This window comes from Gossypium arboreum, chromosome 2 (assembly GCF_025698485.1).
Source record: "Gossypium arboreum isolate Shixiya-1 chromosome 2, ASM2569848v2, whole genome shotgun sequence".
NCBI lineage: Eukaryota > Viridiplantae > Streptophyta > Magnoliopsida > Malvales > Malvaceae > Gossypium > Gossypium arboreum.
This window is the reverse complement of record NC_069071.1, coordinates 110,239,317-110,311,405: the sequence shown is the minus strand read 5'-3', so window position 1 is coordinate 110,311,405 and position 72,089 is coordinate 110,239,317. Positions and strand designations below refer to the sequence as shown.

Genomic DNA, 72,089 nt, shown 5'->3' with positions numbered 1-72,089 from the left:
CAAGGATACCATGTAAGACCATGTCGAGACATGGCAATGGTATGTAAGACCATGTCGAGACATGGCAATGGTAAGTTTTAAAAGGATACCGTGTAAGATCATGACAAGTCATGGCAATGGTAAGGTATCCGTGTATGCTTAGTATTCCAAGTGGTTCAACAGGAAAATTTAAAGAGAATATCAAGTTAAGGTAAGGTAAGATGAGTTATACTAAAAAGGGTAAGTCAAGTTCATGCTAGAAGAGGAAAGGTAAGTATATAATGTTCATGTATGCTTGATAAGGAAAAAGGTCAGTAAAATGTATTAATAAATTTGATTAAGTATCTAAGTATTTAAGTAAGTGAGTAAGTGAAGAAGTTTAAAATATGTCTATGACAATTAATGAAGTTACATTAAGTAGTATCATGCCAAGTAGTAAGATAATTCTTATGAATGTTGTTATTTATTTGCATGCAAACTTACTAAGCTTAATGCTTACCTCCTTTATTTTCCTTCTTTTTATAGTTTTGTCAAGCTAACTCGAGGATCGTAAAGTACGTCAGAGGTCCGGGCACACTATAACAAGGATTATTTTGGTATAGCTAGACGTTTCGTTTTGAGTAGGCATGTATAGCATCGTAGCCATTTTGTGTGTATGATCTTATGATATGGCTAATGAATGGTATGTAAATGCTTGATAATGATTAGCTATTGGAATGGCTAATCAAGGACATGTTTGGTGTTATGTACGCCTAAATGCTAGTTATTCCATGGAAATCATGGAAAAGGTGAAATTAGCTTTAAAACAATATCAGACAGCAATAATAACATAAATTTGAAAAATCACTAAAAATAGTAGAAATGGATTTAGATAGTGAATAAGATATAGATTTAAATATTATTGAGTCTATCTTCATATGAAAGAAACACAGTAAATAAAGGAGTTGTATTTTATGAGATATTTAAATTTTGGTGAGACAGGGTCAGAGTGATTTCTGAATCCCCTATTCTGAATTTAGAAATTCACTAAAAATTGTAAAAAAATAATTAGGAGTTACACTTTATATGTATATATTCATTATTGAGTCTACTTTTAAGAGAAATAAACGACATGGTTATTTGAATTCTGTATAGGTAGAAGATTAATTCGTAGTGAACAGAGGTCAGAGCAACCGAACACTAAAATAGACGAAACTTTAACTAATAAACTGTACTAATTGGCTAGACCAAAAATTCTGAAAACAAATTAGTAAGAAGATATACGAGTCTAGTTTCAGATAAAATTTACGGATTAATTTGGAGTTTCTTAACTCGATTTATGATTTATTTAGTGACTATGACACAGATGAACAAGTTATTTATAAAAGATGAAATAAATTGTTTTGATTTGTTTAAGTGATCAGAAAATTCTTATTGATTCCAGTTTGTTCCCGAACCATTTCAATTTCATAATTTAGGGTCTTGAAGACCCTTTTTAGGGACATAATGAATGAATGAAGCTATATTAATTTTAAAAGAAAATTTTTATGCCCCAAATTAGTAAGCTAAGTTTGGTAACGCCTCGTGCTCGACTCCGACGACGGTCTCGGGTAAGGGGTGTTACATTTATTGGTATCAGAGTAAAGGTTTAGTCGGTTCTCAAAATATTTAGTATGAGTAAGAGTCTAGCTATACATGTCATACTTATATGTTGACAGTGTGACAACTCCTGACGATTTTAAAATGTTTTCTTTTATAGTTATAGATCTCGGACAAGCTGGTGTAGATGATGTAGAGAGTAACGCGCCGACTCCCGCAGAACGGACGGTGCCACCAGATAGTAGTTAAAGACCCGTTACAGTTAGTCAGGAAGGAAGGGCTCGAGAAACCTTCTTCCAAGCTATGAATGAATAGTTTGCCGAGTTCGTTCGTATGAATCCGGCTATTAGACCTCCACCCCCTCATGATCATCAGACCACCCATGTATCTCCCCCAGTCACAGGTATGGTTATAAGAGAAAAGCCACCAGTTGATAAAATCAGAAAACAAGAAGCCGAAGAGTTTCGAGCAACAAAAGATGATGACGCAGAAAAGGCAAAATTTTGGCTCGAGAATACTATCAAAATCTTTGATGAGTTATCCTGCACACCTGAGGAATGTATGAAATGTGTTGTATCATTTCTTAGAGATTCAGCCTACCATTGGTAGAAGACACTTGTATCAGTGGTACCGAAAGAGAGAGTCACTTGGGATTTCTTTCGGGAGGAATTAGTAAAAAGTACATCATCGAGGTTTGTTGACGAGAAAAGAAAAGAGTTTCTAGAGTTGAAACAGGCAATATGATGATGTTGAATATGAGCTGAGTTTGTTAGACTCAAAGCAATTATGCTTGAGAGTGTGTGTCTCAGAGGCTATTATGTGCAAAAGATTTAAGGATGGGCTTAATAATGATATCCGATTGTCGGTTGGTGTCCTAGAAATAAAAGAGTTTGTTGTCCTAGTTGAGAGAGCCTGTAAGGCAGAGGAGCTGTTAAAAAAAGGGCAAAGTTTAAATTGAGAAGTAAGACACGAAGAAAAGACTAATGAGCAAGTCATTTCAGTCTACATCCAAGAGACCTAGAGAGTTCTCCACTAGATCTAATTTTTCAGCTGGATATTCTAGCCGAAACAGAGGCAGAAGATTTATGAGTCCGAAAGCTCAGACCACTTCGATTGCAAGTGTTGGCAGTGTTCAGCCTGATAGACCAAAGTGTCCCTAATATGGTCGACGTCACCCAGGTCAGTGTCAAGCAATTGAGACAAGTTGTTTCAGGTGTAGTGCACCAGACCATTTTATTCGGGAGTGTCCCGAGATGATTAAAAGAGAAGCAATACTGAGTGTAAGATCAGGCAATGCTCCTGTCAGAGGTAGACCACTGAAAAATCCGGGAGCTGGGGTAAGTAATAGAGGTGCATCTAGAGATTCAATAGTGAGGCCAGATGTTAGAGCACCTGTGAAGACCTATGCTATCCGTGCTCGCGAAGAGGCATCCTCCCCCGATGTGATTACGGGTACATTTTCTCTCCATGACACTAGAGTTATTACTTTAATTGGTCCGGGTTTGACCCATTCATATGTTTGCATGAAATTGATGCCTAGTATGAGTATGCCTATAGAATCTAAATAATTTGTGATTAAAGTATCGAATCCATTAGGCAAGCATGTATTAGTAGATAAAGTATGTAGAAATTGTCCTTTGATGATTAGAGGTCACTGTTTCCTGGCCAATCTCATGCTATTGCCGTTTGATGAATTTGATGTGATTCTTGGTATGAATTGGTTGACTACACATGATGTGATAGTGAATTGTGAAAAGAAATTCATTGAGTTGAAATGTGAAAATTCTTCGGGTTAATTCAGAAGAGTCAGATAGTTCATTTGTCATGATTTCTATTATGTCTGCTCAAAAATGTTTGAGAAAAGGGTATGAAGCTTATCTTGCTTTTTTATTGAACACTAAAGATCTAGAATTGAAGATTGAATCAGTACCTGTGGTATGTGAGTTTCCCGATGTGGCTTTAGCTGTCTAGAGGCATAAGCACTTACCTTTCCTTCCTGCATAAGTACACAACCAAGTTTATTCAAGGACGCATCACTGTAAATCACAAACTCCTTACCTGGTTCTGGTTGTACTAAAATAAGAGCTTCAGTCAACAATTCCTTTAACTTGTCAAAACTCTGTTGACACTTCTCAGTCTATTCAAACTTGACATCCTTTTGTAGCAATCTTGTCAGCGAGGTAGCTATTATGGAAAATCTCTCTACAAATCGTTTATAATATCTGGCAATACCAAGAAAACTTCTGACTTCTGATACATTTCTAGGAGGCTTCCAATCAATAATAGTTGAAATCTTACTCGGATCAACCCTGATACCTTTACCTGAGACAATATGTCCAAGAAAACCAACTTCTCGTAACCAAAACTTACTTTTTCTGAACTTGGCATACAACTGATTATCTCTCAGAATCTGAAAAACTGTCTTCAAATGCTCTGCATGCTTAGTCTTATCATGAGAATAAATCAAGATATCATCAATGAACACAACTACAAACTTATCCAAGTACGGTCTGAAAATTCGATTAATTAAGTCCATGAAAATGGCAAGAGCATTAGTTAAGCCAAATGGCATCACAAGGAACTCATAATGACCATACTTAGTCCAGAAAGTAGTCTTCGGGACATCTGACTCTTTAACTCACAACTGATAATATCCGGATCTCAAATCTATCTTGGAGAACACAGTGGCTCCCTTCAATTGATCAAACAAATCATCAATTCTAGGCAGCGGATACTTATTCTTTGTTTTTACCTTGTTAAGCTGCCGATAATCTATGCACAATCTCATCGATCCATCTTTCTTTTTCACAAATAGCACTGGTGCACCCCATAGTGAACTACTAGGTCTTGCAAAGCCTTTATCTGTTAATTCCTGCAACTGAGCTTTCAATTCTTTCAATTCCAACAGGGCCATTCTATAAGGAGCAATAGAAATGGGTCTGGTACTTGTAATCAACTTAATACCAAACTCAACTTCTCTAATAAGAGGTAAACCTGGTAGTTCTTCCGGAAACACATTGGGAAACTCACATACAACAGACATTGATTCAATTTTCAATTTTAGATCTTTAGTGTTCAACAAAAAAACAAGATAAGCTTTATACCCTTTTCTCAAACATTTCTGAGCAGACATAACAGAAATCATGGCAAATGAAGTATCTGACTCTTCTGAATTAACCCGAAAAGTTTCACCATTTTCACATTTCAACTCAATGAATTTCTTTCCACAATTCACTATCACATCATGTGTAGTCAACCAATCCATAATAGAATCACATCAAATTCATCAAATGGAAATAGCATGAGATCGTCCGGGAAACAGTAACCTCTAATCATCAAAGGGAAATTTCTACATACTTTATCTACTAATACATGCTTGCCTAATGGATTCGATACTTTAATCACAAATTCTGTAGATTCTATAGGCATACTCATACTAGGCATCAATTTCATACAAACATATAAATGGGCCGAACCTGGATCAATCAAAGCAATAACTCTAGTATCATGGAGAGAAAATGTACCCGTAGTCACATCGGGGGAGGATGCCACTTTGCGAGCACAAATAGCATAGGTCCTCGTAGGTGCTCTAACATCTAGCCTCACTGCTGAATCTCTAGATGCACCTCTATTACTTGCCCCAGCTCCTGGATTTCTCAGTGGTCTGCCTCTGATAGGAGCGTTACCTGATATTACACTCGGTATTACTTCTCTTTTAATCATCTCGGAACACTCCTGAATAAATTGGTCTGGTGCACCACATCGAAAACAACCTATCTCAGTTCCTCGACACTGACCTGGGTGACGTCGACCACATCGAGGACACTCTGGTCTATCAGGCTGAACACTGCCAACACTTGCAATCGAAGTGGTCTGAACTTTTGGACTCATAAATCTTCTGCCTCTGTTTTGGCTAGAATATCCAGCTGAAAAATTAGATCTAGTGGAAAACTCTTTAGGCCTCTTGGATGTAGACTGAAATGACTTGCTCATTAGTCTTTTCTTCGTGTCTTGCGTCTCAATTTCAACTTTGCCCTTTCTTTTTAACAACTCATCTGCCTTACAGGCTCTCTCAACTAGGACAACAAACTCTTTTACTTCTAGGACACCAACCGAAAATCGAATATCATCATTAAGCCCATCCTCAAATCTTTTTGCACATAATAGCCTCTGTAGATACACACTCTCGAGAATAATTGCTGAGTCTAACAAACTCGCACTCATATCCAGTCACTGCCATATTGCCCTGTTTCAACTCTAGAAACTCTTTTCTTTTCTGGTCAACAAACCTCTGACTGATGTACTTTTTACAGAATTCCTCCTGAAAGAAATCCCAAGTGACTCTCTCTTTCGGTACAACTGATACAAGTGTCTTCCACCAATTGTAGGTCGAATCTCTAAGAAGTGATACAACACATTTCATACATTCCTCAGGTGTGCAGGGTAACTCATCAAAGACTCTGATAGTATTCTCGAGCCAAAATTCTGCCTTTTCTGCATCATCATCTTTTGTAGCTAGAAACTCTTCGGCTCATTATTTTCTGATTTTATCAACTGGTGATTTTTCTCTTATAACCATACCTGTGACTGGGGGAGCTACATGGGTGGTCTGATGATCATGAGGGGGTGGAGGTCTAATAGCTGGATTCATACGAACGAACTCGGCAAACCATTCATTCATAGCTTGGAAGAAGGCTTCTCGAGCCCCTCCTCACTGACTAACTGTAACGGGCCTTTCACTACTATCTGGTGGCACTGTCTTTTCTGCGGGAGCTGGCGCGTTACTCTCTACATCATCTGCACCAGCTTGTTCTCGATCCATAACTATAAAAGAAAACATTTTAAAATTGTCAGGAGTCGTCACACTGTCAACATATAAGTATGACATGTATAGCTAGACTCTTACTCATACTAAATATTTTGAGAACCGACTGAAACTTTGCTCTGATACCAACAAATATAACACCCATTACCCGAAACCGTCGCCGGAGTCGAGCACGAGGGGTTACCAGACTTAGCTTACTAATTCGGGGCATAAAAATTTATTTTTAAAATTAATATAGTTTCATTCATTCATTATGTCCCTAAAAAGGGTCCTCAAGACCCTAAAACATGAAATTAAAACGGTTCGGGAACAAACCGGAATTAATAAAAATTTTCCGATCACTTAAACAAATCAAAACAATTTATTTCATCTTTCATAAATAAACTGTCCATCTGCGTCATAGTCACTAAATAAATCATAACTCGAGTTACGAAACTTAAAATTCAAATCCGTAAATTTTATCTAAAACAAGACTCGTATATATTCTTACTAATTTTTTTTCAAAATTTTTGGTCTAGCCAATTAGTACAGTTTATCAGTTAAAGTTTCCCCTATTTCAGTGTTTGGCTGCTCTGACCTCTGTTCACTACGAATTAATCTTCTCCCTATACAAAATTCAAATAACCATGCCATTTATATCTATTAAAAGTAGACTCAATAATGAATATATACATATAAAGTGTAACTCCTAATTATTATTTTTTACAATTTTTAATGAATTTCTAAAGTCAAAACAGGGGATTCAAAAATCACTCTAACCCTGTCTCACCAAAATTTAAATAGCTCATAAAATACAACTCCTTTATTTACTATGTTTCTTTCATATGAAAATAGACTCAATAATCTTTAATTCTATATCTCATTCACTATCTAAATATATTTCTACTATGTTTAGTGATTTTTCAAATTCACATCATTACTGCTGTCCGATACTATTTTAAAGCTAATTTCACCTTTTTCATGATTTCCATGGAATAACTAGCATTTAGGCAAACATAACACCAAACGTGTCTTTGATTAGCCATTCCAATAGCTAATCATTATCAAGGATTTACATACCATTCATTAGCCATATCATAAGATCATACACACAAAATGGCTACGATGCTATACATGCCATACTCAAAATGAAACGTCTAGCTATACCAAAATAATCCTTGTGATAATGTGCCCGAACCTCCGACGTACTTTACGATCCCCGAGTTAGCTTGTCAAAACTATAAAAAGAAGAAAAGTAAAGGGGGTAAGTATTAAGCTTAGTAAGTTTACATGCAAATAAATAACAACATTCATAAGAATTATCTTACTACTTGGCATGATACTACTTAATGTAACTTCATTAATTGTCATAGACATATTTTAAACTTCTTCACTTACCCACTTACTTAAATACTTAGATACTCAATCAAATTTATTAATACATTTTACTTACCTTGTTCCTTATCAAGCATACATGAACAGTATATACTTACCTTTGCTCTTCTAACATGAACTTGTCTTACCCTTTTTAGTATAACTCGTCTTACCTTACCTTACCTTGATATTCTCTTTAAATTTTCCCGTTGAACCACTTGGAATACTAAGGATACATGGATACCTTACCATTTCCATGACTTGGCATGGTCTTACGTGGTATCCTTTTGAAACTTACCATTGCCATGTCTCGACATGGTCTTACATGGTATCCTTGCCTTATGAACTCAACAATGCCATGCCTTGGCATGGTCTTACATGGGACTTTTGCCTTATAGAAACTTATCAATGCCATGTCTTGACATGGTCTTACATGATGTCCTTGCCTTAGAAACCTTACCAATTTCCATGCCTTGGCATGGTCTTACATGGTATCCTTAAACCCTAATGTCATGACATTTGTATCCTATACATTCCTAAGGTTCAACCGAGACTTTCTAAAATTACTTCTCCGTCAACTCATGCTTGAGTCTTCTTTGAATAATTTCACAAAATAAATTTGTACATGCTGGAAATTAACATCATTAACATAAAATAATAGAATATTGCATTTATTTACCGCAAACTTACCTCGAAACAAAATACGATCAACTATATCGATTTAGTCCACTATCTTTTTATTTCCCCGGTCTAACTTCGGATTTTGTTCTTCTTGATCTATAATAAAAAATTTAGCTTATTTAATACTCACATTTATTAAAACAGTCCTTGACTCAATCTTTTGCAAAATTATATTTTTACCCCTAAACTTTTACATATTTACACTTTTACCCCAATGATCGGAAATTAAACTTCATCCTATTTTCTTATGTTTTATGACATGCTGATCATTTTTCCCTTTTATGGAAACATCAAATTCTCACTCTAACATGTACTTATGAACATTAGGTATTTTTATCGATTTTGTCATTTTACTCGTTTTCACGTAAAATCGCTTAGCAAAAGTTGTTTAACACAATTTCAAGCTTGATATTTTACCATAAAACATTAAAATAAACACATTTCACCTATGGGCATTTTTCCAAATATAAACCCTAGGTTAAATTATTGCTAGAATAAGCTTAATTAAGTTAGTAAAGAACATTAAAAACGGGGATAAAACGGACTTACAATCGAGCTTGGAAGCTTGAAAAACCCAAGCTATGTCTTCCTCATGTGAAATTCGTCCAAGGGGTTGAAGATGGACAAAAATTGGCTTTTAGTTTTGTTTTTAATTCATTTTAATAACTAAATGACCAAAATGCCCTTAATTAAAAACTATGGTGTTTTATCTTCCTTTAGGTATTTTTGTCCAAAATAGTATAATGGTATAATTACAATCCAAGGACCTCCACTTAAAAAACTCATTACTCACAAGTACTTAGTAGCTTTGTGAACTAGAACACACATTTTACAACTTTTGCAATTTAGTCCTAAATATCAAATTGGACCCTCTATCGATAAAATTTCTAAACGAAACTTTCACACAATCATGCAATCATGCCATAGACCTTAAAATGATAATAAAATAAATTTTTATACCTCATATTTGTGGTTTCGCAACCACTATTCTGTTTAGAGGCCCTATTTCGGGATGTTACAAGATATTGCACCAAATTGATGACAGAAAAAGAAAAAATCATAGGAAAAATCATATGCATCAGAAGTGATTATGAGTGTAAGTTTGAAAAATGAAGAATTTGTTTATTTTTGTGGCAAGCATAGGATGGCAAATGAGTTTTCAACTTGAAAACCACCCCAATAGAATGATGCGGTAAAAAGGAATAATAGAGTTGTATAAGACATAATCAAGGATATATGAATGTCAAAGAAGTTACCAAATAATTTATGAATAGAGGCAATAAACATAACATGCTACATTGGAAATAGTGTGTATCTCAGACAAAATACTACACTCATTCCTTATGAAATTTGGAGAGATAAAAAACCTTGTATTAACTATTTTCATATTTTTGGTAATACATGGTATATATTACGTGATAAGGAACATAAAAGGAAGTTGGATCCTATCAGTGATGAATGGAGTTTCCTCAAGTATGCAAGTAACAACTGTACTTATATAGTGCTAACAAGAGAACCAATACAATGATGAAGTCCATTGATGGGATTGTACATAATGAAACAAAATGAATCAACAAGACAAATAAAGATGAGCATGGAATTGAATCAGAAAGTGGTCAAATAAAGGTTGAGAAAGCATTTGTTGATGATGTTCCCACAAATCTTGCCACAAGCCAAGCAACTACCTCAATATTACAACCATCAATCATAATACAAAAAACTATCTTTTGGAAGATGGCATTAGTGAGGTGAATTAAGGAATAAAAATTAAAAGCAAGTCACATTCAAACTATAGAAACATGATAAGATTTGCTTATTACATTTCAAATATTGAACCTAAGAAAGTGGGAAAAGCTCTACAAGATGAATTTTGGTTACATACAATGCAAGAAGATTTGTTACGGTTTGAGAGAGATCAAGTAAAAGAGATGGTGTCTAAACTTGAAAACTACAACATCATAAGCACTAAGTGGATTTTCAGGAATAAAACTAATGACTTTGGTGACATTGCTAGAAATAAAACCAAACTAGTTGCATAGTGGTGCACTCAAGTTGAAGGAATAGATTTTGGTGAAACCTTTGCTCTAATTATAAGACTTGAATCCATCATATTATTATTGGTTGTGGCATGTCATTTGGATATCAAATTGTACTGGATGAATGCTCAACTTAAGGAATTTGTTGATTCTAATCAGCCTGACCATGTCTATAGATTAACAAAAAGTCTATATGAATTAAAGTAAACTTTAGAGCTTGACATGAGAGGCTCACTGAGTATTTATGTAAGAAAAGTTTTGTTAGGAGGAGTGTTGATACAATTCTCTTTATTAAAAGAGCTAAATGAGATGTAACAATAACAAAATTTATATGGATGACATATTTTTTGCTCAACTCCTCATAGGAATGTGAAGATTTCTTAATCTTATGAAGGTTGAATTCGAAATGAATATCATATTTCATTGGATTTCAAATTAAGCAACTCAAATAAGGACTTTTATTAGCCAATAAAAGTATGCTCGAAGCCTAGTGAATAAATTTGGGCTGGATACTTCAAATGTTCTAAGAACTCCATTAGGTTTGAATGATAAACTCACAAAACATAAATTGGGTGTGGCAACAAATGTTGCCACTTATCGAACTATAATTGATAGTCCTATATACCTTACAACTAGTTCATCATATCATTTTCATGCATTGGTATATGTGCAAGATATCAAGCATCTCTAAAGGAATCACACTTGAAAGCAATCAATCGTATAATTAGATATATGAATGGTCCTCTGAATTTGGGTACTTTGTTTACTAAATATGCTAATTTAATAATGATTGGGCAGGAAACTTAGGTGATAAAAAAATTGCCTCTAAAATATGCTTTTACCTTAGGAACAATTTAGTCTCATGGTATAATAAGAAGAAAATTCCTATCTCTTCTCTACTTCTGAAGCATAATACATAGCAACTAAAGCATTATGTGCTCAATTAATTTGAATGAAGCAAATGATTGTGGATTACGATATGGCTACAACTTGTACCATAGTTTACTGTGATAACACAAGTATTATAAACTTTTTAAAGAATCTAATCTTAAATTCAAAGATGAAACATGTTGACATTCGTCATCATTTTATTGTTAGTTATTAATTTGTTTTAACATTATGATACGAGTAACTCAGCCCAATTCAAAGGCCATAATAGAGATGGGTTTAGTTTTCCTCAAGGCCCAATTACGAGATCCAAATCCAAACAGATAAAGTCAAAACTCAACTTAGTGGTTCAAGACTTTATCACGAAAAAAATTCGAGAAGAAGAGTTCAAGTTTTAAGACAATAAATTCTGGAGTAATGATGAATTAGAAGAGACTAATTATGTTTGTAGGCCTAACTCTCAATCTATGACGACAAGCCCATGTGGAAAATGCTAACAAGCTTAAGCATTTCACTTCAAGAACCCCAATTGATCTTACAAGTTTAGATGTTTCATATTGGGTTTAAGTTTTAGGCTTAATTTTTATTATATATGAGCACAATATTTTATTTATTAGCTCTTATTATTTTATTATTATTTTATTCCGAATTTTTGATGATTATTAAGTATTTTAAGTTATTTAGGAATTTTATGTTAACAAGAAAGTTTAGTTTAAAACTACTTCTTGCTTAGATTAAATTAGAGTTCTAGTATACTTAGAAGTTTTATTTAGATTTATTTATCTAGCCTATATATAGGCCTGTGCATTGTACACAAGAGGACAATTGATTATTATTCTATTTCTCTTTTGAGTTAATAAATTCTCTTTGAGTTTTTTTTTTTCAAGAATTTCTCTTGAGTTTTTTTTAGAAGAGTTTTAACAATCTTTTTAGATTGTGGGGATCATCTTCAAACTTTTTCTTGCCAAGTTTTTTATCTTGGAGGGGAAATTAGAGCCACTTGAAGGGTTTGTGGATTCTTCGTGTTTCCAAGGCTTCTTAGGACTTCTACACGCCACGTTCTATCTTTCCATTATCTTTCCATTTATCTTCTTTATTCACTTCCTGAATCCTTGATTTATTATTTGTTTTAATTATTTTATCTAACTTGGATTTAATTTCGTTTCAGGTTGTGTCAAAAAAAAATCCAAGTTTCTTTCCGAAAGTCTAGAGCCCTAAGTCAAATCCGCGACTTTGACAAACTTTACGATCCGCTTTGGCATTCATCCTTCTCACCATTTATCATTTGGTATCAGATTTGGGCGTTTTAGGTGTTCTTTTTTTAAACTGATTTCTAGAAAACAGCCTCAAGACAAATTTTACCCCTACAGTTTTCAAAAAAAATATTTTTCAGTGGGTAAACGATTTTCAAATGATCTAAAATTTTGCATATTATTTCTTGGCACTATTTTAAAGTATAAAAAAAATATTTCCCACAAAAAAAAGTGATCAAAAAAGTACAAAAAAACAAAATACGAAAAAAAAAATTCTGTGGGTTGAATTTTGTGCCGAAACTTTCCAGATCAAATCTACATTATTTAAGGAGGCTCCAGTTTAAATTTTGTGATTTTTTGAAATCGGGAACACCTTGAACGAAGTTTGTCAAGTTGCTTCGCAGTTTTTCGGGTTTTCGGGTTTCAGCAATTTTCATTGACTCTTAGCTTTAAGTTTTCATTTGTTTTCCTTTTTATTTGTTCCTTACGCATTCTAACACTTTCTTGTTTCTTGTGTTAGTAGGTTAAAGCACGTTGCATATTCCTTCCTCCGTGCAACAAAATTTTTTGATGTGTAAGCCAATTTTGGACTCATAGTGCTATTAGGTTTGCTTTGATAGTTTGATTCTAAAACATATTGATTGATTGATATAGACACTTTTAAAAGACTCACAAGATTAATTCTTACCTCATTGAGATTTTTTTTTTGAGTGCATATAGGTGAGGTTTGCTTAATTTTTTCTTTTGAAGTGTTGTGCTTTTCCAGGCTTTCACTATGACTCGTGACACTCGTGCCCGTAAAAACCATGATGAGATACCATCTGATGACAAAGAACAAGATGTTACATTGGAGAATATTGTGGGGATGGTAAAATTGCAACATCAACAATTGAACGAGGTACGTGATACATTTGAGGCCAATTTGACTACGTGTCGAACGGAACTACAAGAGAACATTAATCAACATTCCAATCATATTCAATTGCTCACTCAAGCTGTTGCTCGTTTGGAGACTTCTTCGAATCGACGATCTCGTGCTCGTGATAGTGATCATGATAGGGAAAATGAACAACTTCATATTCGTTTTAATCCAGGTAGACACGAATATCGTCACATTGATGAAACTTTGGGTATTTCTAATCAAGGCCATCTTTCTGTCGCTAAACCAAAGTTCAACATTCCACCATTCCAAGGAAAGTATGATCCAGATGCATATTGTGATTGGGAGGATAAAATGGAGATCATGTTTTGTTGTTATAAGTGTCCGGAAGAGGAGAAAGTTCCATTAGCTATATTGGCATTATCTGATTATGCATTGAGTTGGTGGACTCAACTTGTGTTGAACCGCCAAAGGAATTGTAACACCCCTATCCCGTAACCGTTGTCGGAATAGGAAAGGGGTATTACCGGACTTGTAACTCATGTCAGAACAGTAAAATTTTAAACTTTTTCTTGAAATAAAGATCATTCATTTAGATAAATGCTAAATACAGCCAGAAAAAAAAATTAAACTTCTATAAGTACACATTCAAAGGATACCATTTTTGCATGGCTCATATACATTAACCAGAGTATTATTCCTCTACTAGTCTATTCTATACATGCCATGAAATAATCCAAAACATAGCAGTACCAAACAGTGGATAGTGATAGTGTGAAGAGTTGTTGACGATCCCCGAGCAAAGGCCAAATTTGATAATCTATAAAACAGAGAAACGTAACAACAGAGTAAGCTTTCGAGGCTTAGTAAGTCTTAAGTAAAACAATTAACTTTGCTAGATTAAATACATTTATAACTTACACAAAATCCAAGTGACGACTCGATGGGCTTAATAAGCCTACACAAGTACATAATACATACCTGGCCAACTTAATGTGCTGAACATCCGAAATTGTTGATTTATTACTAAGTCGCTTAAGATTAGACCTTACACAAATCACGTTTTGAAATGTCAAGATATATCACCATTCGGTCAAATAGATTAAACCCTATGTATGCACAAGTAATTCATCTATTTCATCCAAATTTAAGAGCATATACCCTTCGCATAAAAAAAAAACATCAATGCTATTTTTAGTTTAATCAGTCGAACTAAAACATAACACTATAATCACATTCGGTTTTCATATTTGGAAACACATATTCATGTTTCACATTACATAAACAATTTGATAGAGTCAATACTCGTTGAATATAACTTATAACCATCTCATAAGTGATTCCCAAAGTACATTTGTAATACAAACAAAATCGAGTTCACATAGCAAGTAAGTATCACTTACCATATACTTAACCTTTGTACACTTACCGTTTCCATAGTTACCAATTACCAATTAAATCCTTCAATACCTCTAACCACTTAATCATATGCACTCATTTCGTGCACATACACAAATGTGTATATATATGTATTTAGAAGCTTAGTTCTTTAGTTCATATTCACATTAATATTTCAAATAATCAAATCATGACAAGTATTAAAGTTTCGTATACGTATATAAAGGACTAAACATATTCCTTATCACATATACATAAATGACCAAACGCAATCCATACCTTGTATTTGCACATCCTGCCAAATACAACTCAAATTAATAAATTTTTTATGAAACTAATTAAATCCTTATCTTAAAGATATACAAATGGTCTTTGGTTTGAAATAATTCAAGACACTTAGCCATAGCCTGTTAGGTATCACTTCATTCGAACTTATTCGTATCTCAATATAACTAGTCTCATTTCACGGGAGCCATTAGGCCACATCACGTAGTCAGCGAGTCTTAACCCGGATACTTTCCAAATTCCATGTATATTTAATCACATGTTACTACATTTCACACAAACTATCACCTTTGTAATTCATTAACCTCATTCGAATATAAGCATATAGTATGTACCTTATCTTCATGTCATAATATCATTCGACTTTAATACATATATATATATATATATATCTCTATCAATAAACTTCCAACTAAATAAGAAAATACACACATGACTTACATTCTTCTCATGACAACCATTCGGCTAAACAACATATAAGTCACTACACCTTCAATTTATAAAACTATCAACACATATTACATATACATTGCTTACGTTTATAAAATAGCCATTCGGATAACTTACACACATTTAAATTTTAGCCATTATGGCCTCACCACCTATATATTTATCTTGTACATCAATTCAGCAATAGCTTATAAGCAACTCAATTAGTTTCATCAATGTTTACAACAAAATCACAGATTCACTACAAGCTGTTTTCTTGAGCAACAATCATTAAATTATTTGTAACTGTAGCTACGGAACTCCAAATGAAGTGACGTAAATTTTTCCCAAAAATAGACTCATATATCTTCTATCCATAAAATTTTAAGGATTTTTTGTTTGGCCAATCAAAACCAGAATTTTCTTAAAGTTTTCCCTATTTCACTGATCGACTATACTGACCACTCTTCACTACGAATCAAATTTCTCATTGTACAAATTTCAAAATATGTTCTTGTTTATTTCATTTGAAACTAGACTCATTAAGGAGTCTAAGAGTATAAATTTTATCTTATAACCATTTTTTTTACTATTTATAATGATTTTCTAAAAACAGAACAGGGGATTTCAGATTCATTCTGACACTATCACACACAACTTTAAATATCTCTCTATAGAAAATTCCTTTTCTCGCATTGTTTATTTTATAAGAAACTAGACTCATTAATCTTTAATTATATATTTTATTCAGTCTCTAATTCCACTCCAAAAATTTATGGTGATTTTTAAAAATCACGCTACTGCTGCTGTCCTAAGCAGATTATTACAATTTGTTCTTAAATTTCCAAGTCCAAACACTTAAGAACTTACCATTTGAGTTTAAAACATATCATCATATATAAGTACTTCTTATTATCACATACAAATCATAATTTAAATATTACTTTTCTAGTAACCAATCGGCTAAGGCTCATAGAAGTAACTTATTCCTTATCATTTTACTATAGGTAATTACACCAATTCATAGTCCCATCTTTACCCGTATTCCATATCATTCTTCATTATAACTAAACTTATATGCTAGAAACTTACCTCGGATGTTGTCGAACGATTTCAACGGCTATTCGATTACTTTTTCCTTTCCCCTATCCAACTTTGATCCTCTAAGCTCTTGAGCTAAATCAAACAAATTTACTTCCCAATCAAACATAGTCATACGGCATCCATATACATTTTAAAACCAATTCATTTGAATCAATTGACCACTTAAGTCTATTATCATTTCGTTTTCAAATTTGTGTACTTGATAAGTCACATTAAACAATTATATATGTAACTTTAATACATATTTATATTCAAATGTCTCTATGACACAAGGCGTATACATAAGGCATTAACATTCATATAAATATATTTTAGTCGATTACTCAAGTTATGCACAACATGTATATATATATACACTCTCATATACATTATTATAAATATTGCCGAATACTTAACACAACTAAACTAAGAATTTACTCAATATCATCTTAATTAACTTCTACTTATACATCAAAGTTTCAAATACAAAGTATTTAGCACCTATGCATTTAAACCGGATTAGCAAACACCCATAGACCTTGACCGAATGCCATTAAACACAAGTCAACAAAATCTTATGATTTCAAATCGAACTCTTAGCAAGAATGCACAATGCCGAACCCTTAAATGATTAAACATCTAATTTAGACAATTTAGAACACCTAAACGGCACTTGTTCAAAACATTAAACAACTACATGTTCGACTATTACACATATGAGCATTAAAAATTTACTATCAATAAGCTCAACTTCTTGCAACAACAAATTCTTCATCAAAGCTTAAAGGCTACAATCAAATTATTTTCTCATTAACCATAACCGAATGTGCCCTACATCCATCAAGATTTAAATTTTTTTTTTTTGGTATGGGCTAAGTAAGAAACAAGATGATTAACCTAAAACAAGCTTAAATTTCAAAAAAAATCTAACACCATTCACTAACCTTCTTCTCCTTCAAAATGACCGAAAGTCTCCCCCCTTTTTTCTTATTTTCAATTCGGCAAAGAAGAACAAAGATGAGCTTTGTTTTCTTCACCCAAATTTTCACTTATTTTCTTAGTCAATAATTCATTTTGTATATTAAATTGTAAGTAAACAAACTAAAAAAAATGCATATAATATGTGTTAGTCATTAGCATGGCCGGCCACTATCTCTAATTGGTTAATTAGACATGCAAGTACAATTTTTTTTTATCATGCACTATTTGATCACTTTTATATTTGTCTAAACATTTCACAATTTTCTCACATAAGTCCCTACTAATAAATTTCACATATATTGATAAAATTAAAGCATGAAACTTTTACACATTCATATTCACATAAAATAAACGTAAAATATGACAGTTAAATATTTTTATGACTCAGTTTTGTGGTCCCGAAACCACTTTCCGACTAGGGTCAAATTAGGGATGTCACAGGAATCGTGAACGAGATGTTGATTCATGGGAACAGTTGACACAAATCATGCGAAAACGTTTTATCCCACCTCATTATTATAGGGATATTAAACGAAGACTTCAACGCCTTGTTCAAGGTAATCGATCTGTTGATGAGTACTTTAAGGAGATGGAGATGCTTATGCATAGAGCAAATATCCAAGAAGATGAGGAGACTACCATGGTGTGGTTTGTAGATGGTTTGAACGTTTCGATAGCCAATGTTCTTGATCTTCAAACCTACATTGATCTTGAAGATACGGTATGTAAGGCAATTGAGATTAAGCGACAGTTTCAACAACGTCAATCTCGTCCATTTAGTACTTCACAATATTATAGAGGTACGAGTTCTAATTCTACTTTCAAGAATTCGAAATTTCCTTTTGCTACTAATAAGTTGCTGCCAAAACATGATGAGGCTAAATCTTTTGAGGGGAAAAGTGGGGCTCCTACAAAACCTCCTTCTTCATCTTCTAAGCAACTCACTTCTACTACTTTACAAAAAAAAGAACGAGCTCGTGAAATTGAATGTTTTAAGTGCAAAGGGCGTGGGCACTATAGCCGTGATTGTGCCAACACAAGACTTTTGTTGATCAAAGAAGATGGTGATTATACTTGATTAGATAAAAGCAGACCCGGATATGCCGAATTAATTGATGATGTCAACGATTGCGGTAAATTTTATGGTGAAGAAGAGTTGGTGGAACCACTAATTCATCCCCGTTGTTTAGTTGTGAGGCGCACACTCAACATCCAATTGAAGAATGATCATGATCTTCAACGGAGTAATATATTCCATTCGAGGTGTTTGATTAAAGGTACACTTTGCTCATTTATCATTGATAGTGGAAGTTGTGCTAACGTTGTGAGCAGCTACCTTGTGGATTCTCTTGCTTTGCCATGTAGCAAACACCCTACACCATACCATCTTCAATGGCTTAACGAAGGTTCGGAGGTCCGTGTGGTAAAACAGTGCTTGATCACTTTTAAACTTAGGACCTACATTGATGATGTTTGGTGTGATGTCGTTCCCATGCATGCCGCCCACTTGTTACTTGGTAGACCATGGCAGTACGATCGTGATGTTATTCATCATGGTAAATTAAATCGATATTATTTTATTTTCAGTGGGAAGAAGTACCTTTCACCCCTTTGAATCCGAAAGATATTCACAATGATCAAATCGACATGATGAAGTTTTGTAATAAGGTTATGGGAAGTAAGACACAAAATTCAAAAAAGGCTGAGAGAAAAGAGGTCTCTAGTGAAAAAATCCAAATTAATGATGACCCAATGGTGAGTGCATCCTCTTGTGAGAAAAAAAAGTGGTTCATAATTTTTATGTGAGTGGAAAAGATGTGCGACGAGCATTACTCACTAAACAATCTTGCATCATTATCCGATTTAGGCAAAACTGCTTATCTTTGACTAACCTTCATAACTCTTTGCCTAGTGTTTTTGTGTCTCTTTTACAGGAATATGAAGATATTTTTGAAGAAGCACCTAAAGAATTGTCACCTTTGAGGGGCATTGAACATCAAATTGACTTAATACCTGGGTCAACAATTCCAAATCGACCAGCTTATAGAAGCAATCCCGAGGAGACGAAGGAGTTACAAAAGCAAGTAGATGAACTTTTGGCGAAGGGTCATATTCGTGAAAGTTTAAGTCCTTGTGTAGTGCCGGTAATTCTGGTGCCAAAGAAAGATGGTACGTATAGAATGTGCGTCGATTGTCGACCAATTAACCAAATTACTATTAAGTATAGACATCCTATTCCAAGGCTTGATGATATGTTTGATGAACTTTATGGTGCTTGTATCTTTACAAAAATTGATTTAAAAAGTGGCTACCATCAAATTCGAATGAAAGAGTGGGATGAATGGAAAACAGCATTTAAAACTAAGTTTGGTTTATATGAATGGTTAGTCATGCCTTTCGGTTTGACTAATGCACCTGGTACTTTCATGCGCTTGATGAACCATGTTTTGAGACCTTATTTGGGTAAATTTGTGGTAGTATATTTTGATGATATTCTGATTTACTCAACTTCTTTAGATGACCATGTTTTTCATGTTAAATCAGTTTTGGATATTCTGCGAACTGAAAAATTATTTGCCAACCTTGATAAATACACTTTTTGTTGTGATAAATAATCTTTTGAGGTTTTATAGTAAATGCTCAAGGTATTCATGTCGATGAGGACAAAGTAAATGCCATTAGAGAATGGCCCACTCCTAAATCAATTACCGAGGTGCGATCTTTCCATGGTTTAGCAAGTTTTTATAGACATTTTGTGAAGGATTTCTCCACTATTGCTGCTCCATTAACTGAGATTATTAAAAAATCTGTGGGTTTTAAATGGGGAGAAGTTCAGGAAAAGGCTTTTCAAACTTTAAAGGATAAGTTATGTTCTGCTCCGGTTCTTAAATTACCTGATTTTTCTAATACTTTTGAACTTGAATGTGATGCTTCAGGTATTGAAATTGGTGCCGTGTTGATGCAAATCGCATATTTTAGTGAAAAACTGACAGGGGCGCAATTAAACTACTCAACTTATGATAAGTAGTTGTTGGCATTAGTTCGAGCTCTACAAGTTTGGCAACATTACTTACTGCCAAATGAGTTCGTTATCCATACAGATCATGAATCCCTAAAATGGTTAAAGGGACAAGGTAAGTTAAGCAAGAGACACGCTTGATGGGTGGAATTCATAGAGACATTTCCATATACAATTAAGTATAAAACAGATGGGTTTCTTTTTCGCCTAAACAGGTTATGTGTTCCACAATGTTCTATGAGAGAGTTATTAATTCGTGAAGCACATAGTGGAGGCCTAATGGGACACTTCGATGTCGCCAAAACACTAGATATTCTACATGAACATTTTTATTGGCCGCACATGAAAAAGGACATTGAAAAGGTCTGTTCTAATTGTATTACTTGTAAACAAGCAAAATCTAAGGTAATGCCTCATGGACTTTATACTCCTTTACCGATCCCTTCTTCGCCATGGGTAGACTTATCCATGGATTTTATTCTTGGTTTACCACGAACAAAAAAGGTTCGAGATACTATCTTTGTTTTTGTTGATAGGTTTTCAAAGATGGCTCACTTCATTCCTTGTCACAAAACGGACGACGATACACATGTGGCTGACTTATTCTTTCGAGAGGTGGTGCGCCTACATGGTATACCCCGCACCATTGTATCGGACAGAGACGTAAAGTTCCTAAGCCACTTTTGGAAAGTATCATGGGGTAAGCTTGGTACTAAATTATTATATTCTACTACATGTCACCCCCAAACAGATGGACAAACTGAGGTAGTCAATCGAGTCTTAGGTGCTTTACTACGAACTGTTGTGGGTAAAAACCTTAAAAGTTGGGAAGAATGTTTGCCATTTGTTGAGTTTGCATATAACCGATCTATTCACTCTACAACTGCATATTCCCCATTTGAACTTGTTTATGGTTTTAATCTACTAACTGTACTTGATCTTGTACCATTGCCTATAGAAAACATTTCTAGTTTAGATGGTGAGAAGAAAGCTGAATTGGTGAAATCCATGCATGTGAAAGCAAGACAACGAATTGCCAAAACAAATGAAACAACTGCCAACAAAGCTAATAAGGGGCGCAAGCAAATTATCTTTGAGCCCGGTGACTGGGTTTGGGTCCACATGAGAAAAGCGCGATTTCTAACTAAACGCAAAACAAAATTGGACCCACGTGGTGATGGACTTTTTCAAGTACTCAAGCGCATTAATGACAATGCATATCAAATCGACCTTCCCCGTGAGTATAATGTTAGTGCCACTTTTAATGTCGCTGACCTTTCTCCTTTTGATATTGTAGATTCGAGGACAAATCCTTTTGTGGAAGGGGGAATGATACGAGTAACTCAGCCCAATTCAAAGGCCATAATAGAGATGAGTTTAGTTTTCCTCAAGGCCCAATTACGAGATCCAAATCCAAACAGATAAAGTCAAAACTCAACTTAGTGGTTCAAGACTTTATCACAAAAAAAATTCGAGAAGAAGAGTTGAAGTTTCAAGGCAATAAATTCTGGAGTAATGATGAATTAGAAGAGACTAATTATGTTTGTGGGCCTAAACTCTCAATCTATGACGACAAGCCCATGTGGAAAATGCTAACAAGCTTAAGCATTTCACTTCAAGAACCCCAATTGATCTTACAAGTTTAGACGTTTCATATTGGGTTTAAGTTTTAGGCTTAATTTTTATTATATATGAGCACAATATTTTATTTATTAGCTCTTATTATTTTATTATTATTTTATTCCGAATTTTTTATAATTATTAAGTATTTTAAGTTATTTAGGAATTTTATGTTAACAAGAAAGTTTAGTTTAAAACTACTTCTTGTTTAGATTAAATTAAAGTTCTAGTATACTTAGAAGTTTTATTTAGATTTATTTATCTAGCCTATATATAGGCCTTTGCATTGTACAAGAGGACAATTGATTATTATTCTATTTCTCTTTTAAGTTAATAAATTCTCTTTGAGTTTTTTTTTTCAAGAATTTCTCTTGAGTTTTTTTTAGAAGAGTTTTAGCAATCTTTTTAGATTGTGGGGATCATCTTCAAACTTTTTCTTGCCAAGGTTTTTATCTTGGAGGGGAAATTAGAGCCGCTTGAAGGGGGTTGTGGATTCTTCGTGTTTCTAAGGCTTCTTAGGACTTCTACACGCCACGTTCTATCTTTCCATTATCTTTCCATTTATCTTCTTTATTCACTTCCTGAATCCTTGATTTATTATTTGTTTTAATTATTTTATCTAACTTGGATTTAATTTCGTTTCAGGTTGTGTCAAAAAAAAATCCAAGTTTCTTTCCGAACGTCTAGAGCCCTAAGTCAAATCCACGACTTTGACAAACTTTACGATCCGCTTTGGTATTCATCCTTCTCACCCTTTATCACATTAATCTCATTATAGGTTCTTATCATATATGCTCTTTTTGATACAGTGCTTAGAACTACCCACAGTCCCTCCCCAACCTTTAAATAGGAGGATAATGGGCTTCAACGCACTCGAACCTATGTTTTTCTGCACTGATAACAATGTTGATGCCAATCGAACTAAGACTCAATCTCGTCAATTATTAATTACAAATTTGTGCTTAAATAGAATTACATTTTCTTGTTTTGTTTAATCTTTTATGTTTAATACATATTTTAGTTGTTGTACCCACTTTGAAATACCCTGTTAGAGTTGTGTGACCCGAATCCCGTCACTTGTTACAATACTAAAATAGAGAGGCAAAATAGGGGGATTTGTAGGGTGAAGGACTTCTTCTATTAGACATTGATTATAACAGGGTTATTTAATCCATAAATAGATGTAGTCGAACTCATCTTGTATCGTGTATTTTTCAACATAATAAATTTCTCTTCCCCTGTAATGTGTGTTTTTCGTACTAACTAAAATTTACAATAAAGACAAGTGCACCTATTGAACAATAGTATAGCTACGGTCAGTAGAGATATCGTATTCACGAGAACTAAAATTATTAGTAATAATTGTTTTCTTATTATTAGCCAACAATACAAAATTAATTTAACTAAAAATACAACAGAGAATGAATCAAGAAAATAATCGAAAAATAACCAATGGAAAAGGCAATACCTAGGAAAGAATTCACCTAGACTCCTTCTATTATTATTAATCTAATTTAAACGATTTATTCACTTTGTGTCTTGATCCGTAGAAATCCCTAAATTATGCTAATATCTCTTTTGAGAGTAAAAACAACTGACTTTAGGTAGATTAATTGAAATCTCTTTCTAATTAAAACTCATATTGTCGCATTAACTCAATTTATGGATTTCCTCTATTAGATTTGACTCTAATCCGGTAGATTTATGTCGTCCTATTTTTAGGATTGTATGCAACTCCACTCAATTATGTTAGATCTACTCTCAAATAGGGAATTTTTGCTCCACTAAATTAAGCACCTTAAAACACAAATTAAATAATATAATTCGTCATAGGTTTCATCATCCTTAGGCATCTAGGGAATTAGTTCATAATTTTGAATAAAAACATCCCAAATTCAGAAAAATCATAAGAAATAAAGAAACTCATAAAAACTTCAGAAGAAATTAAAAGGAGGTATTTTATCTTGATGGAAATCTAATTCGGAAGTGGCTTCAATGGTTTTCATTAAGTGTTTTCTTCGATCTTCTCTGATGACTCTCTTATCTCTTATTCTAATTGGTATTTATAGACTTTAGAATGCCTAGAAAGCCTAAAAATTGTGTTTTTCTATGCATTTAGGAAGCAATGTGCAAAATCGACAGAGGCTGGCACATGGGCATATGTCCAGCCCATGTGGCTCTTGCAATATGCTCTTTTTCTTCGATTTTAGCTCAGTTTCGCTCCTTTCGCTCCCAAATACTCTCCTAAGTATAGAAACATGAATTTAAAGGATTAGGAGCATCAAATTCACTAATTTGCATAATTAATCATCCAAAAATGCATTAAAAATGAGATTAAAATATTGTGTGTTCTTATTTTTTTTTCTTATTACTTTGCAATTATTCTAATTGTTATTATCCACCTTGGTTATAACGTACCTCTTTTAACCTTACGACAACCTTAATTTATGTGATTAACTTAAGGGAAATAGTTTTAGTTTATCTCTCTGTTTCGATCTTGGTCGAAGTTAAAGAAAATAAGTGCATAAGATCCAGAAAGGAGAAGTGATTCAGAAGAACAAATCATTAAGGAATTTTCACAATCATTTGAAGAAAAAGAATCGAGCTAGACTCCAAATAATGAGTCGAATAACTCCAATTAACTCAGAAAATTCTGAAGAATCATAATAAGAAAATGTTGCAGAAAATGAGTCCAACTTAGAAAGTGACTTGTCTAAAAACTTGAACACCTTCTACTTTTGCAACTAATCCACTGCAGATTTCTGATGAACAACAAACTCCTGAGCGTACTGTTCTAATCGATGTACCCACATCTTCAGTACCTATCATGGACCCTAATGATTTAAGTACCTGTGTAGTGGTTCCTTTTAATCCTAAATTAGCAATAATTTATGATACTCCTGTTGATCAAGGAAACCTCCTTGCCTTCACTGAGAAGAAGTAATTGCAGAACATGCAACTAAGTCTACAGAAGACGTGGAACCAGTTGTGCTCACTAAACTCGCCATAAGTGAATGTGTTTTCTACTATCCCTCTTATTCTGAGCCTGAGGAAGATCCAATGCCCCTTTCCAAGCTATAAACCAGGGTTAAATAATGCCAAAAAGAAAGGCCAAGACTCCTCTAGCTCCACTACCTAAAGCAAACCCCAACTTTTTTTTAATTGAACCTGTAGGAGCAAAATGGATATTTCACAACAAACATTTACTAGAAGAAAAGGATGTGAGCCTAGAAGATTTCACCAGAGTTGGGGTGGTACAAGCACTAAGAAAGTTGGGTTTCTTGACAACTGCCAAGTTTGCTCAACAATACGTGAAGAGCATTGTGTTGGACTTCTATGCGCACTTGAAGAAGGACATCACCAACAAAGAATAGTCACTTTGATTTCAATCCATCATTATTTGGGACTTTTTGGGGGCCTTTGAATAAGAAGATTCCCAACGTTTTAACTAGAGGAGTTAGAACAACCTAGGGCAAAAAGCCTAGAATACCTTATTTAAGTTTAAGCAAGTTATATGTTGCTCTTCACAAGCTTGCAATCTACAATTGGATGCCTACATCACATGATACTTTAATTCGAAAAGCACTTGGTTACATTCTTTTTAAAGTTAGGGTAAGCGTAAGAGCAAATCGAGTGAATTTTATTTTAATTAATCGAGTCAAATACAATAAAATTCAAATTGAATCAAGTAAAATTGTTCGAGTTAAATTAAAAAAGTTAAACATGTCAAATTTAAAGAATCATTATTTAACTTATTTAGGTCCAAAATTATTATTTTAGAAAAATTTTAAAATTTTAATTGTCTTTATATATTCTTTAAAATTATTTATAATTTTGTAAAAATATAAAATTTTAAAAATTTTGATATTTGTTTTTTGTAATTTTTGTTGAGAGAGACCAATTTGATCATTTTCAAAATTGACAATGACGAAATGGGTATTTACATCAATCTATTATTTGAATTATTCGAATTGTAAAATTCAACTCAACTCGAACTCGAAATGTGAATCACTTAACTCGAATAACTCGATTTGATTAACTCGAAATTTGAATTTTTTCAAATCAAATTGAGTTTTACCACTCCTATTTAAAGTTAGTAACTCTACAAGACATGCTTGTTACAGTTACGTGACTCAAATCCTGTCACTTGTTAAAGAAATAAAATAGAGAGGCAAAATAGAGTTGCCTCTACGGTATGGATCATGTCACACAAGTTGAATCCGTATAGAACTATACTTTTTCTATTAGACATTGATTATAATATGGTTGTTTAATCCTTAAAAATGTATTGTCGAAAACCTCTTGTATTTTTATTTTTCAACATTAGTAAATTTCTCCTCCTCTATCCATATTTTTGTTTAATTCTTACCGTCATTATCGACGTATAATATAACAATACTATTTTTATTCATATTACTAAAATGTGAACTCAACTTCCATTTCCCTCATTGATTTACCAATTAATTATGGTATTAATATTTTTTTATCAATTAAGCTTCCAATGTTGATATATTCTATCAATTTAATTTCGATTTAATTACTCACTTTCAAAACTAATATATATTAAATTGTTAAAGTATCAATTTGTTTAATATCGAAATTGAAAGACGGAGTGGAGAAGTGTTTTTACTAAATATATAAACACAAGTACAAGTGTTCTACAACAAGGTTTTTATCGTGAATGCATATGTTAAAAGAGCAGTGGTGAAGTTAGAATTTTTTTTTGGGAAGGTAATGATTAAATTGTATATTTTTATAATAGTAAATTATAATTTTATTATTTTAATAACTTATATTTTATAATTTTTAAAAAATTAAATTAAATTTTTATTTTTTGGGTTCAAAATATAATTTTATCATTATTATTTTAAAATTTTATGAATTATAAAAAGTTCAAATTGAAAATTTACCGGGCCACCACTCTGTTAGTGGCTCCGCCACAGTTGAAGAGGGTGTTGTATTCTTCCGTTGGTAGATACTCAAACACGCAACGCAACCCATTTGTTTGCCACAAAATTGGAGAAAACAACACTGAATAAGATTCATTTGGGCCCCGCCTACACTAGAATCCCGCCAGCAATCAAATATAATGGTTAACAAAAATCCCAAGGAATTCCCTCTTTTTAGAAACTTGAAGATAATTTTTCCGGGAAAAAGAACTTGAAGATTTTCTCACAATCCAAACATTATTATTCTTTCATTCCAGTCACTCACCGAATAATGGAGCCTCTCTGCCCGAATTTTGATCTCCTAAAATCCTCTTCAGTTCCCCTCTTTTCACATCGCTTGTCGTCCATAAATCGCGGCATTAGCAAAAGGTCGAGTTCGTCATTTCCCTGTGTTTCTTCTTATAATCGAAACTGTAATCCTCAGGCATCGGTTAAAACAGAGGCCCCTACGCAACAACAACCCACCGGTCATGACTTGATCAAGTCGTTAACAAAAGGGTTTGTTGGTTTCGCCGCTGCGGCCACGGCTCTGGCCTCCGTTTGTAGTGATTCGCCGGCTTTTGCTGAGTCCCTCACAGTTGCTTTCCCTGTTTCCCGCGCTCAAGAGGTGACTCGCTTTTCTAGTTTTTATTGTTCGACGTAATTTTAAAAATTGAATTTAGTTCTTAAATTACTGATTGATTGAAGGTTTTTGTGCTAGGTAAACACAGTGCAGAGAACTCTTGTGGAAGCTTGGGGACTGATAAGAGAAACATTTGTTGACCCAACGTTTAATCATCAAGGTAATTGGGTTGTTTCCATTCACCATTTCTTTTCTTTTTTCTCCGAAATGAGGCAATTGCGGTTTATTGTTATTATGAGTAGTTCAGTATTTTTGGGTTAAAATCTGCTACTAGCCCAACTACTTGTATAAAATTTGAAAATTTAAAAGTTAAAATTCAATATTCTAACTTTTTTAATTTAAAATTCTAGTTTAATCATTTTCTTAGTGGATAGATCTTGTCAAATTTATCATTTTAATATATTTATTTTTTATCAATCATATATCACATCATTTGAGAACAATTTAATCAAAATTTTAAATTAATAAATTTTGACAGAAAATACTTATGATTTTCATGATCGTAATGAAATTTTAAATAAAAAATAAAAATGCATAAAGATATAGTCTCAAATTTTATTTAAGTACAATAAATATGACATATTTTAAATTTTTTTATACATGATAGTATTTTGTTTTAAATGATTTTATCATTAAAAATGGAAAAATAAAGTAAGCACTCAATTTTATTTACCACTGTTTCGTAATTAACCTTCCATCAAATAAATTTTTACAGTCAACGCTGACTTGGAAAGCTGATATGGTCTATGACGTGGCTGAAATTGAGAAAAAATTTTATTTCCTGAAAAATAAAATGTTAATTTAGGAAAAAATTGAATGTTAAGTTTTTATTTGGATGCTTTATGAGCTTATTTAAAATACTAATTAAAAGTTAATGGCTCTTTTGATGCAGTGAAAATATATGACTTTACCCAAGTGGTAAAATTTAAAGGCTTTTAGGTTATTTTAGCCAAAAGAATATATATTATACATATATCATGGTTTTAGTTTTACATGTTAGAACCTAGGAAGGCTGGACAAGTAATACAAACACTGCAACCATGGGATTTCAGAAAAATTAGACATGGTTACAGCAAAATACGACAATAAAATAGAATTTTCACATTATAATATACAATAAAAATATCAATTTGATTTTTTCAATTAAATATTTGCATACAAATAATTTTAATTTAACTATTTGAACCTTAATATATTAAACTAAAGGACTATGATTAGGTACATGTGTTCTTTGATTTATATTTAAAAATTTCAAAAATAAATAAATGAATATATGTCATCATCTTAATTTTATTTATAAAAAAAATCCATACGTTCAGATATGTTTATCGTGTCTTAACCATATTTTGATTATATTTTACTTTACTTCTTATATTTTTGATGTGGCCTACGCTATAAAATAGTGCTATATTGCTATTCAATTGTTCATAATAATCAATTAATGTTCCATAAATGCTTTGCTATCCAAGTTGTGTTGGACTTAAACCAGAAAGGAAATGCTGTTGAAGTTTGAATCTAATATCATCATCTGCAATCGTGTCCAAGTATTCAGGTGCCATGAAAAGTTAAAAGTCATACGATTGAGATTCTTAGGCTTTCAAATTCCTCGTGGATGATTAGATTTTCACAAACGATTTGGAAAGGAGTGGACATAGTATTATGTTTATTTGCCTGTTCTTCTATTACTTAGGAACTAAAGAACTAAGTATGATGAGTAAATAAATTCTTGAGAATTACTCTATTGCAGACTGGGATTTGAAGTTGCAGCAAACAATGGTGGAAATGTTTCCCTTGAAGTCGGCTGATGCCGCATATGGTAAAATCAGAGGAATGCTTTCAACTCTTGGAGATCCCTTCACTCGGATTATCAGTCCAAAGGTATCACAATCAGCTTCCTGTGACTTGTGTGAATTGTGCTTAGCTTTAGCTAGGATAAATTTATACGATATTGACACTACAACATATTACATATGGTAAATTACGATGCGGCTGCTACTCATTTGTTACATTTCACCTTGCCAAGTTACTAGTTGCCATTAAGGGCATTTGGATCGCGTTATCTATATGATTGGTAAGAATGTAAGATTCTATCATCATATATTATTGATTCAACAATTTTTCATTAAGTCAGTAAAATAACATTACCAACAATGTCAAAATTTGGTAATATAGCTGTAATGTGAGATTTGTGACAATTTTATCCACGTTTAGTGAACTTGATTCATTTTCACTAAACCATAACGAAATAGTAACAAGTACTAATAAATCAAACTTTTAGTTCTTTGATATATTCTCTCAAGTGAGTTATTATTATCGTGTTATTATTTGAAGAAACTTAACATCTTGTCTATTATATTACATTTTCTCGATTACCTTACCTTAATTATTTAATAATTATTATTTTAAGTTGAGAAAGTTTAACATTTTATATTATTATTGGTACTATCTATATTTTTTTCCTATTTTCATAGTTAACTTTCACGCTAAGTATAATTTAATAACTTTTCTTATACTTATTTATGATCAAGGATAAAACATACTATTAGCTTGTCTTATATTCTCTCAATCAAACAAAATATCTTACATTCCAACCCATTGAACAAGAAAATTTAAGGGTAAAAGTAATGTGATAGGTAATCCAAATAGGAAGTGATCCTAATCCAAATTCCCCTCGGCGTTGCTCAATCTATGTGATTATAGTTTTTTTTCTTTTTTGATTGATGAATCTACATCAAAGGATTACTATACCATTCTATCTAACACAATTTCGCTTTCAGGAGTACCAAAGTTTTAGAATTGGAAGTGATGGGAATTTGCAAGGAGTTGGTCTATTCATAACTGTCGAACCAAAAACTGGTCATTTGGTGAGTGCAGAAATCTAATCTTACAATGCCAACCTGCTGTAGTAGCTCCGGAAAAATCTAGTTGACAAGGAATTTAAATTAGTTCATAAACGATAATGGATTGGATATGAAAAGCTTTCCTTAATGATTACTGTAAACTTATTAGCACAATTTTCTTCCCAGAATGTTTTCAATTTTTATTGACACAAATGAATGCTTTCTACCTTCTATTGAAATTTGATAGTCAATCGTATGTCTGTTAAGATGTTTCTTTTTTTGGGCATTTATCATAAGTTTCTTCCCATAAGATGTTTCAATCTTGTCTGTCATAATTTATTCAAACCATGCAGGTTGTTTTGTCATGCGTAGAGGGTAGCCCAGCTGCTCGTGCTGGTATACATGATGGAGATGAGTTGATTGAGATTAATGGTATGCATGTTATTAAGCCTTTGACCTTGCCCCTACCAGGGTTACATATTATGGTTTTCTTAATATATCGTGACTGAATTTATGTGGGACTGTTTTTGCTTTTTCAATTCAAATCTAGAAATACATTTCTTTCTTGGATATGTCCTTTTCCAAATATTGTTCTTCTGTTAAATTTAACTCTGCTTAACTTTGCATGCTATTCTCGAGGTTTCAGGGCAGAGACTTGATGGTGTTGATAGTGAAGCAGCAGCCCAGAGGCTTAGAGGGAAAGCCGGAACATCGGTTACAGTAAAGCTCCACAGAGTAATTATCCATTCTGATTTTCTGTAATGTAAACGAATACTAAGTTTTCTTCAGTAACCTGCATACAATATGATCATTTTTATCTTGACCGGACATGTATTGATTTAAGTTCAGGCTTTCTTTAAATTCATTAACCTAAGATCAGAAATAGACATGTTCAATTTGTGCATCCATTTCGAAACATTGAGTGAATTAAAGAGAGTTGCAATGTTGTATCCCTTTGTCACGAACTAGTAGTTATAATCTCTATGCATTCATAGCAAATCTAATATAACCCTGCTTCAGAAGCCTGATTCTTAAGAATCTCCTCAGTATGTGGAAGATGGAAATTAAATTTTACTTGGTTGAACTTTAGTGCATAACCTGTCTCACAAAAGAAAGCAATATAGCATTGTGCAAGTGTCATAAGTGTTTGCATCTCTTTTTTTAATAAGATTATATGTTTCATTTAACTCTTGAGTTCTTTTCTTTTGGGTATTACTTTTTCTAGCCAAAGGATTAGGCCAGATGTAGAAACATTGTTGGTTCTCCTAATGTTATTATGCTTAACAAAACTGATGTTTTGGTCTCCAGGGAAATGGTTCAGGAAGTGGTTCTAGTATCAAAGAGGTAACTAACCGCTCAATATTCATCATGCTGGCAAAGCTATGGTGTTTATTAAGGTCCTTGTGGTTGTTGCTTTTCTTTCTTTATAAATATCATTTTCAGAAAAGTTCAAATTTGATACTAAAACCAAGTTCATATATGACTAAAAATGGCTACTTCTTTGAAAATATTGTTTGCTTTGGCGCTTAAATGTGTTTCTTTTTTCTTTTTTTTTTTTTGGCTTCTAGAAGAAAAGTAACAGCCACACGCAACCTCTTGTTTTTGTTTATAGTTTTACTGCTGTTGATTTTCTTCACAACGGATAGAAAGGAAAGTTGAAAATTATCTACAATAAGCAAGCATTTATGCATACAGCACCAGATTATAGGTATAATGGAATTCTTTTATATAGTTTCTATCTGTTAATTTTGAAACATGGCTCTTTACTTGAAGGTCAAACTACCTCGTGAGTTAATTAGGCTTTCACCAATATCCAGTACCGTCATCCCTCATAGAACCCCAGATGGCCGTCTAACAAAGACTGGTTATGTGAAGCTGTCAACATTCTCACAGGTATTAACCAATTAACTGTGCTCTTTTTGTCATGAAAAAAGGAGTGTGAAAGTAATGGTCTTGTAACCATTGACTTGTGATCTTATATTTTACCACCAGATGGGTTAATAAGAACTTCTTTGACAGACTGCTGCTACAGAAATGAAGAATACAATCCATGAGATGGAGAACCTGGGTGTACAATCGTACATACTGGATTTGCGGAACAACCCGGTGATTTTCCACTACTATTTTTCTGGATTGAATATATTTTTGATGGAGTTTCTGTCCTTAAATTTCTTCTCTTAAATCACTGTGCAGGGAGGTCTAGTGAAAGTTGGACTTGATGTTGCTAAGATATGGCTAGATGGGAATGAGACTCTTGTGAACACAGTTGACCGTGATGGGCATATGTCACCCATCAACATGGCCAATGGCCATGCTCTAACGCATGATCCTCTTGTTGTTCTTGTGAGTGTCTTGATATTTAAATTTTTCCTGACAGGAATAATTCTTATTTTTCCTGTTCCTTTTGTGTGAGTGCACGTGTGCGTCTTTACGTAAGTTCTCAAACGGTTTATCTCTTGTAGTCCTATAATTCATGGCTTAGCTGTAGTGCTGGTGCAGCCATTCTTGTCACCATGCAAATTTTGTTGGAACATGCATACATTCTCGTCTAATATCGAGTTTACATTGTTGATCAGACCCAAAATCCCTCTATTCATGTTCTACCAACTACTAACTACTGATGGAAAACGTAACCTAGATCAAGATAACATTTCTCATGCACAAATCTTTTTACTAGTTCATATGTTAGTAGACAGGTCAGCCAGGATATGATAAAAATTTTAATATGTAGCTTCTCAGTTCATATCAGCCAATATTGAACTAGTTTATCTTTGTTCTTAGTTTAAGGATCTATTAGGGTAATGTTTTCTCAACATGGAAAGTATTTTTATTATTTGTAATAGGTGAACGAGGGAAGTGCGAGTGCAAGTGAGATTTTGGCAGGTGCACTACACGACAATGGTCGAGCTATCCTTGTTGGCCACAAGACTTTTGGTAAAGGGAAAATTCAGGTAAGTTTAATGTTCAGTTGTTTTATGCTAATTCATCTTTCCATAGCAAAATCTTATTGTTTTCCATCCAAAACATTGGGACTGAGCGCCATTGGTGCATGTTATGTAATTCACTTTGGCAACATAAATGCTATTTACGTGAATGCCTTTGTCAACAGCATCAGATGGATCACATCCAACTGTTTCCCAGCAACATTAAATGAAGCCTTAATCGTTCAAAGCTTTATTCGACATAATTGCTGAATGATTTTCGGTCGGTGCAGAGTATCACGGAGCTACATGATGGATCTGCTCTTTTCGTAACGGTTGCAAAGTATCTATCACCTGCTCTTCATGACATAGATCAGGTTGGCATAACGCCTGATGTACAGTGCACGACGGAGATGCTGAATTCACCGAAGGAAACATTGAAGGGAAAAAGCTCGGTTTCATCTCTGGAAGCTGATTCATGCATTATGGTGGCAGAGCATGAGTTGGACATTCAAGAATCCAAAGGTACAGCTTCTTGAAACACATGATTCTGCAGAACCAAACATTTAGATCCTAGAAGCAAGATGTGTATATATATATATCAAAAGTTAGAACATAAACTCCATGCTCTACTCAACTATCAATTAATACAGTCAACGTAAGTTGTATATCAGGACTTTAGAGTGTTAGAACTACACATTAAGAGCCTGTCTCAAATGCTGTGGAAAGTAACAAACAATTGCAGATGATTTGTATGAATAATTCATCATTTTATTTATTGGAAAAAAAAATATCTTAGAAGTACTATGCTTTTATTCATTGATTGTTGTGATCTTTGTGATTATTAGTGAAGTATAGAGTAATCCATAAGGTACATCAACCAATGCCTTGATGCCAACCTATAAAATATGTGATTATCAAATTTTTTATTTTTTATCTATAAAATCTGTCATTTTAATAAAATTTTAGAATGATTTTTAAAAAAATTATGATTATCAATTTTTTTCTAATTCTGATTTTAAAAATATTTCAATTTTGAATTAAATAAATTGTTACATCTTAAAATTAGTTATATTCCTTTTAATAACTCGAGAAAATAAGAAAGTTTTTAGTAAAAACACTTGTCTAGGCCCTTTTAATTTTGATATTGAGTAAATTAGTTCATTTAAAAAAAAATTAGAGCAATTTAATCTGGCAATTTTAAAAATGAGCAGCTAAATACAATTAATCTTGACACAACCTGTGTGGTAGTCTACGTGTACCAATTTGGTTCGATTTTTTTGAGAGAGATCACATGCCATGATTAATTGTCTTTGAATGCTCACTTTTGAAACTAACAACAATTAAATATTTTCAATTTTTTTAGAGAAATCAATTTGCTCAATATCGATATATAGGAGAGGTCTTTTTACCAAAAGCACTTTTAATAATATTTTCATTTTATATTAAATAGGATGTGTTTTGCAATTAGGAATTACAGTAGAGTGAGACAGAGGTAGATGTTGCTAAATCCACTACTGCTCTGCAGTTATACACTTTGCTTCACCACCCACCCCACTCCATTATAGATGTATAATATTGAAAATTACTACCATCTCCATAGATGTTGGATGCATCCATCCCGTTCCACTTCAATTTAGTTTTTGTTACTTGTCTTACTATTTTCAATCTTTTTAAAATCAAGTAAATATTTAAATATAAAATATATTGATTTTTCTACAATATTTTATTACATTTTTATCATTTTAATAGTTATATATATATAAATATAAAATAATAGTCCCATACAGTGGAGTTGGGCGGTACAAGCAATTATCATAACTATTTAATACTCATTTTCCAACAGAAAATTTACCGCGCCTCACATCCACTTTTTTAAAAAAAAATACACCCATTTAAAATAGATCGATTTAAAATCCATCAAATAATTGAATTTTACCATCTTTATTTACAATGAATAAGTATTTGATTGTCTCCACATTTAAATCGAATCATAACATATGTTGAAAATATTGTAGTACTTTTATTTGAGAAAATCCACTATTGTTTTTCTTTAACAAAAGATAAACACAGAAATAATTTTATGCACTTAGAAAAATTTTAAATAACAAAAATAAAATAAAATATGTCAATGAATTTTGTCAAAATTTTAAGGTTATGTAAGTTAAATAGATAAGACAAATTAATTGAATCGAGAATCAATTAAATTACTAATTTAAAATTTTAATTCGTTAAAATAAAATCTTATAAAAATCAATTCAACTAATAATTCATCCGTGCTTTCTATTTATTATTTCCTTCAATCTTTTAAATATTTTTATTAGTAGTTTAATTTTTAATAAACGAAGATATATTATAATCAATATATTTTCACTTTTTCATTTATAATCTCTTTAACTTGAAAAGCTTTTTAGAATTATTATTTTAATTTTTAATTATTTGGATTTAAAGGTTTTCAAATTTATATTTATTTAATATAATAATAAACATATATAATATAGATTAATTAAAATATTCAAATAATATGTCAATATTTTTATAATTTTAATTATGTATTAAATATTTAAATATGTTTTAAGTTCAATAATATAAGAAAAAAATAAATGATTTGGCACAATGGACCGGAGTTTTTAGACTTCACAAGCAGAGTCAAGTGATTGACAAGTGTATTATAAGGGTATAGTCAAATATTTTAAAATAAATATTTGAAAAAAGATTGACACGTGTCAATTTTTTAAAGCTATTTGTGAAATAAAAAATACATTAATCTTGGTTAAAGTGGTGGAGCTAAGAGGGAGGCAGGGTCCTGTCCCCTCTAAAATGAAAATTTTTTCATTTAGACTTTTTAGAATTTATAAAATTTTAAATTAATAATAATAAAATTGTACTTTGGCCCTTCTAAAATAATAAAAATTTGATTGAATCCTTTAAAAATTATAAAGATATAGTCTATTAAAATGGTGAAATTACATTTTTACTATCATAAAAATACAAAATTGAATTTCAGCCCCCAAAAAAAATTTTTCTGGCTCAACCACTAACTGGATCAAATACTCACGCTAAAAAAGATAACCTGATGTATTTAGTGCTTATTTTCTATCCCCTGTACAATTCACCTAATCGTGATTGTTGTGTTTACATTCAAATATATATCTTACCGTTGATTTTAATTTCACTACTGCAATATATGATTTTATTGTTTTTCAAACTCAAATTCTTATTTTAGTGTAGAGTTTTAAGGAAAACATTAAAATCTACCGTTAGTCATTATATTATGTGTAAGGTATGGATTTAGTCCTTATATTTTATGAATTTTAAAATTTCAACATTGATCAAACAATAATTGATAAATTCATTAAGTTGTGTTATTTCTAGAATATAACGTGACAATCATATTATCACATATATAATGTCATATAAGCTTGTTATTTCCATATATTACTCACAAAAAAGTCAAGTATGGATTTAAGTATAAATCGTGTGCATCAAAATTAAAATTTCGAAATTTGAAAATTAAAGGGACTAATAATGATCTAATTAGAAAATATAGACTAAATCTACAATTTTAAACATAGTACAATACTAACAACATAATTTAACTAAACGGATTTAACAACTACTATTTTTAAATTTCAAATTTTAAAAAGTAAAAGAGACTAAATTCATGGCTTAAGTAGAATACAAGGACTTATAACAGAATTTGACCAAGGGAAAATGCAAATTTTAATCCGAAAAACATGCAAAACCAAAGGTAAACCATTTATTAAGCCCACGAGGAACCGTTTCTTCCTTAAAATAGACATTAAAATTACCTATAAAATTCAACTCACCTCCATCGTTGTTCTTCAGACCTGCGAGAAAAACAAAAAACAAAAAGCAAAATCAATAAATTTTGTTTTTCGTCGCAGCAGGTCTCTCGACTCTCAGTCAGCTTACTATTCTTCAATACCATGGACATGAAGAAGATCTCATGCGCCGTCATTGTGGCCGTCGCCGCCTCTATGAGCGAAGTCATGGCTGCTGGCGCTCCATCTCCAGCTCCAGCTTCAGCTCCAGGTGCAGCTTCAGCTTCAGCAGCTGCCCCAGGCCCAGACTCCAGCGTCGCAATCTCAACAATGCCTGTTCTTGGGTCCTTGGTTGGAGCCACCCTTGTTTCTTTCTTTGCCTACTATTTGCAGTAAGCCAGCAAGAATATACGAAAGCATGAAGTGTTGAAGAATAAAAAATGGGGGATTAATAAATGTAAAATATTACTCGGGGTTCAATCCATTTTTACCTGCTTTTCTTCTTTTTTGTTCATCACTTCATTTGTACGTTCATAAAAAAGTTGAATTCCATGTGATACTTTGCAATTGAAAAAAAAAAAGTTATATATTTTAAATATCTCCAAACTATAACTCTTATTTTAAATTAATTTTTAATTATTAAAATGTTCTAATTACATCCTCAAATTATCAAAATTGATATCAATTTAGTTCTTCCATTATTAAAATATTTAATGTCAAATATTAAGTGGTATAATTTAAAATGAAAATTTTAAAAGAAAGCAAAACATTACCACATAATCATTTTAAAAGTAAAATCTCAAAGAAAAAAAGTGTTTGAGAGAGTGAACGATAAAGCTTTTGTTCATGGGTTATTTATCGCACACGGGAAGAGCTTGCGGAGCCACAGTAGGATTTGAAAAAGGAATTGATCGTGATTCGATGCTTAAGGTAGTAATCAATTTGATTACACTATATATATTGAAGGAATCGGTGATATTTAAAAAGTATTTTGTTTTCATTTTGTTTCAACTCATTTTATGACTAATATTTTTATTAAAATTTAAATAGAGTCTTAAAAGACTTTTTTATAAAATTAGAAGGCTAAATAAGTCATTATACCTATTAGGGATGGAATTAGTAGCTTAAGTAAGATGGTATTTATGATACCAAGGGATATGATATCTATACACTGCCCCTATAAAAAATCTGTTTAATTACCATCTCATCTTATATCAATACCCATATATTAAGTATCGGTACCTAAAAGTAAAACAACTTAAAAATTAAATTAAATCATCTTTATTTTCTTTTAATTAGCGTAACACCTCCAAATCAACAGTTTATATGACATGCATTATATCCAAATGCACTTCATTTGTCATGATTTCACATGCATTCATTCATTTTAAGCCAATTTCATAAGCTTAAATATACCTAAATTACCACTTAGCTCATGATATACAATACTTTTAAGTCATAACACAACCAAGAAAGGTTCTTAACACTTGCTAACTTAAGTATATGTCATAATAGAGTTTCTACAATACACACATCCAAATTATAATCAAGTAATCTTAAACAATTACACAAAAATAGTGGCTTAATCTCTTATGCAACTTGGAGGTTCTTGTCTCGTATCAATTGAAACATGCGCAAAAAATTTGAATTCCATACATTAAGCATACATATAGGCTTAATGGTGCTCAAGAAAACTCTAAATTACCCTATTATGCAATCAAGTAAATATAAGACATATGTTATTGTTGATAGTGTCAATAAGGGAGGAGGTAAGGAGGAGAATGTGATGGTGCAAGGAAAACTAGTTCGTCTAAATAGGCGAAGAGTCGAATAAAGGAAGTAAGTGAGGAGGAGGTAGCAAAGGGGATTGAGTGTTAAAGAGTGCTTAAGGTTGTTGAAAGGCTAAAGGATCGATCCTTCATTTTTCTACAAGGTATTTATAGGGAGGAGGTCTCGTGCCCAGTGAGTTCATGTCACCAACAAATCTAGGACATGATGATCATCAGGTGGCAAGGCTATTGTGCGTGGGTTTCCCTCGTGCATGGTACTGTTTTGATATTCCCTTGACTGTATGAGGTTGTTATGTCTAATACTTTGGAGGTGAGCAACACCAGCTAAAAGAGGGTAACCTGGAGGATGAGAAGTGTAAGCCCCCTTACCTGAGACCGTTGCCGGAGTTGAACATGAGACATTACTAAACTTATTTTAGCATTTAAACAAGTTCAAACAATTCTCGTAGTAAACTGTCCATCTGTATCACAGTCGCTAAAAAAATCATATCTCGAGTTACGAAACTAGAAATCAAATTTCGTAAATTTTTCCTGAAACTAGACTCATATATCTACTTACTAATTTTTTTATAGAATTTTTGGCAAGGCCAATTAGTACAGTTTATTAGTTAAATTCTCTCCTGTTTCAGGGTTCGGCTACTCTAACCCCTGTGCACTACGAATCAAATTTCTTCCTATACAGAGATCCAATGACCATTTCGTTTGTTTCTCTTAAAAATAGACTCAATAAGGAATCCATACATATAAATTTTGAGTCCTAATTATTTTTACACAATTTATGATGAATTTATAAAGTCAGGACAGGGAATCCAGAAATTGCTCTGACCCTATTTCACAAAAAACGTAAATATCTCATAAAATATAACTCTTTTACCTATTTTGTTTCTTCCACATGAAAATAGATTCATTAAGCTTAAATTCCATATTTTATTCATCATCTAATTCTATCTCTACTATTTTTAGTGATTTTTCAAACTCACATTACTACTGTTGTGTGATTCTATTTTATTTTATGGATTTCCATAGATTAGTTAGCACATAAAGCATACGTGTTATCAAATATAATCTTGATTAGCCACTCCAATAGCTAATCATTCTCAAACATTTCCATGCCATCCATGAGCCATATCATAAGATTATATACACAAAATGATTATAATGCTATACATGTCATATTCTCAAAATATACAAGTCATTATACCGAAATAGTTTGTTGATAGTGTGAGCGCGCCTCCGACCGTTCCCGAGATCTCCTAGCCGGCTTGACAAAACTACAAAGAATAGAGAGGAGGGAGTAAGCATAATTGCTTAGTAAGTTCACATGTAAATAGCAAGTAACATAACCATGCAATAATACAAAATCCACATTTGCATAATATCACCAAAGCATTCATATCATATTTCTCATTCATGATCCTACCATATTATTGTTATATTGAAGTCTCAACCCGAGGGTTAAAGTACATACCTGTACAAATTTTCTCATTCACCACACTTACCAACATGTCACTTTCGTTTTAGGTACTCACCTTATCCACTTAAAATTTACCCGTTGAACACATCGAAATATGATTCGAATACACGGATTTCATGCACATAAGTGCCATACCCATAGCTAGACAAACTCAATAGCCTGCGGAAATTATGTAGTCAAGCTACCATGTAACCCACCCATAAGTGAACTCGGACTCAACTCAACGAGTTCGGATGCCTAGTTACATCTCACGAACTCGGACTCAACTCAACGAGCTCGGAACTCAAATATCCTAGTGACATGTCACTTGTATTCTAATCTATTCCCAAGGTTCAAATAGGCTTTTTCCTCGACCACACATCTTTGCCGTCTTCCACAGAATATCGAAACCGATACTCGGTAGCAATTCATATTCAACAAGTAGCACACATAATTTGCATATTACTCAATAATAACCACAAAGCATAATATTTCATTATATTAATCATCATATCATATAAATAACATTAAATTACTTAAAATGACAATTATGTTACTACATTTACACCTGAACTTACCTCGGTACAAAATAAAGAAATTTTGCAATTTAGTCCACAATCTTTTCCTTTCCCCGATCAAGGTCGATTCCACGTCTTTCTTGATCTAAAATAACACATTTAGCTGATTTAATACTCACATTTATCAAAATAGTCCTTAACTCTAAGTTTGGAAAAATTACGATTTTGCCCCTAAACTTTTGCATATTTACACTTTTGCCCCCGAAGCTAAAAAATTAAATTTTTTTTCCAAAATTATTATGTTTTATGACATGCTGATCATTTTTTTCTTCTATGGAAACATCAAATTCTCACTCTAACATGTAGTTATAAACATTAGGTATTTTTACCGATTATGTCATTTTACTCATTTTCACGTAAAATCGTTTAGCAAAAGTTGTTTAACACAATTTAAAGCTTCATATTCTACCATAAAACATCAAAATAAACACATTTCACCTATATATATTTTTCCAATTATAAACCCTAGGTTAAATTATTGCTAGAATAAGCTAAATCAAGTTACCGGGACTCCAAAACGTAAAGAACATTAAAAACGGGGCTTGGAATCACTTACTATGGAGCTTGGAAGCTTGAAACAAACCCTAGATATGGAGAACCCTTGAAATTTCGTCCTAATGAAGAAGATGGACATATTTTGCCATCTTTTTCCTTTTTTTTAATCTTTTAATTACCAAATGACTAAAATACCCTTCATTAAAAACTTTGGTTATTTCTACCTATGTATGTCCACTTTTGTCCATGAAAACCTAATGGTATAATTCCATTTAAGGACCTCTACTTCAATTATGCTCTTGAATTAAATCCTTTAACATCTAAAACTCATATTTTATCAACTTTTGCAATTAAGTCCTAATAGGCAAATTAGACATGCAATTCATGAAATTTTCTATCGATATTCTAACACATGCATCTAATCACTCAATAAATTATAAAAATTAATCGAAATAAATTTTTCTACTTCAAAATTGTGGTTTCAAAACTACTATTCCGTTTAGGCCCTAATTCGGGATATCACAAGATGCTTGAGTGATTGATCAACTAGTAACCAATTGAGCGGTAGAGAACTGTTCAAGCACTTAGGTGGAGAATATACCAAGTATTGTATAGGTCGGGAAATAAGCAAAGGATCATTCCATATATGTCTTCTTGTGGTCTCATGTGTCTCTTCTAGATAGGAAGTATAACATTTATCATGTTCACCATTATATGTAAGAAAAGGGTTAATCTAGATATTCAAAATAATTCATCCATCACACCAATGGCTCATGAGATTAAACATAGTCCTCCATCACACCAATTAACATATATAACATGAATCATATGTCCTCTATCACACCAATTATGCACATAGTGCAATAAAGCAAATATGTAAACATTAATCTCTTGCTTTATCAGTATACTATAATACACAATGCTACTAAAGTTTTATTAGCATACCAATTATATCCAAATTTATTCATAGTGGTTTACTAGAGAATTTTCAAAAACTGGTTACACATATGCACACATGGCACAATATTCAATTTCATAATTCAAATATCATACTTAAGTTCAATCAAATTGCACATAATACAAATTTAACTTAGGGTCCATTTATTTACATGTAAAAGGCTTTACAGAAAATATTTTCTACATATTTTTGTGTTTGTTTCACAAAAAATAGTTGTCAACGGAAAATAAGTCATTTTTCTTGTAAAATGACTTATCCTTTTGAAAAGCGCAAGTTATTTTTCGGAAAAGAGCTCCTCTATAAATAATTTTATTTTTATATAAAAATTAACTTAAATCAAGCTTAATATTCTTATATTAATAAGAATTTTCATTTTCATTTTTATTTTTATTTTAAAAATATTAAAATATTAATATAAAATATTATATTTTTCAATATAATTAAACATACCTATTTAATTATTTATATTTAGTCATATAATAAATTATTAATATAATTAATATAATTTATTATTTTAATAAGTATTTCAATTTTATTTAATAATAAATTTTAAAAATAATAATTTTAGATAATATTCATCACATATTATTGAAAATATTCAATATTAATATTTTAATAATAAATATTTATTACAATTATAAATATATTAATAATAAATATTTTGTAGTATAAAGGTTAAAATATGTCATAAGTCTCTATGTACTCTTCACAAATTTGCAATTTAGTCTTTATACTTTTATTTTCAAGAATTTAGCCTCTGTTCTTTTCATATTTGAAAATCAAGTCCAATTGTTGACATTGTTAATTTTTTGTCAATTTTGTTGATATCACATTTTAAATAAAAATGCTCACTTGGTAATCATGCAACTAAAAATGCTCACTGAATTTAACAAAATATTTTTAATATATGTAAAAACAATATAAAATATAAAATATTTTTAAAAATCTGTCAAATAAAAGAAAATAATTTACAAAGATTTATCCAAACACCAAAAAATATTAACTTTTCAAAAAAAATAAATCATTTTTTTTCAGTGAAACAAATGGAGCCTTAAATATCAATCACACCATTTCTTAAATGTCAATATAACATCATGCTTCATAGTTTCCATTATTTATCCATTCAATGTAACAATTCATTATATCATCGTACCATTTCAATTCAATATATTCAATAAGCACAAGTGGGAATTAGAGGTCTCCATAGATCGGGTTGAGCTGAGCTCGGGCTAAAAAACCTTACTCAAGGTTCAGCCTATTTTCTAAACGGGTCTTTTTTTTATTGTCCAAATCTATTTTTTAAGTTTATATTTTTACTCAAACTCTCATACTTTTCGAACAAGTTTAGTAGAACCAATGGTTAACTTCTTTTGTAACTAAAAATAAAGAAGACATAACTTATAATATATATTTTATATATTTATAAAAAAAGAAGGTATTTAAGTAAATTCCCATTTGGTTTCATGTAAGGGTTTAATTGAAGATTAAAAATTTAACTTTTTAAAGATGATGCATGTCAATATCAATCCTCAAAACATGCAAAACCACACATAAGCCTATTTTTAAGCTAATGAGAAACCAGTTGTTGCTTAAAATAGACATGAATTTCCCATATAAAATGCACCTCACCTTCATCCTTGTTCTTCAGACCTGCGTGAAGAACAATAACATATAAACATATAAAGAAAACAAAATTAATAAATTTTGTTTTCCATCTCGCAGAAGGTCTCTCGACTCTCACTAAGCCTATTCTTCAATACCATGGACATGAAGAAGATCTCCTGCGCCGTCATTGTCGCCGCCGCCTCTATAAGCGCGGTCCTGGCTGCTGGCTCCGCTCCAGCTCCAGCTCCAGGTGCAGCTTCAGCTTCAGCTTCAGCTTCAGCTTCAGCTTCAGCTTCAGCAGCTGCCCCAGGCCCAGACTCCAACGTCGCAACCTCAACAATGCCTGTTCTTGGGTCCTTGGTTGGAGCCACCCTTGTTTCTTTCTTTTCCTACTATTTGCAGTAAGCCAGCAAAAATCTACGAAACCATGAAGTACTGAAGAATCAAAAAAGGTGAATGAATAAATGTAAAATATTACTCGGGGTTCAATCCATTTTACTTGCTTTCCTCTTCCCTTTTTTTTTGGTTCATCACTTCATTTGTACGTTTATTAAAAAAAAAATTGAATTCCATGTGATACTTTGCACCCAAAAAAAAATTACTTTTGTTCGTTTATATATTTCGAAAATGTTGGCCATTGGAGATTATGTTTATATCGATATTATATTAAATATTAAATATTAAAATTTTGATGTTACATTTAGAGAAAATAAATGAAAAAAGCGATTAAAAATTATTGTTGAATAAATAATTAATTTCGATATGATACAAAAACATGAAACAGAACATATATTCAGTAAATACAAAAATAGCGAAATAGATATTTCCAACAACGATTTTACTAAAAATTTGTAAAATATAAATAAAATAATAAGAAATTGTTTAAATTATAATGAAAATATAATTAAAGAAATCGTTTAATCATAATTTAAATTATAATGAAAATACAATTAAAGAGAATATAAAGTGTAATTCAATAGTTTTTTAGTAAGAAAAAATTTTAAAATAATAAGATATTATTTATTTATTTATAAATTTGAATATGATGAGCTTTTGCAACTCGTGAAAAGAAAAAATGTTTAAAGAATTTATTACAAAATTAATGATTTTATTTAAATTATTTTTGTCTATCGTATTTTACATATTTCTGTTTTTTTATTTAATTTCTTTTATATGAGTGTAGCGTCAGATTAATGCACTTCAGTATACTTTGAACCCACATCTTTTTACACTAATAACAACAAAGCCAATGTCAACTAAGCTGAGACTCAATAAACTACTCCATTTAATTTTTTTTAAAAGGCATGACTATCAATCAACTGAGACTCAATCAACATTTTATTTGGTGATTGTGTGCATAATTCGGTTTTAACCAAATTAAACGATCGAATCAAATTATTTCGATTAATCAGTTAGTCGCCGAATCTATTAAGGGTTTTTTAAAATTTTAATTAACTATTAATCAGTTGGTCACTAAATTAATTGATTAACCAAAATTATTAATAATAAAATATTATAGGGCTAATATATTAGATGTGTCCAAGGTATTATGTAGGTATTATGTAAGGTTGAAATAAAAAAGTTAAAGAAGGAGCTTAAAATCAATTATATTTATTCAAATTATTATAATGGACTTTAAATCATAATAGATTTATATATTTTTAAATAAAAATTAAAAGAAATAAGCACTGTTTTTTTCCATCATTAGCACCACTTGACATCAGAACATCTTCTATTTTTCTTGACTTCTTTTTTTTTTCATTTCATCACTCGAGTTTTAAATTTTCTTGTTTTTAAAGTTGTATTTTTCATGTTTCAAATTTATTTAAACAAAACAAAAATTATATAAAAATTTTGTTAATTTAGTTAACCGCCTGAAATAATTGAAATTATTCAGTCGGTTAAAAGATTTTGAAAAATTTTCGATTCGATTAAGGATTAAAACTTTTATGATTTTAGTTAATTAAATTAATAGTAATTCAATTTGAATATTAAACAAATGGACCGTTTGAACATCCCTATTTGGCATTGCTTAGAGGGATTTTATTCCTTTAAATGGAAGTCGGTTGAGAAAAGGATTCCGCTAGCTAGACTCTCTTTGTGCTAGATGTGGCAAAATTGTGAGTCTCGTTGATGCGTTGTTGCACTGTTCGAAAGCTGTCGAAATTAGGCAATTAGCTGGATTAGATTTTTCTAATCTCACTGTGTTGAACTTGCTTGTTTTGCTTTTTGATTCGATGGATAGTGCCATGAGGAACAAGTTGCAAATGACGCTATGGAGCATTTGGTTTTCCCGAAACATGTTTTGTTGGAAGAATGAATCTGTGGCAGCGGCTGCCGTTTTATCTTTTGGCATATCCCATTGCAAGACTGGTTAAGCGCAAATTCGATAAAGTACAAGGTGTTGTTGGTCATCTGAGCATTGTAGCTGGTGACCACCGATGTAGTGAATGCCGGCGGTGGATGAAACCGCCTGAGATTTCAACCATGTAACGTAGATGCAACAAGTTTTGGGGTGGACCAATTGACTAGTTTTGCAGCTGTAGTGAGGGATTCTAATGGATTTTTTGTTAAGGGCCTTACAGGTCATCACCGAGCCAACTTGGAGCCTAAGCTAGTTGAAGCTTTTGCGATCCGGGAAGCTCTTTCTTGGTTGGAGGCTCTTCGTATGGACGGTGTCATGGTTGAAAGTGACTATCTTCAAGTGATTTCGGCTTTGAAACAAATGAATAAAGATGTCTATGATTTAGCCTTTTGTTTGTCGAATGCGAAAGGAAGCTAATAGGGTAGCTCATTTATTTACGAGAGTAGCCTTATCTTATGCTTCCTACTCTTTAATTGGAAAATCCTCTTAGTTCTTTCTCTGTTTCAATCCACAATGCTATGTTTAATCTTGACGTTAAGATTAGGTGTATGAGATAAACCTGTTGGCTTGACATTTAATTTTTGTCATCTTTTTGATTGATTTATGTTCTAGAATTAGTGGAGTGAAATTACTTACTTAAAAAGATTAATGATTTTTTAGAAGAAAGTAATGATATTTTTTATTAACATATGTCCTTATATTTTTCATACATTTGGAAAAATCCCTTATTTTTATTTTGAAGAATTTAATCTCTCTATTTTTCGAATTAAAAAATACAAGTCCAATTGTTAACCCGCAACATATATGTTTTGTCAAATGTTTATGAAACGAATATTTTTTTAATTTAATTTTTTCTAATGCCACACTTACAAAACATGAGATCGCTTCAAAATATTTGTTTAAACCAATCTCAAAGAACTCCAAATCAGAAACAAAACTAAAATTTGCCAAAATATATAGAGATTAAATTTCTTGAAAATAAAAGATAGATTAAATTCTAAATTTAAAAAGTATAAAGACTTAAAACATATTTTAACTTTTTATTGAGATAATAATTTTAAGTGATTCTTTTAGAGGTGATTTTGAAAGAATGATTTAAATTATTTTATTTTAAATATATTATATGAAAACTATAAAAGCAAAGTACTATTAATTTTTTTTGTTATTTTTTAATTAGATTAATCATCGATTAATTCATAATATTATTTTACTCGAGGGTTTATGGCACTAATTTAATTGAATAAAAATAAAAATAAAAATTAAATAAAACAAGAATAAAGATAACAATGTAATTACAATTTTTTTACTTTATACTCTTAAAAAATTACCCACTAATCTCACTTAAAAATCTTAATCAAACCAATCATTCAAATATCTCCTCATCCTTTAAAATAAAAATGTCATAATTCTTTTTTTTAAATTATTTTAGCTCTTTAATTAAATTTTCATTTTTTAGTAGTTGAATTAGCATTTTTGTCAAATCACCTCAAAATAAATTAAAAATCAATGTCTCTTAACTTTGCTAATGTGACATACAAATCGGTGACATGTCAAGATTTAATTAATTTTTAAAATTTAAAATATTAAAATATATATTTTATATTTTTAAAATAATTTTAATGATTTTAATTTTTAAAATAAATTTTATATTTTTGAATGTTTAAAATTTTTAAAAATTAATTAAATGTTGACGTGTGTTATTCACGTGACAATCCACTTATATGCCACGTCAATATAAGTTAAAAACAATTAACTTTTCCATCTATTTTGTAGTAATTTGACAAATACTAAAGTTTCAATAAATTCTTGTCAATATCTGCACCAAAAAATTAAGAATATAAATCCAATAGCCCAAACAAGATGTCTAAGAACATCCACACCCAAACTAATAAACTATTCATACCAAATGGGTTATAACCATTGATAAGTTATGAAGAGTTTAACCATAAATAATCTCCTAATCATCCCATCAAATAAGGTGAAAGATTTATTAAACTGTGAGATATTACCCTGTCATAATGTGACATGCTTCCAATGCCAATAAAAAGTAATCCATACAATAGTATTTAACATCCAAAAAAATTATCAAATAAAATGCATCCCATGCCGAAATATCGCCCCTTGAATAACTAAAAAATAATAATAATAAAACAAAAACTGATATTTTCAATAATATTTATTATTTTTCAGCTTTGGCCATCAATTTCGGCCCTAAAAACATGCAAAACCAAACAAAAACCAGATTTGAAGCTCACAAGAAACCACTTCTTCCTTAAAATAGACATTCATTTTACGTATAAATATCAACTCACTTCAACCATTGTTCTTCAGGCCTTTGAGAAAAGCAAAATAAAAACACAATAAATTTTGTTTTTTTCATCACATCAGGTCTCTTTACTCTCACTAACCTTTATTCTTCAATACCATGGACATGAAGAAGATCTCATGCGCCGTCATTGTCGCCGCCGCCTCTATGAGCGAGGTCCTGGCTGCTGGCGCCGCTCCAGCTCCATCTCCAGCTTCAGCTCCAGCTGCAGCTGCAGCTTCAGCTTCAGCTTCAGCTTCAGCATCTGCCCCAGGCCCAGATTCCAGCGTCGCAATCTCAACAATGCCTGTTATTGAGTCCCTGGTTGGAGCCACCCTTGTTTCTTTCTTTGCCTACTTTTTACAGTAAGCCACAGCAAAAAATGGATGAAACCATGAAGTATTGAAGAATCAAAAAAAGAAATGGTGGATTAATAAATGTAAAAATATTACTTGGCGTTCATTCCATTGAAGATGCTTTCTTTCTTTTTGTTCATTGTTGAAGATGGCTTTCTTCACTTTACTTGTTTGTACGTTTATGATACATGTTTGAATTCCAAGTGATAGTTTGCACTACAAATAAATGATTGTTTGATAGATATGGTAATTTAGGTTATGATATAAAAAAAAAAAAAAACACAACAATAACAAAAACCCATTTAATAAATATGAAAGAAATGTAATAACTATGTGAATTCACATTCCTTCTATAATTCCTACTATTATAGATAGCGACTTCTATTATAGATAGCGATCAGGTCGAGTCGAGGATCCCAAATTGACAGATAGAAATATATTTTCATTAAAATTCTGGCTTTCGGATATTGCATATGCTTAAATCGACATTTCTGCTTTGGAACAATAAAAGGTCACCAGTGTGGTTATTATTCCATAGAAATCCCCCAAAATATAGTTTCTCGAGTTTCTTTCTCTTCAAGCAAACCAGAAGAAATACACACTTCATGTCAAAACATATATTTAAGAAGGAAAAAAAGAAAACATTTTCTCGCAACGATGAATAAATTATGGCTCCAACCAATTCATGAAAGTTAGGTTGCACCGGTGAACTTCTGGGCAGCCATGAGACTCTTTGTTAACCAAATTGCTGTTTCTCTTGACGACACAACTTCTTCTCCAAACGGTCGCAGCACACCAGCAAGCTCGTCAATTTTGTCTTGTTTAAGAAGCTGGGCACATAGCTCAAGCAGAGACTCCAATGCATCAGCTCTTTCCTGGCTCGGATTCTCCCACACACTCTTAATTTCGTCACAGCTCATGGCTGTCAGTTTACTCAGTAACGAAACATCACTTGCCGTCAAGTAAACCGGTCGTGCACCATCTTTTGTATTATTCTCGGATGCTGCTCCTGCTTCACCTGCACTTGGATGCACAGCATTACTTTCAGATGACAAATAGCTTGTGTCAGCACCTTCTGTTGTTGCATTATGACTACATGTTTTAGTTGACGAGCATATTCGATCAACATCAGTCTCATAAATAGTAGATGATGAACTTCCGTCATCACGATACCCATTTTTATCATCACAACTTATACTGGAGATTGTCAGTTTACTAGAATCCCTCGATATATCGAGAACCTCTTTTGCTGCTTCTTCCAGAACCTGAACATCACAGATTGTCTCATCTGTTTTATTTATAGTCTTCATATCAGCTTCTGGAAAGTTTTGAGTGTGCTCAAAAGTGGGTTCTTCTTGTTCATCATGCTGAGAATTGAATGCTGTCTCCGAAGTAGACTCCACATCAGCATCCTTTCGAGGAACACTCTTAAGCTGAGCCTGTTTGTCTCTGTTGCTAACACTTACTTCGGAATCAGTGGACGTGTCTTTGGAATCGCTAGTAGAGTTGGATATTTCGACTGCACAGCTAGTAGGATCAACCCTCTTAGTGACAGGGTTGTCTTTGGTACTAGCAGAGGATGCTGGCTTTTCATGAGTAGGTGAACAGCTTACATGTACATCAGCCATTCTCGGAAATGGATGTATATTTCGTTGTCCATTCGATACCCCAGCATCTTTAATCCCAAACCCCCTGTTCTTCCCAATACCAGGTTTGTTCGAAAATGATTTTCTAGGTGTCTTCTCCTTTGGGCTGTTTGTGGGCTTTACTGGAAGATAAACTGTAGATGGATTTCTGCAGCGAAGGACATGAGGTTGCAAATGGGGGTGTCTTAAGAGTTCAGCAGCCTGAAGTATCAGAATGCTCAGGATCAGTATGGATGGTAGCATTTAAAACTAGAAAGCTAAATACAGGATCACTTGCACTCACAGTTGGTCTGTGTTCCGGGTTCTTCCTTAACATGCTCTTAATTATTTGCTTCCTGAAACATGAAGTCATTTCATTTTCTACAAATATTAGACTTTTTATAAGGACATGAAATAGCATTATCAGTATCGTTAAGTAACATATCCATAAATGATTATATGGAAGAAAATGCTTACAGTGTGGAGGAATACAAAATCGGGAGAGGAGAAATGGATGATCTGTTGATTTTGTTAACAAGTCCCGCCATATCCTATTTGTTACCAATAACTTCAGTTTACTGTAGACTCTATAGTAAAGCAAATTACAGACAATTTGATGGTAGTCTAACGATACGAAGGCAATGTCTATAGCTCAAGTTAGAAGAACTCACTGGAGCTCTAAATGCAGGTTGATGTGCAGCAATCTCAAACATGCAGCAACCTGGAATAACAAATCTATCACTCGTAGTTGAAACTATAACAGATTTTGCATCTCGGGATCATGCTTTGAAATTCTTACCAAGTGACCATATATCTGATTTATAGCCATAAGGTATATCTGCAAGGAGCTCCGGACACATATAGTTGGGTGTGCCAACAACCTATTGAGTGTATGAAGACCATGTAAAAGAAATGGAATGAATCCTTAAAAAGTGGTTTTGACAAATTCTATAAGCAAAACTACTAAGATATTTATTAACAATAGCAGTTCATTTCTTCTTCTTCTTTTTTTAATCAGAAGTACTTGCAAAATAATCTGAGTGCATTGAAGGAATTGTAAGACAGGTTTTCAAAGAAGAATTTTCCAAGAAAATTTCATAAAAGGGAAAAGATTAGCACGAGATCATACCGAGGAAGCAAGGTCTTCAGTGTTAAGTAATTTTGCAAGTCCAAAGTCACCTGTACAGTCCATATAAGACATACAAATCTTAGAAGGCGTATTAAAAAAGGAGACCAAACCTGATAAAGAGCATGAGTCCTTTATAGTAATCCTTTTGTCTTCATACCAAGCCGGATGTCATTATCCTTCGTAAGGAATATGTTGGAACACTGAGATGAAATAGAAATTAGAGAATAGCATCCTCATTTAAGAACCTTCTTCACTAAAGGGATGATTATAGAAGCATTACCTTCAGATCCCGATGAAGAACACGGTTTGAGTGTAGGTAGTCCACAGCCAACAACAACTGAGTCATCCACTTGCATATTTTCTAGAAAACCAAAGAGAAAAATAAGAGGGTTAATAACATCTCTAGCAGGTGTATATAAGTAGTTTAGCTGCAGTATTTCTCATTACCTCCTCGGGAAAGTGCATACCTCTGGCCTTCTTAATTAGCTCAGCCCTTATTCCAACAAAAATTAGTGGAATTTCAGTTGCTATTTAGTTACATTATAATCTGATTAAAAACAGATGATCATGATACCTAACAATACAGTCTGACTATAAATCCGACTCATTAACTTTTATGGTCAGTGTTTCAGTTGAAGGATTACAAACTTGACCATATGAATATGGAGCATTTTGATCATTTTTAGCCAATCTACCAAGATGAATTAGGTTACCTACATCTACAGCTGACACAAAAATCATACTAGTTAAATTTAGCAGTGAGAATTTATGTCAGTTTTTAATACAAATGAAGTCTACGAGCAAAAAAATTCCCTAGCATGTGCATAAGATGATTAAAGAACTTGCATATTCCTCCAAAATCTTATTCAAAAAAATGAAAAACTCCTTTTTTAGGTAACTTACATGTCCCCTCCCTCACAGTAGCTAGTTACAATGCATATATCGTTTCCCTGAGAAGCATGAACACAAATTAACAAATCAATGAAGAGTAAATTTTGTGCTTAGCAATATAAACAATAATATTGTGCATAAACTCTTTCATATCCATTGTAAATCTAAAATACTTGTAAAGCCACTTCACCTTATCAACCCAAGCATCTTTGTACTCGACAATATATGGATTATTCAATTTGGCAATCAGTTCCATCTGCAAAAAAGAGGCACAGATGAGAAATGGTCTCAAACAAGGACTGCCAAGACGTGAATCAAGGTATTCTTGGTTTGCAATATGAAAAATTACTAATACCAAAGAATGAGCTATCCAGGTATCATTGGTATCTTATTTGGCATCACGTTTACACAAATTATGAGGGTCTTACTTTTCTTTGGGCAAGTGACGGCATATTTTCCCCAACTGTAATAAATTCTTTCTCAATCGACTACGAATCTTCAAACCCAACTTTTTCTGGTGAGAAGCCTATTTCCAAATTCAGGAAACATATGTTGGATTGCTACATATGAAATTATTCCCTCACCTCAACTACATCAACGGTTGCTTCTCTTTGTGCCTCAAACCAGACACACACTATAACTAACCGATGGATACGGCAGCAGAGGGCAGAAGGCACTTGGATGGTCAAACCAACATGAACAGTTTTTAGATTGTTTCCAATTGACTGGTTCTAGGTGTGATGTATGCGTCAATAGTTTGTTATAATAATGACCATAAAAGGCTAAAACAGCAGAATATACAAAATATATTTGTATAGTCTGTAAAAAAAATTGTAACTCACTCCAAAAGGAAAAATAAAGATCGCAGGCACAGCCTTCAGAGTGGCAACAAGGATGAGAAATGGAACGGGGGCAAACTAAAGGTTTAGAGCATCCCATTGGGTAGATAAAGGTGTGCAACCAAAAGGGTCAAAACATGACAAGGTTGGATTGTTAAATAAAAAATAGACTATCCAATAACCAAAATGTTTCTGAAATCAAGATTCTATGGTCAGGGTTTCATTCAACCATAGGAAATTGAACACTAAAAAAGATTAATGAAAATGGAATTTAACTGCTCTAGCCAAAAACTGAGATGATGCGAGTGCAGGAGACGGACATAATCCCAGATGTGGATTGGCTCAACAGATCCAAGATTACCTCCGTAACCGAAACCCATGATGATGAATTGTTGGGGGGTGGAGAGGGCGGGCAGTACCGCAATTCCCATACGTACAGTACGTGACACGGTGAGACAAAATAACCCACAAATCATTACAATTGCTGAGACTAAGGTGCACGCAAGTGAGGTATCAAAGTTTGTTGATCGACTGCCTTTTCATTCCTGGCTTTGACACCAGCACAATCAAGCACAAGGAGGGTATTTGGCTTTTGTTGAATTCCTTTGCAGTGACCATTAAGCAACTATGCGATGCTGAGCAGGATATTCATGGAATGGTTAAGTTACCTCTTTCCAACTCGTCTTGTTTGCTTTCTATTATATATGCAAGCCCTATGTTTAGAGAATGTAGACTATTGCGGAATAACCTGATGACTGAGTATGAAGGGAAAGAAAGGGGCAAAGGTCATCAAACTTAACCTGGAGAAGGCCTATGATAAATTGGAATGGAACTTCGTCCAACAAATTCTCTTTTTTTTTATGTTCCCCAGAGAAGGGATCAATTTAATAATGCAATGCATATCTACAGATTCCACCTCTATGCTCCTAAATGGCACCAAACCTGAAAGCTTTCAACCATTAAGTAAAGACTACTAGCAGGCGCAGGGAAATTTCTTGCTCTTTTGCCAGCACTTAAAAGTTAGACCTCTCCCATAGCTATCACAGTTACTTGGCAAGCCCCTTCGCAAGGATGGATGAAACTTAATATTGGTGACTATGACTGGAAACCTCAAGAAAGCAATAGGTGCCCTTATTTGAGATCATGATGGCAACTGGATATCTGAATGCCATCGACATAATCCACACATGACAAACTTAGGGGCCGAGCTTTGGGTGTTGAGAGATGGCCTCTATCTTGCTCATAGCCTAAATATTGTCAATCTTGAGATCAAAGTTGATGCAACTGCTATTCTAAGTTTAATAGCTGATGTTAAAGGTTCTAATACTTTGCTTTCAATATTGATCGATGACTATAGGATGCTCATGACTACCATCCAGCCAACTGAGGTCAAACATACCTTCAGGGAAGGAAAGCAGAATGCGGATGCTTTGGCAAGATTAGGAAGCTGCTTTCAAGCTAATGCCTCCTCAAATAATTTTAATTTTGTGCTGTCTTTATGTTTGTAATGAACCGCCTAAGTCAATTTCTTTCTCATTGGCAAAGGCCAATGGACTTCATGTTATGCGTACTATTGATGAATTAAGTTTTTTTCTACCAAAAAAAGCACTCTAGAAATTACCAAATAAAGGTATGTGGATAATCAACATGAAAATACTAAGGAATAATCTCTGCAAGTTTCACCACAACTCAAATGTTAATTTTTTTTTTTAAAAATGAGGAAATATTTTAAGAAGTGACCTCTTGGTGTGCTGTTCGCTTAAACTTCTCAGTTTGCTTAGCCAGCCGAATCCTCTTCAACACATACCTAACAGCATAAGAAAATTAAAGATATCATACCAAGTCAATAATTGCTAAAAGACGTGTAAACAGACTGACAGCTGCCAATAATGAAATTAAGGCCACATATTCAGAATATAGGCATTGTTGCATAACCAATCATAAGAAACCTTGATTTTAAGCATTCCAGGATTTCATTAGTAAGAAAAACAAAAACAAAGAACAATCCCTCCCAAAGGGAAATATTGTTTAGAACTCACTTGAATGTTCCTCAAAATACTTACTTGATTTTCTCAAGTTTATGGAGAACAAGAAAAGCAGCACCAAAAGCTCCTCTTCCAATCTGTTCTATAACTTCATAGTCTTCCATCTTGGACTTGCCATCACCATTGTGACTCTCCATGGAGACCTTCAAAAAGACCAAACATTAATATCCAGGTTTTTTCTGTTCAACAAAAATAGAAACCCATATCAGAAATCTCACCCAAAACAAGTAAATGAGCAAAGAAGAGAAAAACCCAAGCTCCAAATTTTGATGCCTGGGCAAAGAAATTTGCAGGAAAGGCAAAAAAAACACACCAGGACAGAACTAAAGAAGTTGAATACAGAATAGTAAGCTCTCCAAAAGAAAAAAGAAAATGGTAGGATCTTATTTGTAAGAGACAGACCCAAAATTAAGTAAAGCTAAAATTTGACAATGATGATATCAGAGTGATAGAGAGAGAAGAGGATGGAGAAACAAAAGCAAAAGCAACATCCAACACTTAATAAATAAATAAGACTTACCAAATTAATAATAACTTAATTGGAGATCTGATTATACATATATAAAGGGAAAACAAAGGAAGTGGGTGAAAATGAAAGATATATGAAGGTCAAGTGGAGAAGGTGAGGTGTGGGAAAAACCAAAGTGAAAGGCAAAAAAGCTTCGCTTGCATTTGCAGATTCATGGGGAGATCAACTTACATACACAAACATATCAACCAGGGAATGTTTTCGAGCATGTAGTTGTACAGTCACCATCTTTTATTTAATATATATTACCCAGTTTTTCTAAAAAGGAAAAAAAAAAGGTAATATTAGAGCTTTTTTTTTCTTTTTTGGTTTTGCTTTTTTTTTTTCGAAAAAATTCTTAGAATGTTCCAGAATGGGTCAATGAAAGGGGTGCTTTTGAGGCGTCAATAATTTAAAATTAAATACTTTGAAAATAAAAAATACACATATATAAAAAGGAAAAGGGAAAAATAAGTTTATTTTTATAAAATAACCATTTTATTATTTTTAATTTTATATTAATTACTTTATCATTGTTAATTATCAAAATTAAATATTAAAATATTTTTATTAAGTTTACCTTCAATATTTTTAAAATTAAAATTGTAAAGATAAATTTAATAAAAAATATTTTTAAATTTTTAATGGTAAAATTCAAGACAAAAGTAAAGTTATAAATTAAATTTAATATAAAGTTATATATATTAAATATTAAAATTATAAGTAAATTTTATGTAATGTGTAAAATAGCATATATCTATAAATAATCTTTCGTTTCATATAGTTAATAACCTTATCTCTTTTTTTGTATGTGAATTACAAGATGAGGGCACAGCAACGTGACTAATGCGATTTAAACTTAGACCACACCTAAAACAATAAACATTTTAACCATCATGCTAACACATAAGTTTTTGTCAATCTTACTTTTAAGTTTTAATTATAGGAAAGATATTTAGGGATAATGATGAATGGATTAGGGGCTTATTTAGCAAGTTAATTTGGTGCTTAATTTAAGCATGACTCAACTTAGCTTCCCTGTCAAAAACAATGTGGTATTATGTCACTCTATTTTAATTTGTCCCCCATCTTACTCACCAATGCTCTTCTCTTTTAAGAAACAAATTACTTCACCTAATAAATATGGCCATGCTTCAAAGTTCAAATAGAATAATTAAACATCAAAGACACCAGCTTATAGAGTTAATTCTTGTTACTAAGTTTTAAATTATTTTAATTTCATCTTTAAACTATTGATATTATATCAATCAAGTCCTTCGTTATTAAAACTGCTAAAATTAAATGACAAATAAAATCTTGTATAACTAAATTTAACATAAAAATTTTAAATAAATAGAACGTTGTCGCATAATTTTTAAAAGTAAAACTAAAAAAAAAAAGGCACATGATGAAACTTAAGTAAAGTTTCAAAAACCTCAAGACTGAGATTTTTGAGTGTATTATTTAATAGTTAAATTGAAGATTTTGTACTAAAAGACCTAATTAATATAATCTCGATAATTTAGAATAATTTGAAATTTTAATCAATTTAAAATGATTAGTGTAATAATATGGGAAATAATATATTTAGTACCTCAGTATTAAAATAAGTTACAATATCAATCAGTATTAACCTAGTTCAATGTATATTGAATAAATAAATTTGAGATATTACTTTATGAAATATCATTTTATCCTAGGAAAAAGCCTCATAATTCATATATTTTTCTTTCATAAAATTTTTAAAAGTTAAAAAAAACCAATAACTCAAATATTTTTATTAATATTATTATAAATAAAATTAAAAATTACCAACCCTAAAACATAAAAATAATTTTTTAAAATAATTTCATTATAAGTTCTGATGATATCTAGCCTTTTTGACACAATACTTAGAACTACCCATAGCCTCTCCCCAAACCCATAAATAGGAGGATAGTGCGCTTCAGTGTACTCAAACGCACATCCTCTTATATTGACAACAATATTCATATAAATTGAGTTAGATTCAATCAACACATAAAAACAAGTTTTAGCTTGTTGTCTTTATTCAACACGTAATATATTAATATTAGATAAAATATTAAATAATATGAAAATTATGTATATATATGTAACATATGATAATGAAAAATACTATATAAAATATTACAAACAATATATTTACAAATATTATAGAAATATAGTGAGCCAAAAATGATTTACTAAATTATGACCTTTAGAATGTATATATGTTGTTGTCATTGTTTTTTTGTGTAGAAATTCTCATGAGTGAAGCCATTTGTCCAGGTCTAAAGATTTGTTTAAAAAATAGGAATATTTGGATAAAAAGTGAAACTCGAAAATAGGTTTAGATAAAATTTAAGACTAGTTTTTCATATGAGATGAATCTTGGGTAAAATTCTTTTAGCCCGAGTCCAATCCTACCTTGCCCGGATATATTATGCTATAAAATATTATATTAATTATGTATGTTAAATAATAACTATATATTTTGTATTTATATTAAATCACTAAGCCAATAACAATTAAACTCATTGCCCAAAACTTAAAAAAAATACCCAACTAAATAACCCAACCTAAAATATAAAATTTTAAAATTATATTTAATACAATAAAATATTTATTATATTTATTTTAACATTTTAAAACATTTAGTGAATTATATTTTGAAAAAATATTATCTTTAAATAAAACTAATCTAAAAATAAATAAATATGGGTGGGTAAAGTCGGGCCCATATTTATTTTTCTTAGATTGGGTCAGAATTGGATAACAAAGTAAATCTATTTTTTAAGTTAGACTCGAACTTAAAAAATAAATCTAAATATGTTACATAGGTCCAACCCGACCATAAGCACCTTAGTGATACGTGTTGTTTATATATATATATATTATTTTGTGTTTATTGTCCTTTTTTTCTACTTGCACTAGTTGTTCATCTTGATTTTATGTTCTTATGTGTTTTTATAGATAAATTTATTTTGTGCATTATTGTTTCATTAATGTTTTTATTTATTTATTTCTATGTTTTGGAGTTATTTTATCTTCTTATCATGACATGTGTTAACTATTGTTGACAATTTTTGCCTTTTTATTTTTGCTAAATCTTTTGTATTTAATTTTTTTCACTTGGTGATGTGTATTCTTGGAAGTTAAAAGAAATAAATGAAGAAAATGACTAGTGATAATTGATAGAGATGTAGAGAGAGGTGTGAGAATATTTATGAGATGAGAGAGAGAGAGAGAAAAAAAAAGCTATGTTTATGAGATAATGGAATTAAAAATATAAAATTTTGAAAATTATTAAATATAATATTAAATATATATTATTAAATTTAAACTATATTAGCACATATTATAAACACTAGAAATCTTATCATACGTATACAATATACAATGAACGATGAAAAATATGATTTAGAACAAATTAATAATAACAAATGAATATATACAATATTAAAATAGAAAAAGAAATTAAAATCTCATTACATAAGTATGTAAAAGTAAATATTAAAACATACTATAAATATTATATACTATTAAAATAGTTTAAATATTATCCACAATATTAATAGAGATGGAGAAGAAGGAGAGGAACAGTGTCAAAAGAGACTGGTTCACCCATTCTAGGACCAAGAACTAGATAAGTAGAGGGGCTCAAGATGCATGCTTAGCGTATTAGAGTTTCGAGTAGAGAAGAGTCCTCCTACTAAATGATATATTGGGATATTTATAGGAAATGTAAAGGCCCAATGGAGGGCTCAATCAAATCCAATTTGGTAGGGATATAACAATAGTCCCCCTTAGTCGAGAGATAGGTTATAAAGTGACCATATCTCGAGACCACATGCAAGTTACCTAATAAATGATAGTTGTTACAAATAAAGTAACGGATGGAAGTTACAAATAACTTACCCAAAAAATTTGTTTGTATTTTGATGAAGAGTACAAATATTGGCCCAATGACCCAAACATACAATGCTTTGAGAGGCTTTTGAAATTCATGCACAATCTTTTTAATAATGTGTTTGCTGATGGTATGCCTATTCATAGTTATTTGTATTGTATAAATTGTGATTTATTATTTAATAAGTGGTATGTCCATTGACTCCACAATTCAAAAACATATAATGCATATTCAAGTGACGCCATTGTTAATTAGTGAATCCGAATTTATAGAATGGATATGAGTCGTATGTATATCGCAGATGCAATTAATGAAAATGTAAAATAGAAGATATTTAAACCATTCATTGGCAATATAAAATGTAAAAGGTATGACCTAGTCGACAATAATATATAATACGTAAAAAAATGCATACTATTCGTTGATGTAAGAAATGTGCACTATCTATTGATAATATAAAACGTAAGCAATATAAAACCGTTCATTGATGATATAAAATGCAAGTAGTACAAACCATCCATTGACGAAATAAAATAGAAGCGTAGTAAAGGTGATAAAAATATATAAATGTAGACTATCCGCTTTGAAATATATATTCATTGGTTATATAAAATAAAATAAAAATGTGCATTATCCTTTACATAAGAAATGCATAATGTCTATTAAAATGTGGGCGAGAGGATTATTTACTGTTATAAATAATGATAGCGAATGTAGCTTATGACCTTAGTTTTTGAGAAGTAATATTGAATAAATATTTAAGAAATGATAACGGGTATGGCAACCCGCCCAAGTTGTTAAGGGGTGTGGCAACCCAATCAGTAAACACAAGGATAATGGGTGTGACGACTAGACAAGGTTGTGTTGTATAGTTAAAGCAGGCATGTTCATTACTAAGTAGATGACCCAAGGCAAATGCAAATGACTGTAACTAGAACACAAGGAAACATTCCATGTTTGTTTAGATAATTAAGACAAGTTAGCATTTTCCATAATTCTCGCCATATTCATCGTTTTAACAGAAACAACACTAGAATAAGGCCTGATGTCACTTGTGCTTTGATTTGTTGGAGGCCTTTCGACTTTCAACTTTCCTCCTTGCAGCTTCAAATTCTTCCTCAGTAGGCTCAGAATCTGCATTACCCCCGTACTTGGACACCAATGTTGAAAACATGGAATCAAACCGGTCTTTCCTCTCATTTCTGCGCTGAGATATAATTGCAAGTAGATCTGATTCTGATTGTTTAACGGACCTGTTCGACACCAGTGAGAAAAAGGGAAATAATTTAACAGCAAAGTTGATTTATAGCTTTAAATGCAAGGAAAAGACCCAGCACAAGACTCACTTCTCCTTCCTTCTCAATGGACTGGTCGGTGGCTTCATTTCAGATACTTTGTTCGCCCATTTCCTGTAGGCTTTTGTTTCTTTCAGTTCCCCTAATAGCAAAAGAAAAAATGAAAATGGTATCACGGAAAAATCATCCATCAACTGAAAGCTGCAAGAACCAGGTAATAACTAAGCTCAAACAAAGGCTCACCGGCAGCTATTGCTTCATCAAGCAAATCCTTGAAACGGTGTGAATCAAGCTTAGGATCTGAACAAAGCATTGAACAGAAAAGCCTGTTGAGGGGACAAAAGATCAAATTTCATCAGGACAGGCTAAAGGGACAGAACACATACAGAGACATATACAAATTGCATCTCTTACTTATTCATATTGCCCTTGCACTTCTTATAAAGATCAAATAAATCTTTCTTCTCTGAGTCAGATCCCCTATAGTTCACTTCAAACTCTTCAATATCAGCCTCAGTGACCTGAGATTGATTAAACCGTCATGATTTTAATGGACTAAAAGCCAATGTTCTAATGACATAAAAGGGGAGAAAAGTCAACAAAAGTTGCAACCTTTTTATACATAGCCCTGAAAAAGGTTTTCAAATTCTCAACAACATCTCCAGCAAGGTCCTGATCAACAAATAACAGAGAAAAGAGTTCAAAAAAGCTCAATTGATAAGGGAATAAACTGGACGAGATGGGCAAGTTAAATTGAATTGTTTGTAATAACAATGGTAAGTCCTGTCCGACACAACTATGCTCAATTTCACTTAAAATATTCCACTGAACGAGTGTCAGACATAAAGACTTGAAGCAAAATGAAGAGTCAGAACAACATAATCCTGAACTACACTTTACTCACAGCATCACCGACGCAACCAGTTTGGTCATAGACAGCTCGTTTCTCCTCATCACCGAGAATGGATATCACCTTTTGCAATTGCTGAAATTTCTCTTTAGCTTCCTGTATAGATGAATGGAATCAAAATTTACCCTTATATTCTTCCATGAAAAATCCCACACATATATAGAAAACGAAACCTAAATTCAGAATACAAATTAACTTGAGGCTTTTACCTCATCACCAGGATTTTTATCAGGATGTAGTCTCAAGGCCAACTTATAATATGCTTTCTTAATCTCCTGCTGAGATGCCGTCTTTGCAACATTGAGAACCTACAAGCAATCCGTCGTTATTAAGCATCTTTGCTCAAATTTTTCATGGAAATGCCAATGGAACGATGCAATGAAAGCCACATCGAACCCACAATAAAATTGAAATCCTTGGTGGATACATAATTTAACCATTTCATTTGACTTGTTAATTCCAATCTAGGGCCAACAAATTACTTCACTAGAAAAGAATAAAATGAAAGAAACACTAGCTCCGTCGCAGCCAAAAATAACAGATAAACCCTAAATTCCAAACCCAAATAATGAAAAAATCAATGAAAAAATCCTAGAAATACCTCGTATAAGCTCTTTTCATTTGAAGACGAGTGATTTTCCACCTCTACTTCCTCTTCTTCATCGCGTGAAACCCCAGAGTTCTTTCTCTTTCCCATTTTTAGCCCAAATTTAACAAAATAACAATTTTAAGTATTCTGAGTTTTAAAGTTCTTTTTTTCGTCTCTTAAGCCAGAAGAAAGGAACTTTGGGTCTGGGAAGATTTTTGGTTTCTGAATTTATAGCGTAGGTTTTAGAATTTGATTCCTTCCCGCCATTTGGGTCTTTGCTTTTCCCGCCAGTTGATCATATGCTGTGGACTGAGCTTAGGTAAAGGTCGATAAGAACACTGTATTGGCGCCGTTGATAGCAGATGGGATCCACATGACTGATGAACTTTCAACATGGCCCAAACTTCTTCTTTTTTTTTTTTTTACGTTTATAATTAAATCACCCCAAATATTAAACAAACACATTTAAATTATTAGTGAATTTATATTTTAGTCTTTCAACTTTAAAAATTATAAAATATTCATTAAATTATTTGAAAGTTTTCATTAAATCATTATACTATTCAAAAATTTTATTTAAGTCACTTAGTTGTTAATGTCTTTTTAAGCTTGATTAAAGAGCTTTAAGTGATAATTTGACTATTAGTACGGCGAATTAATACCCATTGACGAATGAAAAAACATACATTAGATCCAAGTCGATTTAATGATCGATGTCAGATATCAAAGAATAAAGTTGTTTAAATTTTCATTTGTAGATTGGTGAAGTTTAAAGTTGTTTCATAAATAAAAACTGAACTTTAGAAAAGAATTAGAATGAGAGGTTTTGATTAGTAAAAGTGATCCGAGTAAAAAATGTCATACAACAACGATTTTAACAAGTTAGTGACTTAAATAAAAACTTTTGAATAGTTCAATATCATTTTATAACTTTTTAAAGTTAAATAACTTAGATGTAAACTTACTAATAATTGAGAAACCTTGACTGAATTTACCAAATAGTATATCATTGTTAACTCTTGTTTTTTCTTTGGAATACCAACTCTCAAACTTTGAACCTTGATGCAAATGCCTAAACACATAGCCTTCAATGACAAGGGAGAGACGGTAAATCATTGTTAACTTGCATACATTCCATATATAATTCCAACCATGTAATGGATTTTTAAGGTGAACACTCAAACCATTAAACTAGAAGCTAAAGTTATACCCTTAGAATTTTTATTATCTTATCTTTGAATCTTTTTTACTTTTTCTAATATAGTTAATTTGAAAGTCACGTGTTTTTACTTTTTCTAATATTCTTGTCCGTTACAACACCTTTATTACATATTTTTGTTTCCTCTAATTTAAAGATGGGAAATGAGAATGGATTATGAATAATAAAAAAATCTATATAAAAGAAATCGCACTATAATTATTGTCACTAGAAGTATTTGTAAGTCGGATTGAATTTAAGTATAATATTAATACAGTTTATGTTTGTCTTAACTCGACTCAACTAGGAATATGAGTCTAAAATTTTGCTCAAACTCGACAATATTTATAAATGGTCAACCCAAATCTATTTTAGGCTGATCCATATTTCTTTTATAAATTTTAAAAACTTATATAAATATTAATTTAATATCTAATAATTTTATATATTTTAATTTATTAAAATTTTATATACATGCATCTTGATTTTTAAATATTTATATTATTGTATTATATATTTGATGGACTATCAATGAATAATAATATAATACACCACCATTAAAATTAGACAAAAAAATATGAGGATTTATAAATAAATACTAATAATTTTATTTAAAATTAGTTAACCATTAATCCTAAATATCATTAATAAATATTAGTAACTCTCAAATTTAGGATATTGGGTTTAAGGTTTCAAGTTTAGGTTTAAGAGTTTTAGCATTTATGCATAATTAATTATTATATAATTATTTTTTAAAAATTTATTAATATTTATTTATATGTTAAAATATGCTATAAGTCCTTGTACTTTTTAAAATTAGGAATTTAGTCATTGTACTTTTATCTCATGGAATTTAGTCTTTCTACTTTTCAGATTTCAAAATTTAGGTCCAACTGTTAACACTGTCAATTTTTTTATTAAATTTGTTGGTATGAAGTTTTTGAAATAAAAAAAAATCATTTGGTAGCCATTTAATTAAAAAATAACATTAAATTTAACAAAAAAAAATTAATAGTGTTAACAGTTGGACTTGAATTTTGAAATCTGAAAAGTGGGACTAAAATCCACAAAATAAAACTACAAGGACTAGATTCCTATTTTTCAAAAAGTACAAGGACTTGTAGCACATTTTAACCTTATTTAAAAGCCTTCCATTATTTTTTTGTTTTATTCAATGATGAGATGTTATGTTATTATTCATTGATGATGCATGAGATTTATGTATTGACAATGTATCAAATATTATCCCATTATATATTATTATAGGTTTAGTTTTTAACACCCCGCTCCCGACTTGATCTCCAAATCTGAGACATGAGATGTCACATTCGTTATCCAAGCGACTACAATGTCATTTCAACATTTCGTGATATAAATTATACAAACAATTAAATATTATATCTTCCAAAAATATTATTTAATCAAATTCCAATCATGAGTAAGCTTATGAAAGCTCTCATACTAATTCAACGATGAATGAGGGATTAAAGTGTAAGAATTACATAATTTAAGGGGTAATGTTGCGACATTAAAGACAAGAAATTGACATTTCAACTTCAATAGGGGAACGTCGCAACCTTAAGGACAGGGGATTCGATGTCGTGACCTCAGTAGGGGAGAATCACGACTATGAAAACAGAAGCTCGATGTCGCGACACTGATAAATGAGTGTCATGACTCTAAAGGCAATTTCCCCCAAATTTTTACATAATTCTTCTCCAATTTGCCAAGTACAAATATCAAAGGGTCAATGTGACCCAATAACTCAACAACAATGCAAATTAGGCATTAGTTTAAATACCAAATTACCTTCCTTGACACATTAAGCATCTATTAATATGTGATTGCAGATACATAATACTTTCATTTACTCGACCAACAAGGAACAACTCCATCACAAGTATAACATGACCAAATTGATATGTAAACATTAACTCACTAGAAATATATATATATACTTAACATCAAACTCACGCAGACATGCTTAAAATGTAAGCCTTTCTATCAAATGTACCAATATGGCTGAATCTAAGAACCAACAAATGTTAGGTATATGCCACTTGCAATTAACATAACAAAATGTACGAATTTTCTAAGTCAAAAATTGATTTTGGATGCTTTTAATCACCTTGTGACTTCGAAAGCTACAGTACTTGTGCATGGACCATATGTTGAGCAATACGGCTCAGTAGTACTGTCATGATTTAAATAAATAATAAATAGAAACAATATATCAATTCAATCACGATTCATCTATCAACTAAATCAATTTTCATTTTCATGTCTAAATTGCATAGCCTGATACCACAATTCATTTGACATTTTATTCATAAACATGTAATTTATTTTATCATTGTTTCTCAATTTCATATATGGCATAGCATACTAGAAATCCATTCATTTATTATTTCTATCTTGAATCCATAGATTCATTTCGTATCCTTATTGCCCTCAGGGCTCTTTTTAATTGGTTCGCATGATCTTTCTGATGCTATCTTTTATTACTTTAAAAGTAACATACAAGATACAACATTCAATATTGATATTGATATTTCATGTTAAATATCATATAACGTGGTATGTGTCATAATCTCTATTAACTGGTGACAGACTCAAGACGGATACATGGATCATCTACCCATCACACCAATATATTTGGCACCTAAGGGTGTTCAAACTTCGGTTAAAATCGAATTAGCAGACCAAATAAATCTAATTTGGTTAATCGGTCAGTTAACTGATCTAATTCGGTCAGAAGTCGGTTAAAGGTTTTTTGGAATTTCGGTTAACGATTAATTCGGTTTGAAATCGGGTAATTAATCGAATTAATCGTGCTTAATAAATAATATTATATATTATATGTATTAGATTATTACTAATTAGATTAATTTGGTCAAATAAACATTATCAGTTTATTTTTTTTATATGTTTTATACTTGATTTAACAAAAAAAATAGAACACATAAATTTCAGTTAATTATTTTTGAAAAAAATTTGGTTCGATTAATAGTTAAAGGAATAAAAAGTTTGGTTAATACTAGTTCAGTTCAGCATGTTTGAAGTATAATTTGTGCTGCGTGCCTCATCGGTATGAACCAAAGTAAAATGTGCTTTACACCTCATAAGAGTCCGAAGTATAGTATGCACTTCACGCCTTATCAATATAAATTGAAGTATACCTGTACACTAATCCTAAGGCATGCCAACTATATCCAACTTTGCCCAAGATAGTTAATAAGGTAATCAATGTTCCAAACCTCTCTCTCTCTCTCAATATATATATTCATAATCACATATCATAGTTTCATATAATACTCATTTACACCATGTTCATCTCAATTCAATTCAGAACATGTAACACCCCCTAACCCTATACCGTCGCCGGTACAGAATTACGGAGTATTACTGGTCACTACAGTTCAAACATAAACAATACAAAAATAATTATTAAGTATTTTGGAAATTTGTCTTACTGTCCTATTTATGGGCCCTCGAGACCCAAAATAGAGATTAGAAACTATTCAGGACCCAATCGAAAGCTCATGAATTTATTTTTTCGTAAAATTTCAAAATTTTATCTATGAACAGTACTTACACACCCGTGTGGATTTATTTTTAATTCGAACCTAGTGCAGTTGTCATACGGCTAGGGCACATGCCCGTGTGCTTTGACCGTGTGCCTCACACGGCTGGGACACGCGCCCGTGTCTCTGCCCGTGTGGCAATACTTGGGCATTCTGTTTTACAACACTTGAGGTGTAGGGGACACACGGTCTAACAACATGCCCATGTGCCAAGCCGTGTGGACTCAAAATGAGCCTTATACCTCAAGGTTACCAACCCTGCAAATTTTAAACCACAAGCAACATAATTTCTAATCTTTTAACTTACTCAAATTATGATCTAACACATCTAAAGCATATTAATTTGACCAAAATAAACATCCAATCAATATACCCTCATTGGTACCACAATTTATATTCAACCATCATTGCAATAAAACACTAATTAAGCTTATTTATGCTTATACCCGAATTTGCATCTTTCATACCAAACTTAATTAAGTTATAGACTCAACCATTATCATTTATAACAACATTTACAATAACTTTCCAAAATGACTACTTTTGACATCCTAGGTACATGCCATTACCAATAATAAACATACTTCTCCACTTACAGTTTGGGATCGGCCTGGGATGTTGATTCAACGATCTGCCTTTAACTTATCCTGCACACGGAAACAAATCATACGCAGAGTATGAACTCAGTGATATTTCTATAATCTGAACACTTAATAACATGATATACACTTAAAATCATATAATGATCATAAATGTCCATTATTCATTTCATGGATAAATTCTTTATAACTCATTCAATCTTTATCATCTATTAACCCAATTAACTTTTCAAAATAAATTCACAAATAATTTAAAATAATAATATTTTCCATTCATATGTCTCACTTATACTTCTATTCACTATTCAATTTCAGTAAATAATATTCAACTATTACATTTCATTCAGTAACCCGTATAATCCAAGCTCAATATCAGTTAATATTTTTCACTGTCACTCAATTTATCAGTTTCATTTAGTAACATTCAATCATTCAGTAGCAATTAGTTATTCAGTAACAATCATTTGCTCAGTAGGAATCAGTTATTCAGTAACGATCAGTTATTCAGTAACGATCAATTATTCAATAACAATCAATCATTCAGTACTTTTATTTACCCCTATTAACATGACTCGAACACTGACGGATACACGGATCCAACCATCACACCAAGACAAGACAAGACATAGTGCCTCATCAAGTCAAGTAAATAATGAATAAAGAATAAAGAATAGTACGGTACTAAGTACCTCATCGAAATTAATTCGGAACAGTAACAGTACGACACTTATAGTGCCTCATCGACTCAAGGTCGAAGTATCCCTAAACGCTTCTAATCCTATAGCATGCCAACTATATCCGACTTAGCCTGATACTGTTAATAGAGTTTTAATAAATTTTCAATTTTCAATCAATATACATTTCAATTAATCACATAAATTAATAATTCAATACAATTCAATTTACTTTTTATTAACATATATTCAAATTCCATATCAATCACACATATATCCATATAAATTCAATACATTTATCACATACCAAATCAATCCATTTCAATTGTAAAACACAATACAATTAATTCTCACCTTAATTACTTACCATAACATTTAATCAAATTACAACAATTAATAATTAAATTCACTTTTTAATTTCAACCAATATTCACTCCAATTCAAAAATCATCTCTATGCACTTACCATACATATTAAATAATAATTTCAACAATTAAATATTAAGTTCGGATTATAGAAATACAAATCGTAATTTCCGAGCTAACCCTCGTTGTCTTTGCCTTGTCCTTTCTTGGCCGAGGTTTCCGACACAATGTTAGCTACGGAAATTAAAACAATTAAATATTATCAATACACTACCTATTCAATTTCACATTGAATATTTCAATTTTTATTCAAATTTTGTCTAAATTCCAATTTAGTCCCTAAACGGAGACTAACTTTTATTCTTCACATTTAGCTCAATATTTTCATTCAATTTTCACTTTAGACTAATTTCAGCTTTCTAATTTGACCATAAAACCATAATTTTGAAATTATTTCAATTTAGTCCCTACTATTCAAAACTTATGATTTATTTTACAATTCAATCCTTATTTCACTTCTAACTTGAAATTCTATCAATTTAACCCCTAATTCTTCAATTTATTCAACATGAACAATATTTAAAAATCTAATGTCTTTCAAAATTTCTACTTAAAACAAGTAGTATTTATCTCTAGGATTCTAAAAATATCAAAATCATAAGAAAAGGGACTAAATTGACTTACCAATTAAACTTCAAACTCTAAAACCACCATTTCTCCTTTTTTTTTTTCCTTCTCTGTTTCGTTTCATGTTCTGTTTCCTTTTCATTTCTTTTGATTCATTTTCATTTATTTACTACATATATATAACATTAATAATAATAACTATAATAAATATTTTTTAATAACAAATATTTATTTTACATTTGTATACTATTATCACCGTACACTTGTCTTTCTTTTATTTATTCTATATAATTTAATATTTTAATATAGTAAAAATCCATTTACTTAAATAAAAAGTAATTAAATAAATATATCACAATTGTACAAATATAATTATTACACATGTAAATTTTATTACCATATATTTGTCTTTACTTTAATTTATTTTATAATATAATAACAATTTAATTAAAATAAAATTAATAAATATCAAATATAAAACCATAATAATAAATAATAATAATAATAATAATAATTTAATATACATATTTATGAATAAAAATCAAAAATTTTATGCATTTGCCGCCTCACTTAGGACAAATGGCATAATTCCATTTTGGTCCTTTTTATTTTCTTTTAATCTACAATTAAACTTTCACACTTTATTCAATTTAGTTCTTTTTCCTTATTACTCTTAATTAAGCTAATTTCACTTAATTAAAGCTTAATTATCCACTCAATTAACTTCATAAATAGTTTTAATAAATATTTAAGAATCCATTTTTCAGAAACAGAGACCCGAAAATATATTTTTCGATAACCGTAAAATTCGAGTCGTTACAGAACATCCATATCATCATATAAAAATCGAATCATGAGACAAGTAAGTTGTAACAAGACATATATATTGAATTCAAATCATGAAAGTACAAAATGTATCAGCTACTCGTCTACAACTCTCGCCTTTCCTTTCTCTCGGGACGACTCGACGTTGTCTTTAGCTATGTTCGATAATTCATGTATAGAAACAATATTAGTTTTCACCCTATCACATGAAAATCACATAATCAAACATAGTTTGCATTTCATTCATTTTAGTCGCTATATCTAAAATACTCATATTGTTTAATATTTAACATCGAATCAAAATCTAATTTCACATTCTCCCATTAAGGACCTTATATTTCTAATCTACAACATAAATTTTCAACAATTTTTAATTTATTCAATTCAATCCCTAATGTCTCAAAACTACTAAATAGCTTAATTGAATTTCTAATGAATTCTGTTATAGAAAATTTAATAAAACAATTAAAAAAGTGGATGAAAATACAAGAGAATTTTTCTTGTCTTTTTTTTATTTCACTCGGTAAAGATTCTATTTATAATTTATAATTAACATTCAATGCAATACCATAAATGAAGCTTACTTAAGTGCTTCATTAACTCATTTATTAAACATTGCATAATGAATGAGAAGTTTTACCTCATAAATGAGGGGATTAGAATGTGGACATTCACATTTATTTATAACAATTCCAACACTTTTTTCTACTTTTCAACTTAGTCCTAATAATTGACAAATCTAAAGCATTGGTAAGCTCAATCAAACTTAGATGATCATAAAAACATAAAAAAATTCAAAAAAAATACTTAAGTACCTTAAAGAATTTTGGACCAATTTGTAAAAAAAAAAACAAAAAACAAAAGAGAAAATTCTTTCTTTCTCTTCCTATTTGGACGGTACAAGATTTTTCTCTCCACTACTTGATATTTATACTAAGATTGATGTTTTAATTAACTTAATTAATCACGATCAATTTACTAAATTAAGACATATACTTCTTTTTAATTATGATTATGGAACTAAGTGGATATTATCATCATTTTCCACTATCTCATAAGTAACTATGGTTTAATAACCATTTAGGTCCCTTGGTTAATTACCAATTAGGTCCTCAAGCATTTTTAAATTACAATTTAATAACTATTGAACTTTTACAATTTAATCC

The 72,089-nt window shown here is 31.6% G+C and overlaps 6 protein-coding genes across 15 annotated transcripts; 4 read left to right on the top strand and 2 right to left on the bottom strand.

Annotated features, from left to right (window-relative positions):
- Positions 1-27,202: 27,202 nt before the first annotated feature.
- Positions 27,203-34,424, top strand: LOC108464736 (carboxyl-terminal-processing peptidase 3, chloroplastic). Of its 4 annotated transcripts, none has more exons than XM_017765014.2 (12): positions 27,203-27,844; positions 27,938-28,019; positions 29,607-29,737; positions 30,637-30,723; positions 31,053-31,131; positions 31,346-31,434; positions 32,008-32,043; positions 32,473-32,592; positions 32,719-32,805; positions 32,893-33,042; positions 33,543-33,650; positions 33,809-34,424. In XM_017765014.2, exons 1-12 carry the CDS (start codon positions 27,509-27,511, stop codon positions 33,851-33,853), a joined length of 1,350 nt encoding a protein of 449 aa, XP_017620503.1. In that variant the 5' UTR covers positions 27,203-27,508; the 3' UTR covers positions 33,854-34,424. The 4 variants fall into 4 exon arrangements, with proteins under 4 accessions (XP_017620503.1, XP_017620499.1, XP_052881116.1 ...); XM_017765010.2 differs by having other exon boundaries at positions 27,208-27,844; positions 33,914-34,424; XM_053025156.1 differs by lacking the exons at positions 27,203-27,844; positions 27,938-28,019 and adding an exon at positions 29,306-29,411 and having other exon boundaries at positions 33,914-34,424.
- A 3,025-nt stretch (positions 34,425-37,449) lies between these two features.
- LOC108466867 (arabinogalactan protein 23-like) lies at positions 37,450-37,885 on the top strand. The gene has a single exon (XM_017767220.2). The coding sequence runs from the start codon at positions 37,571-37,573 to the stop codon at positions 37,799-37,801; it is 231 nt and encodes a 76-aa protein (XP_017622709.1). The 5' UTR covers positions 37,450-37,570; the 3' UTR covers positions 37,802-37,885.
- Positions 37,886-44,305: 6,420 nt separating this feature from the next.
- On the top strand, positions 44,306-44,798 carry LOC108466872 (arabinogalactan protein 23-like). Its single transcript, XM_053021578.1, has one exon. It carries the CDS (start codon positions 44,441-44,443, stop codon positions 44,687-44,689), a length of 249 nt encoding a protein of 82 aa, XP_052877538.1. The 5' UTR covers positions 44,306-44,440; the 3' UTR covers positions 44,690-44,798.
- A 4,151-nt stretch (positions 44,799-48,949) lies between these two features.
- On the top strand, positions 48,950-49,537 carry LOC108466844 (arabinogalactan protein 23-like). Its single transcript, XM_017767206.2, has one exon. The coding sequence runs from the start codon at positions 49,075-49,077 to the stop codon at positions 49,321-49,323; it is 249 nt and encodes an 82-aa protein (XP_017622695.1). The 5' UTR covers positions 48,950-49,074; the 3' UTR covers positions 49,324-49,537.
- A 261-nt stretch (positions 49,538-49,798) lies between these two features.
- LOC108467099 (serine/threonine-protein kinase Nek6-like) lies at positions 49,799-56,719 on the bottom strand. 7 transcript variants are annotated; one of them, XM_017767604.2, is made up of 14 exons: positions 56,540-56,719; positions 55,858-55,982; positions 55,535-55,601; positions 53,146-53,211; positions 52,968-53,014; positions 52,512-52,557; positions 52,345-52,425; positions 52,222-52,264; positions 52,065-52,114; positions 51,735-51,816; positions 51,607-51,656; positions 51,413-51,486; positions 51,240-51,291; positions 49,799-51,157 (listed from the first exon to the last, which is right to left on the bottom strand). In XM_017767604.2, the coding sequence occupies exons 1-14, from the start codon at positions 56,594-56,596 to the stop codon at positions 50,003-50,005; spliced, it is 1,995 nt and encodes a 664-aa protein (XP_017623093.1). In that variant the 5' UTR covers positions 56,597-56,719; the 3' UTR covers positions 49,799-50,002. The 7 variants fall into 7 exon arrangements, with proteins under 7 accessions (XP_017623093.1, XP_017623095.1, XP_017623094.1 ...); XM_017767606.2 differs by having other exon boundaries at positions 55,858-56,018; positions 56,360-56,636; XM_017767605.2 differs by having other exon boundaries at positions 56,360-56,636.
- Positions 56,720-61,116: 4,397 nt separating this feature from the next.
- LOC108466494 (chaperone protein dnaJ 6-like) lies at positions 61,117-63,467 on the bottom strand. The gene is made up of 8 exons (XM_017766859.2): positions 63,064-63,467; positions 62,672-62,770; positions 62,457-62,558; positions 62,165-62,224; positions 61,967-62,073; positions 61,796-61,878; positions 61,604-61,694; positions 61,117-61,510 (listed from the first exon to the last, which is right to left on the bottom strand). The coding sequence occupies exons 1-8, from the start codon at positions 63,157-63,159 to the stop codon at positions 61,306-61,308; spliced, it is 843 nt and encodes a 280-aa protein (XP_017622348.1). The 5' UTR covers positions 63,160-63,467; the 3' UTR covers positions 61,117-61,305.
- Positions 63,468-72,089: the final 8,622 nt, after the last annotated feature.

Coding starts and splice junctions, on each gene's coding strand:
- LOC108467099 (XM_017767604.2), bottom strand. CDS start 56,596: ATGGTGACTGTACAACTACATGCTCGAAAACATTCCCTGGTTGATATG. Junction 51,817..52,064: donor CTGAAGACCTTGCTTCCTCG/GTATGATCTCGT, acceptor TACACTCAATAG/GTTGTTGGCACACCCAACTA. Junction 51,487..51,606: donor AACCTGCATTTAGAGCTCCA/GTGAGTTCTTCT, acceptor GGTAACAAATAG/GATATGGCGGGACTTGTTAA.
- LOC108466844 (XM_017767206.2), top strand. CDS start 49,075: ATGGACATGAAGAAGATCTCATGCGCCGTCATTGTCGCCGCCGCCTCT.
- LOC108464736 (XM_017765010.2), top strand. CDS start 27,509: ATGGAGCCTCTCTGCCCGAATTTTGATCTCCTAAAATCCTCTTCAGTT. Junction 27,845..27,937: donor CTGTTTCCCGCGCTCAAGAG/GTGACTCGCTTT, acceptor TTTTTGTGCTAG/GTAAACACAGTGCAGAGAAC. Junction 33,043..33,542: donor ATGATCCTCTTGTTGTTCTT/GTGAGTGTCTTG, acceptor TATTTGTAATAG/GTGAACGAGGGAAGTGCGAG.
- LOC108466872 (XM_053021578.1), top strand. CDS start 44,441: ATGGACATGAAGAAGATCTCCTGCGCCGTCATTGTCGCCGCCGCCTCT.
- LOC108466867 (XM_017767220.2), top strand. CDS start 37,571: ATGGACATGAAGAAGATCTCATGCGCCGTCATTGTGGCCGTCGCCGCC.
- LOC108466494 (XM_017766859.2), bottom strand. CDS start 63,159: ATGGGAAAGAGAAAGAACTCTGGGGTTTCACGCGATGAAGAAGAGGAA. Junction 61,695..61,795: donor TGATGAAGCAATAGCTGCCG/GTGAGCCTTTGT, acceptor TTTTGCTATTAG/GGGAACTGAAAGAAACAAAA. Junction 61,511..61,603: donor CCATTGAGAAGGAAGGAGAA/GTGAGTCTTGTG, acceptor GGTGTCGAACAG/GTCCGTTAAACAATCAGAAT.